Genomic DNA, 60,948 nt, shown 5'->3' with positions numbered 1-60,948 from the left:
AACTCTCACAAGTAGCGCCTGAGGAGACGCTGGTGATCGGAGGTGACTGGAACTGTACAATGGATTTTACAAAAGACAGAAATGGGGAAGAGCCTCATTCAGTGTCAGTGGGAGTGTTAAGGGATATCTTTAATCAGTTTGACCTAGTGGATGTTTGGAGAACTAAACATCCAAACACAAGACAGTATACGTGGGTGAAGGTTTTTGGGGCTAGGGTGAGTGCAGCTCGACTTGATCGTTTTTACATGTCCAGGAATCAGAGCAATAGGCTACTGGGTGCTACCATTCTCCCAGTGGGGTTTTCGGATCACCACATAACCATGGCTCGGCTGTCTAATTCACCAGGGCCCCAGCAGGCATCTTATTGGAAGTTCAATGTAAAGCTCTTACAAGATGCCACTTTTTGCTCAGGTTTCCAGACTTTTTGGGAAAGATGGGGGCAGCGAAGAGAGGAGTATGAGTCTCTGAGTCAATGGTGGGATGTGGGGAAAGTGCAAATTCGGCTTTTCTGTCAACAGTACACAGCTCTCTCATCCTCAGAGGCTAGGAGAGTATTGGGGGAACTAGAGCGGTGTATTAGTGAGATGGAGGTAGAGATGGTGGGGCAAGGCAATGTAGGCCTCCAGGCTAACTTAGCCGAATTACGTAGGGACCTGGGCAGTTTTTTCCAGGTTAAAGCAAAGGGAGCACTTGTAAGAGCTAGGTTCTCCATGCTCAAGGAGATGGATGCTCCCAGCTCCTTCTTCTTTGGTTTGGAAAGACAGAGCAGTGAAGCCAAGGGTATGCATTGTCTACGGCTGTCTGATGGGCGGGTGACCTCTGTGGTGGGGGAGATGCGGGAGCGGACTGTGGAGTTTTATACTGAATTGTATAGGGCAGAAATGTGTGATCCTATGTGTGCTCAGGTCTTGTTCGCAGGACTCCCTAAGCTCTCTCGGGCACAGAGGGATGAAATGGAAATTCCTCTGTTGTCACATGAACTGGCAGAGGCAGTAACCCAGATGTCCCCCGGTCGTGCACCCGGGGTCGATGGACTTCCAGTGTAATTTTACAAAAAATTCTGGGGAACAATTGGACAGGATTTCTTTTGCGTGTTGCGTGATTGCGTCGGGGTAGGAGAGTTGCCGATGAGCTGCCGTCGGGCGGCTCTGACTCTCCTGCCCAAAAAAGGGGACTTGTGTGAACTTAAGAACTGGAGGCCTGTGGCATTACTCTGTGCGGACTACAAGATTTTTGCCAAGGTCCTCTCTAACAGACTGAAGTCCCATCTGGACTCTATAATACACAAGGACCAGACATATTGTGTACCGGGACGCTCAATCACGGACAACTTGTTCTTGATTAGGGACATGTTGGACTTGTCGAGAGGTTCTAATGTGAACTTTGGACTGGTCTCTTTAGATCAAGAGAAGGCTTTTGATAGAGTGGATCATGAGTATCTGTTTAATGTGATGTCTGTGTTTGGGTTTGGGAAGAGTTTTGTGACCTGTGTGAAGCTGTTGTATGCTGGGGCGTCATGTATGGTTAAGGTGGGAGGGGGGCTCAGTAGGCCAGTCTGGGTGAGACGGGGCATTAGACAAGGATGCCCTCTATCTGGGCAGCTGTACACACTAGCCATTGAGCCTTTTTTAGGACTGCTACGCAGGAGACTACGGGGAGTGTGCTGGACAGGCATGGATGTGGTGACAGGAATAGCAGTCTCAGCATATGCAGATGATGTTTCTGTGATGGTCAGGGATGGGCAAGATATGCAGGAACTAGAGACCAGTCTGAAGGTGTACGAGGGAGCTTCATCAGCTAAGGTAAACTGGGGAAAGAGCAAAGCTCTGTTATGTGGGGCATGGGGGGATAGGGCTCCTCCTCTGCTTCCAGGGGATTTGCAGTGGGGTTGTGAAGGGCTTAAAGTGTTGGGGGTGTACCTGTACAACCTCTGCGTTAAGGTTAGGAGCATTAGAAGCCTAACAGGAGTGAAGGCACATCAGTGGCAGGGGGTATGTGGGGCGGAGAGTATGGTGGGTTTTAGATGGAGGGCGCTCTACAAACCCCCAGTACCAAAGAGGTCAGGGGACCTCCAGTGGAGGGTTCTTCATGGAGCCCTGGCCACTAACAGCTGGTTGGCACGGGTTGATCCGGGAATTGGGCAGGGGTGTCCTTTCTGTCAAATGAAAGAAACTGTAATTCATGTGTTTTCTGTGTGCACCAGGTTAATGCCATTAATGTCTCTGTTGGAATGTCTGTGTGACAGGTTGGGGGTGGTTTTTGCTGTTGGGATGTTTATAATGGGATACAGGTATTCGAGTAAGGAGAAAGAAAAATGTGTTTTGTTGAATTTTCTGTTTGCTCAGGCAAAGTTAGCTATTTGGCTAACAAGGAGGAACAGGGTCAAAGGTGGGGGGATAACAGACCCTTTACTACTGTTTAATGGGATGGTCTCTGCGTGCCTTAGGGTTGAGTTTGAGTTCTATAAAATGATCAAATGTGTGGAGATGTTTGAGGAGATATGGTGTGTTGGGGGGGTTGTCTGTATTGCTGGGGAAGATGTTTTGGATATACGGTTGTAGGAGGTTCTCTCTCTCTCTCTCTCTCTCTCTCTCTCTCTCTCTCTCTCTCTCTCATAATCTAATACCCCTTTGGATTTAAGTATAACTTTTGTATGACTGACACCTTTAGTGAGAGGTCTAATGCTTTAATATTTAATAATTTCTGCCCTCCAATTTCATATTTATTAAATAAATATGCCCATTTGCAGATGAAACGCAACATGTCGACTAAAGCGATATATATCTTAAATATATGGTTTGGTGAAAGATTGGACTAATATTCAACACAACTAATTATGATAATATAAGTTAGGCTAAATGCTCAACTATACCGAACAAAAACCTAAACACAACATGCAGCAATTTCAACGATTTTACTGAGTAAATCAGTCAATTGAAATACATGAATTATTTCCTAATCTATTGATTTCACATGACTGGGCAGGGGCGTGGCCATGAGTGGGTATTGGAAGGCATAGGTCCACCCACTGGGGAGCCAGGCCCAGCCAATCAAAATGAGTTTTTCCCCACAAAACTGTTTTATTACAGACTGAAATACTCACTACCACTAAAACAACGTTGGAAGTGGCTTACGGTTGAGAAATGAACATTCAATTCTCTGGCAACAGCTCTGGTGGACATTCCTGCAGTAAGCATGGCAATTGCTTGCTCCCTCAAAATTGAGACATCTGTGGCATTGTGTTGTGTGACAAAACTGCAAATTTAAGAGTGGCCTTTTATTGTCCCCAGCACAAGGTGCACCTCTGTAATGAGCATGCTGTTTAATTAGCTTTTTGATATGCCACACCTGTCACGTGGATGCTTTATCTTGGCAAAGGAGAAATTCTCACTAACAGGGATGTAAACAAATGTGTGCCCAACATTTGAGGGAAATAAGCTTTTTTGTGCATATGGAACATTTCTGGGATTGTTTATTTCTGCTCATAAAACTTGGGACCAACACTTTACATGTTGCATCTATTTTTTTGTTTAGTATATATCCACGTCTGTTTCCATGGCATAGATAGGCCTACAGCCTTTTATGTATTCTGCCTGTTGCTCTTTCAACTGTAATACGCAGTTCAGTCACTTGATGGCGGCAAAGACATGTCTTTGAATTGCACAGGCTCGAGGCTCTGGCTCTTTGTTTCCGACAGAAAGGGTGGCTCGCAGTGATTAATGATGCATAAATTACCACCTTGAGAAATACCAGGACAGAAGGCCTTACAATGTCACACCAAATGACCACATCTCATCCATCATTCCCTGCAATCTAACTCATCTGCTGTATATGATATGTTTTCTTTGGGTATTATGAAGTTTGGTTGGAAGATAGATTAGAATATGAGATGGATGAGAGGGATAGAGTTCAGAAAGCGAGTGGTGAAGCAGGGGATCTATCCAGGCGGGGGCACTACCACTATTACTAGATCAGCCCCAGAATTATTAGCATTGGAAATACGCATGGGATGGTTTTCCATGTAGCCTAGCTCACAGTGCTCTAGGCCTATTTGGAAATACTTGGATCAACAGTGAATCGGAATAATAACTTTATGAATAACTGTCTTTATTTGGTGTTGTATGCCTACTTGAAGGCCAATTACCTACCACCACATCACCTTTAATCCAAAGATGTTATGTCAACGCCCAGAGCAACCTGGTGGATGGGGTGTCATGCCACCCTGTTGGACACTTGATCGAGGTGACATGTCGCATGGACGAGATGAAGCACATGTTTTCACAAATAGTCCTCTTTAAAATAACCAATCTCAGTCCTCTTTAAAGTGAACTCTGGGGTAAAAAAAAGGCAGTGCTCTTTGTTTTCACACTGCCTTTGCCTTTGAATGAATCCTCTTTGCATTCACATTATTACGTTTAGAAAGGAATCACAATCTTTTTCCAACATTCACTCAATGCACTCTGGGCTTTGATGGACATCAGAATGTGTTAATGGACAGCTAGATATACCGTACCTACTTACATTTTGGAAGCTAAGATTGCATTTAGTTAAAAGATGAGACATAATAATTGTGATCAGAAGATACTATTAACATGTAAATATTATTGGTAACAGAATAAATAACAGAAGAATAACTGCAGATTAAATAATGCTGTAGTCAAAAATTGTACACCCAATGTAGGCTATTGCCCCTTTAAGAGCTAGAATAGATTTTGTACCCTATGCAGTGATTCTCACCACATGTTACATTTACATTACATTTAAGTCATTTAGCAGACGCTCTTATCCAGAGCGACTTACAAATTGGTGCGTTCATCTTAAGACATCCAGTGGAACAGCCACTTTACAATAGTGCATCTAAATATTTTAAGGGGGGGGGGGGGGGTGAGAAGGATTACTTCATCCTATCCTAGGTATTCCTGAAAGAGGTGGGGTTTCAGGTGTCTCCGGAAGGTGGTGATTGACTCCGCTGTCCTGGCGTCGTGAGGGAGTTTGTTCCACCATTGGGGGGCCAGAGCAGCGAACAGTTTTGACTGGGCTGCGCGGGAACTGTACTTCCTCAGTGGTAGGGAGGCGAGCAGGCCAGAGGTGGATGAACGCAGTGCCCTTGTTTGGGTGTAGGGCCTGATCAGAGCCTGGAGGTACTGAGGTGCCGTTCCCCTCACAGCTCCGTAGGCAAGCACCATGGTCTTGTAGCGGATGCGAGCTTCAACTGGAAGCCAGTGGAGAGAGCGGAGGAGCGGGGTGACGTGAGAGAACTTGGGAAGGTTGAACACCAGACGGGCTGCGGCGTTCTGGATGAGTTGTAGGGGTTTAATGGCACAGGCAGGGAGCCCAGCCAACAGCGAGTTGCAGTAATCCAGACGGGAGATGACAAGTGCCTGGATTAGGACCTGCGCTGCTTCCTGTGTGAGGCAGGGTCGTACTCTGCGGATGTTGTAGAGCATGAACCTACAAGAACGGGCCACCGCCTTGATGTTAGTTGAGAACGACAGGGTGTTGTCCAGGATCACGCCAAGGTTCTTAGCGCTCTGGGAGGAGGATACAATGGAGTTGTCAACCGTGATGGCGAGATCATGGAACGGGCAGTCCTTCCCCGGGAGGAAGAGCAGCTCCGTCTTGCCGAGGTTCAGCTTGAGGTGGTGATCCGTCATCCATCCATGTTGGTGTCTTATCACACTATTCAAATCCTACAATCAAATAAACAGCTATCTTAGCCTATAGATCACATATTGAAAAACAAATAAACTGAACTAAAAACACACATTTTGGAATTTCTGTGCGTCCATGACAATCAATAGGCCTAACCAAAAACAACACGTTTTTTTCTGTGAACCTGCACATTATGATTGTATCTCTATTGTGAAACCAATGTGAGAGGGTTTATTGCAGTAGTCTAGTGCAGTGGTTCCCAAACTGTGGGGAGCGAGTGGTCTGCAGCCAGGAGCGCGAGGGCCCTATTTGGTCAAATACTAAGTCCATATTATGGCAAGAACACCTCAAATAAGCAAAGTGAAACGACAGTCCATCATTATTTTAAGACACGAAGGTCGGTCAATCCAGAAAATTTCAACAACTTTCTTCAAGTGCAGTCGCAAAAACCATCAAGCGCCACAAGAAGGGAAGACGCACAGTTACCTCTGGTTCAGAGGATACGTTCATTAGTTACCAGCCTCAGAAATTGCAGGCCAAACAAATGCTTCAGAGTTCAAGTAACAGACACATCTCAACATCAACTGTTCAGAGGAGACTGCATGAATCAGGCCTTCATGGTCGAATTGCTACAAAGAAACCACTACTAAAAGACACCAATGGAGCAGGTTGAGACCTTCAAGTTCCTTGGTGTCCACATCACCAACAAACTAACATGGTCCAAGCACACCAAGACAGTCGTGTAGAGGGCACGACAAAACCTATTCCCCCTCAGGAGACTGAAAAGATTTGGCATGGGTCCTCAAATGGATCCTCAAATGGATCTACAGCTGCACCATCGAGAGCATCACTGCTTTGTACGGCAACTGCTCAGCCTCCGACCTCAAGGTACTACAGAGGGTAGTGCGAACGGCCCAGTACATCACTGGGGCCAAGCTTCCTGCCATCTAGGACCTCTATACCAGGCGATGTCAGAGGAAGGCCCTGAAAATGGTCAAAGTCTCCAGCCACTCTAGTCCTAGACTGTTCTCTCTGTTACCTCATGGCAATTCTAAACAGCTTCTACCCCCAAGCCATAAGACTCCTGAACATCTAATCAAATGGCTACCCACACTAATTGCGTTGCACCCCCCCCCCCTTTTACACCGCTGCTATTCTCTGTTGTTATCATCTTTGCATAGTCACTTTAATAACTCTTCCTACATGTACATATAAACCCAACTAACCATTTCCCCCACACATTGACTCTGTACCGGTACTCCCCTGTATATAGTCTCACTATTGTTATTTTACTGCTACTTTTTAATTACTTGTTACTTTTATTTCTTATTCTTATCTGTATTTTTTTGAAACGACATTGTTGGTTAGGGGCTCGTAAGTAAGCATTTCACTGTAAGGTCTACACCTGTTGTATGTGACTAATACAATTTCATTTTATTTGATTCATTAAGAAGAAGAGACTTGCTTGGGCCAAGAAACGCGAGCAATGGAAGGTGAACCTTCGCCCCAGTTTTTCATCGAGGATCTCTCTGTACTTTACTCCGTTCATCTTTCCCTCAATCCTGGCTAGTCTGCTGAAAAACATGCTGCCACCACTTTGCTTCACCGTAGGGATGGTGCCAGGTTTCCTTCAGACGAGACGCTTGGCATTCAGACCAAACAGTTCTATCTTGGTTTCATCAGACAAGAGAATCTTGTTTCTCATGGTCGTAGAGTCCTTTAGGTGCCTTTTGGCAAACTCCAAGCGGGCTGTCATGTGCCTTTTACTGAGGAGTAGCTTCCGTCTGGCCAAAGGCCTGACTGGTGGTGTGCTGCAGAGATGGTTGTCTTTCTGGAAGGTTCTCCTATCTCCACAGAGGAACTCTGGAGCTCTGTCAGAGTGCCAATCGGGTTCTTGGTCACCTCCCTGGCCAAGGTCCTTCTATCCTGATTGCTCAATGTGACCGGACGGCCAGCTCTAGGAAGATTCTTGGTGGTTACAAGCTTCTTCCATTTAAGAATGATGCAGACATTTTGTGGTACCCTTTCCCAGATCTGTGTCTCGGATCTCTACGGACAATTCGATATCATGGTTTGGTTTTTGCTCTGACATGCACTCAGTCCAGCTTTAAACGTGCTCTTGAAAGTTGAAATAGTAGAATGCACAAGCTGCAATTTCGAAATTGGGTAGTGCGTCATCAGTTCCTTTTGTCATGTTAGTCATCGCATTCCTTGGAGAGCTATTTATAACATTTTCTTTGCCCATAGATATTGTTGAAAGTTTTCAGTCACTGAAATATCACATGAATCATCACATGAATCTACATTAGACATAGCAAAATGAAATAGAAAGAATTGAAAGAAAATAAGCTTCAGTTCAGTTCGCTTCTGGGGCTCTTTTGAGGGGTATGAGTTGCTTTGGAGTGTTCACACTGCACAAAACAATGAAGCTAAACAAACTGAGTTAAATTGTGAAAACACCCTTACTTTGGCATGGCCGGCCAGCAGGCTATGCACTTCAACAGGTAACAACACCCATAGCCCCATTGTCTTCCCACAGGTGGCATCCCTTCTTTGCCGCGCTCATCCCTCAACCGTGTGGGTGTTGGCAGCTGGAAACAAATCTCATTTTAGATCTCTCTCTGTCTCTCTCTCTCTTAGATACTAAAATGGCGTCGACAAAGATGGCTGCCACGCTTCGTATTCTTAGGAAACTATGCAGTATTCTTTTTTAAATGTATTATTTCTTACATTGTTACCCCAGGAAATCTTAAGTATTATTACATGCAGCTGGGAAGAGCTATTGGATATAAGAGCAACGTCAACTTACCAACCTTATGACCATGAATACGACTTTCCTGAAGCAGATCCTGTCTTCGGACCACCAACCAGGACAATGGATCTAATCCCAGCAGTTGAGCGAAAACAACGGCGACGCAGAAGGGGCAGAAGGAGTGGTCTTTTGGTCAGGCTTCGTAAACGGGCACATCGCTCACCGCTGCCGAGTATACTACTCACCAATGTCCAGTCTCTTGACAAGGTAGACGAAATTCGAGCAAGGGTTTCCTTCCAGAGAGACATCAGAGATTGTAACATTCTCTATTTCACAGAAACATGGCGGGAAATGTTGTTGGAATCGGTCCAGCCACCAGGCTTCTCCATGCATCGCGCCGCCTCTGGGAAGAGGAAGGGTGGGGGTGTGATTAACAACTCATGGTGTGATCATACCAACACACAGGAACTCAAGTCCTTTTGCCCACCCGATCTAGAATTCCTTGCAATCAAATGCCGACCATTCTACCTACCAAGAGAATTCTCGTCAGTTATGGTCCCAGCTGTGTACACCCCCCAAGATGGCCATCAAGGAACTTCACTGGACTTGGTGTAAACCAGTAACTATAAACCTGAGGCTGCATTTATTGTAACTGGGGATTTTAACAAAGCAAATTTGAGATCAACGTTACCTACGTTCTATCAGCATACTGATTGCAAGACATGTAGGACTAATACTCTCGACCACTGCTACTCTAACTTCTGCGATGCATACAAAGCCCTCCCCCGGCCTCCCTTCGGCAAATCCGAAAACGACGCCATCTTGCTGGTGTTGGCTTATAGGCAGAAACTCAAACAGAATGTACCAGGGACGAGAACCATTCAACGCTAGTCTGACCAATCGGAATCCTAGCTCCAAGATTGTTTTGATCACGCGGACTGCTATATGTTCCAGTCAGCCTCAGAGGACGACTTTGATCTATACACTGACTCGGTGAGTGAGTTTACAAATAAGTGCATTGGAGATGTCATACCCACTGTGACTATTAAAACCTACCCTAACCAGAAACCGTGGATGGATGGCGGCATTCGCGGAAAACTGAAATCGCAATGCACCACATTTAACCATGGAAAGAGGTCTGGTGATAATAACTACGCTGATAACTACGTAGTTATTCCCTCCGCAAGGCAATCAAACAAGCGAAATGCCGGTACAGAGACAAGCTGGAGTCGCAATTCAATGGCTCAGATACGAGACGTATGTGGCAGGGTCTACAGGAAATCATGGACTAGAAAAACAAAAACAACCACGTCACAGATACCGACGTCACGCTTCCAGACAAACTAAACACCTTCTTTGCCCGCTTTGAGGATAAACTATCAAAACTACGCCCACCCCCTCCTTCTCAGTGGCTGAGGTGAGTAAAACATTTAAACATGTTAACCCCTTCAGGGCTCCTGGCCCAGACGGCATCCCTAGCCACGTCCTCAGAGCATGCGCACACCAGCTGACTTAAAGACACATTTAAATGGCTCCCTATCCCAGTCTGTTGTCCCCATATGCTTCAAGATTGCTAACATTATTCCTGTACCCAAGAAGGCAAAGATAACTGAACTAAATGACTACCGCCCTGTAGCACTCACTTCTGTCATCAGGAAGTGATTTGAGAGACTAGTCAAGGATCATATCACCACCACCTTACCGGCCACCCTAGACCCCCAACAGGTCCACAGATGACGCAATCGCCATCGCACTGCATACTGCCCTATCCCGTCTGGACAAAAATAATACCTATGTAAGAAGACTATACGCTCAGCATTCAACACCATAGTACCATCAAAGCTGGGTCTCAACCCCTCCCTGTGCACTGGGTCCTGAACTTTCTGACGGGCCGCCCCCAGGTGGTGAAGGTAGGAAACAACATCTCCACTTCACTGACCCTCAAACTGGGGCCCCACAAGGGTGTGTGCTCAGCCCTCTCCTGTACTCCCTGTTCAACCACGACTGCGTGGCCATGCACCTGTACTGACCTCGCCTTCTGGATGGAAGCGGGGTGAACAGGTAGTGGCTCCGGTGGTTATTGTCCTTGATGATCTTTTTTGCCTTCCTGTGACATTGGGTATTGTAGATTGCCCCCAGTGATGCATTGAGCAGACCACACCACCCTCTGGAGAGCCATGCGGTTGTGGGAGGTGCAGTTGCCATACCAGGCGGTGACACAGCCCGACAGGATGCTCTCAATGGTGCAAAAGTAACCTAACCTGTAAAAGTTAGTGAGGGTTTTCAGTGACAAGACACATTTTTTCAGCCTCTTGAGGTTGAAGAGGCGCTGTTGCGCCTTCTTCACCACACTGTCTGTGTGCATGGACCAATTCAGTTTGTCAGTGATAAACTCAGGAAAAATAAATAAACGTCCTCTCATTGTGAACTGCATTTATTTTCAGCAAACTTAACATGTGTAAATATTTGTATGAACATAACAAAACTCAAAAACTGAGACATAAACTGAGCAAGTTCCACAGACAAGTGACTAACAGAAATTGAATAATGTGTCCCTGAACTATTTTTTTATTTTTTTATTTGACCTTTATTTAACTAGGCAAGTCAGTTAAAGAACAAATTCTTATTTTCAATGACGGCCTAGGAACGGTGGGTTAACTGCCTGTTCAGGGGCAGAACGACAGATTTGTACCTTGTCAGCTCGGAGGTTTGAACTTGCAACCTTCCGGTCACTAGTCCAACTCTCTAACCACTAGGCTACCCTGCCACCCCAACAAAGGGGGGGGGGGGGATCAAAATCAAAAGTAACAGTCAGTATCTGGTGTGGCCACCAGCTGCATTAAATACTGCAGTACATCTCCCCCCATGGACTGTACCAGATTTGCCAGTTCTTGCTGTGAGATGTTACCCCACTCTTCCACCAAGGCACCTGCAAGTTCCCTGAGATTTCTGGGGGGAATGGCCCTAGCCCTCACCCTCCGATCCAGCAGGTCCCAGACGTGCTCAATGGGATTGAGATCCGGGCTCTTCGCTGGTGTAACGCTCGTCGTTGTAATAATGGTCGGACCAAGAAGCAGCGTGGAAAGTGTTCATCATATTTATTAAAGTGAACCAGCAACAAAACAAAATAAAGAGTAACAAAAACGAAACCTCCAGCTTTGTAGGGCTCAAAAGCAACAATACAAAATCAAGATCCCACAAACAACAGGTGGGAAAAGGCTCTCACTGGAGGCTCCGGGCCATGGATCATCACTGGAGGCTTCGGGCCATGGATTATCACTTTATGCTTCGGGCCATGGATCATCACTGGAGGCTTCGTGCGTGGAACAGGCACAGAACGTTCCAGGCTGGAGACACGCACTAGGGGCCGGGTGCATGGAGCTGGCATAGGATATACTGGACCATGGAGGCGCACTGGAGGCCTGGAGCTGGCACAATGCGTCCTGGACAAAGAACCACCTTCGCACGGCAAGTGCGGGGAGCTGGCACAGGATGCACCGGGCTTTGGATGCGCACTGGAGACACATTGCATATCACTGCAAAACATGGTGCTTGACCGGTCACACACTCCCCACGGTGAGTACAGGGAGTTGGCTCTGGTTCAAACCCTGACTCCACCAACCACCCCGTTTTCCCCCCAAAAAATTTGGAGGGGCTGCCTCTCGGGCTTCCATCGTGGTCGAGAACCCTGGTGTCGTCGTTGCTCCGTCTGCTCCCATGGAAGGTGATCCTTTCCGGCCCGGATCTCCTCCCACGTCCAGGATCCCTTACCGTCCAAGATATCCTCCCATGTCCAGGATGTGTGCTCCTCCTGGCCGCGCTGCTTGGTCCGTTTGTGGTGGGATCTTCTGTAACGCTCGTCGTTGTAAGAATGGTCGGACCAAGATGGAGCATGGAAAGCGTTCAACATATTTATTAAAGTGAACCAGCAACAAAACAAAATAAAGAGTAACAAAATGAAACGTCCAGGTTTGTAGGGCTCAAAAGCAACAATACAAAATCAAGATCCCACAAACAACAGGTGGGAGAAGGCTGCCTAAATATGATTCCCAATCAGAGACAACGAAAGACAGCTGCCTCTGATTGGGAACCATACCAGGCCAACATAGAAATATACAAACTAGAGTACCCACCCTAGTCACACCCTGACCTAACCAAAATAGAGAATAAAAAGGCTCTCTAAGGTCAGGGCGTGACAGCTGGCCATGGCAGAACACTGACATTCCTGTCTTGCAGGGAATCACGCACAGAACGAGCAGTATGGCTGGTGGCATTGTCATGCTGGAGGGTCATGTCAGGATGAGCCTGCAGGAAGGGTACCTTATGAGGGAGGAGGATGTCTTCCCTGTAATGCACAGCGTTGAGATTGCCTGCAATGACAACAAGCTCAGTCCGATGATGCTGTTACACACCGCCCCAGACCATGTCGGACCCTCCACCCCTCCAAATCGACCACGCTCCAGAGTACAGGCCTCGGTGTAACGCTCACTCCTTCGACGATAAACGCGAATCCGATCATCACCCCGGTGAGACAAAACCTTGACTCGTCAGTGAAGGAGCACTTTTTGCCAGTCTTGTCTGTTCCAGCGACGGTGGGTTTTTGCCCATAGGCGACGTTGTTGCAAGTGATGTCTGGTGAGAACCTGCCTTACAACAGTCCTAGAAGCCCTCAGTCCAGCCTATTGTGAACAGTCTGAGCACTGATGGAGGGATTATGCGTTCCTGGTGTAACTCGGGCAGTTGTTGTTGCCATCCTGTATCTGTCCCGCAGGTGTGATGTTCGGATGTACCAATCCTGTGCAGGTGTTGTTACACGTGGTCTGCCACTGCGAGGATGATCAGCTGTCCGTCCTGTCACCCTGTAGCTCTGTCTTAGGTGTCTCACAGTACGGACAATGCAATTTATTGCCCTGGCCACATCTGCAGTCCTCATGTCTCCTTGCAGCACGCCTATGTCACGTTCACGCAGATGAGCAGGGACCCTAGGCATATTTATTTTGGTGTTTTTCAGAGTCAGTAGAAAGTCATCTTCAGTGTCCTAAGTTTTCATAACTGTGACCTTAATTGCCTACTGTTTATGTACACCTAGGAACATAACACTTGACCACCTTCTCCACTGCTGTCCTGTCGATGTGGATAGAGGGGTGCTCCCTTTGCTGTTTCCTGAAGTCCACAATCATCTTTTTTGTTTTGCTTATATTAAGTGAGAGGTTATTTTCCTGACACCACACTCCGAGCCCTCACCTCCTTCCTGTAGGTTGTCTCGTCGTTGTTGGTAATCAAGCCTACCACTGTAGTGTCATCTGCAAACTTGATGATTGAGTTGGAGGCGTGCATGGCCACGCAGTCGTGGGTGAACAGGGAGAGGGCTGAGAACGCACCCTTGTGGGGCCCCAGTGTTGAGGATCAGCGGAGTGGAGAGGTTGTTTCCTACCTTCATCACCTGGAGGCGGCCCGTCATGACATCCAGGACCCAGTTGCACAGGGTGGGGTCAAGACCCAGGGTCTCAAGCTTAATGATGAGTTTGGAGGGTACTATGGTGTTGAATGCAGAGCTCTACTCAATGAATATCATTCTTATATAGGTATTCCTCTTGTCCAGATGGGATATGGCAGTGTGCAGTGTGATGGCTAATTATAATTCCCTTTTAAGTGAGTTGTTGTTTTGTTATCGTTTACAGAAGCTTGATTTGTTTGCCCTGTGCGGTGTCTCCTGAGTGAGTTTGAGTCTTAGTGTTTCATGTTTTCACAGTTTAATTATGTACCTTCTGTTGAACGTTTTCCAGTAAAGTATTCAAGTTTTTTCCTAAACCACTGGTTCTCTGTCTGGTTCTCTTCTCTGCTCCTGGATTCTACCTCACCATGTCACATAACACTTTTATTGATTTGATCCTGAGATGAATAGCTCCACCCACCACATCCTCATGTCATGAGTGGGACCCTCTTCAATCTCTGAGCAGTGACAGCCAGCCATGCTTACCCTTACTCTCTCATGTCTGCTACTAGCCTTCTCTCTCCCACTCATTTTTAATTACAATGCAAACAGGGTTTTGTGAGGGACTCGGCACCTCATAGATAGCTCATTTCGTTGGCCCTCGCTTGCCAAATCTATTAGAGGAACGAGAGATTAAAAGTGTTAAAGACCTTAAAAGAGATTTCTGTGAATAGGAGGGGAAAACTTTTGGGAGGTCACTGATAACTATTTGCAATGTGATAGCCAGACTGTCATCATCATCATCATTGAATTTCTTAATTTCCCACCTTCTTCACAAACTTTAAGAGAGATGGCAAGTAATTTGGCTGTGTGTCATAATGGTTCATTGGCAGTTTGGGCTATATGAAGTAATTTACTGACAGCAGGTTGAGTGGTTGTATTAAATGCAGTCATTCAATGTTCAGATTGGAAATAGAGTTGAGCAGTTAATTACAGGGCAGACGATAGTTGTATTTTGCAGTTTATTTGAAAATGCTGTACCAACTAAAAGGCAAATATTTTCTTTGATATTCAAATGTATCTCATAAAAACAAATAATATTAGAAAGTATTTTAAATAGTTCACAGAACATCAAATAATATTTGAAGGTATTTGAACATGAACATTTTCAGATTTTTTATATTTCATTAAATGGCTGCCAAATATTTCATGACGAAGAGTTGAATTAGTCTAAATATATCATCAAAAGCACATGGATCAAAAGCTCTTAGATATGAATCTTAATATAGCCTATAGTAATCTCTCATAATGAAATACATGAGAGACATGGAAACGCCTCTACATTAGAATAGACCAATTTGAGACTTAAGGTAGTACAGTAACACTTGACATCAAGTTTTTATACATGTGTAGTAACTGATTATTACAATAGCAACACTGTTGTTACATAGGACTTTGGAAATTGCTTTATGATAATGAAGTTATTACATGAAATAAGGAATAGTCATTATTCCTCTTGGGCACAGTAGTTAGAAAAACTCTTGGCTCATTGCTATGCAGTTCAAATGCAATTATTATGTAATAACATACTTATAAAATGTTATAAAAAGATCGAATCGTACTATAGCGGCTCTGACGCTCGTCGTATGTGGCAGGGCCAGTAAACCATTACAGACTACAAAGGTAAGCCCAGCCGAGAGCTGCCCAGTGACACGAGCCTACCAGTCGAGCTAAACTACTTCCATGCTCGCTTCGAGGCAAATAACACTGTAACATGCATGAGAGCACCAGCTGACCTGGAAAAATGTGTGATCACGCTCTCCGCAGCCGATGTGAATAAGACCTTTAAGCAGGTCAACATTCACAAGGCCACACGGCCAGACAGAATAGCAGGACGTGTACTGAGAGCATGCACTGACCAACGGGCAAGTCTCTTCACTGACATTTTCAACCTCTCCCTGTGTTTTAATCAGACCACCATAGTCCCTGTGCCCAAGAACACTAAGGTAACCTGCCTAAACGACTACTGACCCGTAGCACTCACATCTGTAGCCATGAAATGCTTTGAAAGGCTAGTCATGGCTCACATCAACACCATCATCCCAGAAACCCTAGACCCACTCCAATTTGCATACCGCCCCAACAGATCCACAGATGATGCAATCTCCTTTGCACTCCCCACTACCCTTTCCCAGCTGGACAAAAATAACACCTATGTGAGAAAGCCATTCATTGACTACATCTCAGCGTTTAACACCATAGTGCTCTCAAAGCTCATCCCTGGGACTAAACACCTCCCTCTGCAACTGGATCCTGGACTTCCTGACAGACCGCCCCCAGGTGGTAAGGGTAGGTAACAACACATCCGCAATGCTGATCCTCAACACAGGGGCCCCTCAGGGTTGCGTGCTCAGTCCTCTCTTGTACTCCCTGTTCACTCATGACTGCACGGCCAGGCACAACTCCAACACCATCATTACATGTGCTGACGACACAACAGTGGTAGGCCTGATCACAGACAACGACGAGACAGTCTATAGGGAGGTCAGAGACCTGGTCGTGTGCTGCTAGGCCAGCAACCCTTCCCTCAACGTGATCAAGACAAAGGAGATGATTGTGGACTACAGGAAAAAGAGGCCAGAGCACGCCCCCATTCTCATCGTCTGGGCTGCAGTGGAGCAGGTTGAGAGCTTCAAGTTCCTGGGTGTCCACATCACCAACAAACTAACATGGTCCAAGCACACCAAGACAATCGTGAAAAGGGCACGACAAAATCTATAACCCCTCAGGAGACTGAAAAGATTTGGCATGGGTCCTCAGATCCTCAAAAATTTCTACAGCTGCACCATCGAGAGCATACTGGCTGGTTGTATCACTGCCTGGTATGGAAACTGCTCGGTCTCCAACCGCAAGGCACTATAGAGGGTAGTGCGAATGGCCCAGTACATCACCGGGGCCAAGCTTCCTGCCATTCAGGACCTCTATACCAGGTGGTGTCAGAGGAACGCCCTAAAAATGGTCAAAGTCTCCAGCCACCCTAGTCATAGACTGTTCTCTCTGCTACCGCATGGCAAGCGGTACCGGAGCACCAAGTCTAGGTCCAAGAGGCTTCTAAACAGCTTCTAACACCAAGCCATAAGACTCCTGTACATCTAGTCAAATGCTACCCAGACTATTTGCAGTGCCCCCCCTCTCCTTTCACCCCCTCTTTACTCCACTGCTACCATCTGTTGTCATCTATGCATAGTCACTTTAATAACTCTACCTACATGTACATACTACCTCAAATAATCGGTGCCCCCAAACATTGACTCTGTATCGGTACCCCCCTGTATATAACCTTGCTAATGTTATTTCACTGCTGCTCTTTAATTACTTGTTACTTTTATCTGTTATTCTTCTGTATTTTTTTTGGAACTGCATTGTTGGTTAGGGGCTCGTAAGTAAGAATTTCACTGCGTTGTATTCGCACGTGACTGATAAAATTTGATTTATTTAGACGTTTTTGCCGAGGATGTTTTAGCTGCGCAATTTCATATTTAAGGTGCTAGCTGCAGTATTTCTCAAGTAAAAAAATGTGAGACACATTGTCTTATGGTAACAAAGTTGGCTCTGATGGGCAGGTCTGTCTCACTGTCTATGCTACTGGATAGAGAGCAATCACCGCAGGTGTTCACCCCATGTTCGTGGGCTAATGGACATCGTCAAATCAAAACCCAACCGTCATGTACCCGTTGTGACGCAGGGATGTTCGGAAATGATCCTTTACACTGTAGTAAATTGTCACTAGAATAACTGTTTCTATCTCATATCGATGCCATATAGGCCGTTTTCAAAGGGATTCATTGATTTTTAAAGGCAGTCGCTCTTTAAAAAGTAGTCCTTTTTTGGAATCTGTATTAAAATAAGTAACTATTTGATGCCTACATTTAAAAAAAAACTTTTCACAAACACACAGACATGCACGCACACACACTTGCCATCTTTGCCCAGTGCACACACCTTGTGAGGTGAGCTGCTGGACACAGACAAAATTAGCCTGGTCCACCTGAAGCTTTGGATATACTGTACACCTTAAAATGAAACAGAGGGTGGCCAGGTCCAACCTGGTTTTAATTTGTGGCCCAAGACCTTAAAAGCCTTTGTCAAGGACCTCTGTACTGCAGGAGGCACATGAACTTGTATACCTCTCCTTTAATAATAGCTTTTTAAATGAGACTTCCAGGCTGGTATCAGTATAGCCACCGGTATCAAACACAGCCCGTTCTCTAATACATTTATCATTGTTTATCTGAAAGGGAGGTTAATGCACTTTGCAGGAACATTGTTCGTTACGCGTCGATCAGAGGTGACTCCCAAGGACTTCTCTACCATTGTCTTGCTAATGCAATTCAAACCTGTTTGTATGGCTGGGTGATTTCGATAGTTTAGAGATGTTTGTTTCTGCTGTAAGCTCCTCTTTACTTCCATGCCAGTGCTTTGACTGGTTGGCCATGTTTACCCAGTGGAGAAGGTTAAGTTCACACCAGCCCACACCTTCATCAGTGCCAAAAGGGCCGGTTAAGTACACCAGACAGGGAGGAGAACACGAAAAACGACACTGTAAAAACTTATTTGTTGTTTCAACTTTTTTTTTCAACCTTTTTCAAGCTCAGAGTACTTCACATTTCACGTTATCCTAGCTTTTATTACATTCATTTTGACAAACAGACGATTAATTTGATGTTTGTTAATTTAATATTTTTGAATCAACTTAAAACCTTTTATGTGGAGTTCTAACTAAAGCTACATTATTGTTGACAAATAAAAGACAGTTAAGTCCACTGCTTCATTTTTCAGTCTAACTTACTATTCTCATTTGAATCAACTTAAACATTATATCAACAATAAATCTTGAGTTATCATAACTAAAGCAACATTTCCGTTGACAAATAAAAACATTTCATCATGTCAGTATAACCAACCATTTTTAGTTGAATCTTTTTCCAATTTTGTTATGTCAATTTTTAATAAAGTTATCATAAATAATAAAACACTTATAACTACATTTAAAGTTTAAATAACAAAATTGTCTAAGCTAGGATAACGTGACATGTTAAGTGCTCTGAACTTTAAAAAGACCACGCGACTAAACTCAGCAAGAAAGAAACGTCCTCTCACTGTCAACTGCATTTATTTTCAGCAAACTTAACATGTGTAAATATTTGTATGAACATAACAAGATGCAACAACTGAGACATACGACATAAACTGAACAAGTTCCACAGACATGTGACTAACAGAAATTGAATAATGTGTCCCTGAACAAAGGAAGGGGGGGGGGTCAAAATCAAAAGTAAAAGTCAATACCAGGTGCATTATCTGGTGCATCAAATACTGCATCTCCTCCTCATGGACTGCACCAGATTTGCCAGTTCTTGCTGTGAGGGGTTACCCCACTCTTCCACCAAGGCACCTGCAAGTTCCCTGAAATTTCTGGGGGGAATGGCCCTTGCCCTCACCCTCCGATCCAATGGGTCCCAGACGTGCTCAATGGGATTGAGATCTGGGCTCTTCGCTGGCCATGGCAGAACACTGATATTCCTGTCTTGTAGGATATCACGCACAGAATGAGCAGTATCGCTGGTGGCATTTTCATGCTGGAGGGTCATGTCAGGATAAGCCTGCAGGAAGGGTACCACATGAGGGAGGAGGATGTATACCTTGTAATGCACAACGTTGAGATTGTCTGCAATGACCTCCAAATCGATCCTGCTCCAGAGTACAGGCCTCGGTGTAACGCTTATTCCATCGACGATAAACGCAAATCCAACCATCACCCCTGGTGTGACAAAACCACAACTAGTCAGTGAAGAGCACTTTTTGCCAGTCCTGTCTGGTCCAGCTACGGTTTGTGCCCATAGGCGACGTTGTTGCGTGAGGACCTGCCTTACAACAGGCCTACAAGCCCTCAGTCCAGCCTCTTTCAGCCTATTGCAGACAGTCACGACTTCCGCCGAAGTTGGTCCCTCTCCTTGTTCGGCGGTCCTTTGGTTTTGTCTTGTCTTGTATCACACCTGGTTCCAATCCCATTTATTACATGTTGTGTATTTAACCCTCTGTTCCCCCTCATTGTCCTTGTCGGGGATTGTTTGTTTGTAAGCATTGTGCAAGATATGTTCTGGTGTGCGATGGGTTTTGTACCCACTTTATATATTTTGTTTTTTGGAGTTTTTGAGCACTTATTAAACTGCTCCGTTTATACCAAGTTCGATCTCCTGCGCCTGTTTTCCCTGCCACCAGCACGCACCATTACATACACGTAGCAGAATTGCACAAGTAATCCAATTTAAACTGATATAGTAAAATACTATTTATCAAACGTAGCCAAATCAGTTTTTCTTTCTGCTAACCAGCTAGCTAGCATGTAACATAGTGTCCAATGTCCTTGCTATTCTTGTGCTGAAAAGTTTTCATTCTTTTTTACAAAGGCCACTTGTTAACTTACCCAATAAATATTTATATCGTGTAGGTTACCAAGTTGGTAAATAACATGCTAGCGGTTGTATTGTTTTAAAGGAGATACTCACCTATTGCCAAGCTACTCACTCCAGTTTAGAAACCTGTTGAATGCAGTAGAAGAGTTGGCAAAGCACGGTCTTGATCAAGCCACTTCCTGAAATGACGCCGCCGCCTATAAATTAACAATGAGTTCTAAAATAAATTGTGCTAGTACGACAAGGCTTAAGTAAATATATAAAAAAAAAAAATCTAAACATGGTACACTTGTTTAAGAATTGATTACTATAATTAAAAGGACCAAGTGCTAAACCAAATTAAGTTTGATCTATATTCCCTATCAATACGCAAACAAGGAGCAAACTCAGAAACAGCAAAACAGAAACACTAATATCACACAATTGGACAGCTGATCTGATGCATTCTGTGTTTTTTGTAGTTAATCTATTTTATAACCAATTGGAACATTACACATATTACTTTCACAACATTGGCCTCACCAAACACCAACTGTTTGATGGCTAGCCATGAAAGCTTAGACCCAATAAAAGGATCTCTAATACATGTACATGCATGGAGAAATAGTATATGTCAATCATTCTCCTACAGTTTAGTCAGTTAGCAGACGCGCTTATCTAGAGCGACTTACAGTTAGTCTTACTGGAATAAGCTATAGGCCTTAGTTACACATGTGTAGATCTTCATGCAGTAAAAACCTGTAACCCTCAGCTAACACAATATGAACCCATAGCCCACACAATTGACACAGTGTCAGAGTCGTGTGTATACGTGGCAGGGAAGTCAGGCGCAGGAGAATCAAACTGAATGAAATGGAGTTGTTTAATAACAATAAATGAAACATAACTCCAACACTAAATAACAATAAAACAAAGTGGGTACGAGGACCCGTCACGCACCAATACAAACAACACTGAACAAACAAACAATCTCTGACAAAGACATGAGGGGAAACAGAGGGTTAAATACACAACAGGTAATGAATGGGATTGAAACCAGGTGTGTTGGAAGACAAGACAAAACCAATGGAAAATGAAAAATGGATCAATGATGGCTAGAAGACAGGTGACGTCGACAGCCGAGCACCACCCGAACAAGGAGAGGCTTCGACTTCGGTAGAAGTGCTATGTGGCTCGATATTCTTTAACATTTGGTGCATTGGTGTCAGAAATGAGAAAATTAGAAATTGCATGTGACCTTTGCCCTCACAGACAAAACATGAATTTATTGGCTGCAAGGAATATGGGGGAAGTCACTCCAGAAAAATTGTACCAATCAAATTCCATTTAAAACAAACAGATCAACAAAATGCCAATTGTGACAATTGTTGGCACCCCAATAGGGATTCTTACTTATGAGCAGCTGTATTGTGGCCTTCCATGGCTCCCTTTATTAAGTAGGGTATAAAAATAGTTAACACGCATGGAAGATGTATTTTTCCTCAATCACAATGTGGAAAGGCAAAAACTCTCACAAATTCAAAAATAAAAAAAATGTTTCTGCTATTAAACAATAGGTACACTATTAGGGCAATAATTAAAACCCACAAACCAATACATGTGCAGTTGCACAGACCACTGATTTGAAATCTTGGTTCTGACTTAAAAGTTTAAATGAACACATAGGTCTTAGCCGATTTAACTTAATTTTGTAAGTTAGTTAAGTTAATGTACAGATTTGTTGTTATCCTGACTTGACATTTAAAGTCAAACAACTATTGTCTTTATTTAGTTCATTTGACTTATTGGATCTAATTTGAAAGTTGAGGGAATGTAAGACAATGTAATGATTTATAGTTATTATAACTTGCCATGTTACGACAACACAACTAGGATCTTGTTTTAGTTTATTTCACTTATTAGTTCTGATTGGAAAGTTGACTGAGCAAATTGTTCTTTGCTAACTGAACTTGGTTTTTTATGTTTATGTTAACATTATTTGTCAAATCAACACATTTTGCACATTTAGTTGACTTGAATAGATGAAATAAGTTATTTTGACTTAATCTCCAAAACTTTTTTTTACAATGTAGATGCTCCTAAATACAAAAAAATTACAAAATAATTACAAAATAATGAGGCTATTCAACTGTATCTTTGTGTTGAAAGAATATGCCCATTTCTATGACAGTTGTGAATAACAAAATATCACTGGATTTTAGAAGAAATTAAGAGTTTCTGGGTGTAGAAAGGAGTCTTTCTCCAGCTGTATATTTAAAGTGGAGGCAAATGTTCCTGAATAATCTCCATTGAACTCTTATGCAAATCAGGAGCGTCTTTGAGTTTCACTGCCCTAGTTTCCCATAAATACCCAGAAGTCTGTGGCACCAGCTGCTGGCCCAACCAGAGAGGGGTCCTTGTGGTGTCACTCAAGGGCATCATTCGGTGACGCTGTCGCTTCTTTTACGGGTAACTTCCTCCCACTGACTGTTGAGTTTACTCAAGCTAAATGGAGTCTGGTCTCAGAGTGACAGGGCAGAAAATGAATGGAGGAGGTCAGGGAACATCACTGCCAGAGAAAATTACAGGAGGAGAGAGAGTGAGAGAGCGAGAGAGGAGGGAGAGATGAGATCGACTGATGGCTTTTCTGAGAAGTGGGGATTTTTTTGAATCGGTCTCTTTCGTGTGGAGAGAAATTAGATGAGTGAAAACAGCTTTAGATCAATTGCCTTTGGTCTGTCTGGGAGACAGTTTCTAAAAATACCACAGCTCTCCCCAGGAATCAGACTAGCAGACTAGTGCGTTTAGCTCTTTCACCCTCTAGGTTTCCCTCCATATTTTCCACCTTTACTGGGTGTGTCTGGGCATCAACCCCAGTCCCTCAACCCCTGTGCCCCTTCACTGCTACCAGGGTCCTTTACTGGGTCTGTCTGGGCATCAACCCCAGTCCCTCAACCCCCGTGCCCCTTCACTGCTACCAGGGTCCTTTACTGGGTCTGTCTGGGCATCAACCCCAGTCCCTCAACCCCTGTGCCCCTTCACTGCTACCAGGGTCCTTTACTGGGTGTCTGGGCATCAATCCCACTCCCTCACCGCCTGTACCCACTCTGCTCTGTTCCCATAGTCCTGGGTGTTTCTGGGTAGCTGCCCTCGCCAGCTGGATCAAGTGACCCTCAAGCTGAAGGAGGAGCTGGGCGTGACTATGTTGGTGAACTTCCAGAAGGAGGGGGACGTGGTCAACATCTTTTCCGGCTACTACCGCGACCCCGGGCAGGATATGACCCCAGAGACCATGATACACCTGTACAGGGACTGTCGCCTGGGATTGTGGCCTTGCCTATCATGTGGATCTCCTTGCTGGATGGGGGGCTCTGGGGTATGTTCAGGACTGCAGATGTGTCTCTCAAGGACCAGGAGAGAAGTAGACTGTAGATCAGTCATGAAGCCCTCCTCTTTTGCATCCTTGTGTGGATCTGGGTAAAGACTAATCAGAAAGGACGAGGATGCTACCCCAGAATGTTTTCCTGCTGAAAGGTCTCCTGGAGAACGGTCACACGTTCTACGTTCACTGTAAGGCCTTATGTTTGTCCTGGGATGGAGCAAGAGGAAGGAGCATTATTTTGTCACTCCCTGGAGGGCGGCGGTCTAAATCAACAAGGAGACACTGGTAATCGCCATGGGGGACTTCATGCGCACCTCTGTTTGCTACCTGGAGACATGAGGGAGGAGCCCCGTATGATGTGGAGTGTTGCTGCCAAGTTGTGGGTGAGTGTCTGCCGTAGAGACAGTGGGAAAAAATATGCACACCGGGCATGATTTGTGCAGAAGATGCCAGAAGGTGAAATAACTTAAGTGAAAATAAACCTCTGCACTCATTTGATCTAATGCAAATGACCAGTTTAGATAACTTGTTGTCATAAACTGGACGATGCAGAGATACCCATAGGGAATTCTACTCGCTGCCGTTATACACTATATATACAAAAGTATGTGGACACCCCTTTCAAATTAGTGGATTTGGCTATTTCAGCCACACCTGTTCCCAGGTGTATAAAATCGAGCACACAGCCATGCAATCTCCATAGCCTAGCCTAAGCAGTATAATGAATGCATTACTGAAGAGCTCATTAACGTTCAATATGGCAATATGGCAAGTCAGTTTGTCAAACTTCTGGAAATGTCTAGGAGCAACAACGGCTCAGACGCGAAGTGGTAGGCCACACAAACTCACACAACGGGACAGCTGAGTGCTTAAGCGTGCAGAGCGTAAACATCACTACCAAGGTCCAAACGGCCTCTGGAAGCAACATCAGCACAATAACTATTGGTCAGTATTTTCATGAAATGGGTATCCATGGCCGAGCAGCCGCACAAGCCTAAGATTACCATGCGCAATGCCAAGCGTTGGCTGGAGTGGTGTAAAACTCGCCGCAATTGGACTCTGGAGCAGGAATAATGGTCTGGGACTGTTTTTCATGGTTCGGGCCCCTTAGGTCCAGTGAAGAGAAATCTTAATGCTGCAACATACAATGACATTCTAGACGATTCTGTGTTTCCATCTTTGTGACAACAGTTTGGGGAAGGCCCTTTCCTGTTTCAGCATGACAATGCTCCCGTGCACAAAGTGAGGTCCATACAGAAATGTTTTGTCGAGATCGGTATGGGAAAAGCTTTCTGAACCCACACTACATGACCAAAAGTATGTGAACACATGCTTGTCGAACATTTCATTACAAAATCATGGGCATTAATATGGAGTTGGTCCCTCCTTTGCTGCTATGACAGCCTCCACTCTTCTGGGAAGGCTTTCCACTAGACGTTAGCACATTGCTGCGGAGACTGATGTTGGGCGAATAGGCCTGGCAATATGGCAGACCAATCCGAACTCCTCTCTCGGCATGTCCAGCCCACTCACTATCTCAGCCAACCATGGCTCGTGGGAAGGTTGCTAACTTTATTCTTTGGCTTAAGCAACAAGGCTCGTAATTTAACAATTTTATTCGGATTTACAGATGGCATACACACTTGTTATTAAGGCACATGAAAGTTCACATGTTCCAGAAGGCATTTCTGCGCAAAAAACAGCTCTCCTGTGAAGTCGTGACTTGCGAAATACACCTAGTTTCCTGAATCGGGATGTTAATTCCTTAATAAATAAGTCCAGGAACAATATTTGTACTCAAGTATGTAAATTGTTTTGCCTCAACTCTAGAAACAATGAATATATTATGGTATGTCATACAGCAGTGGTAGCCCACTGTGAGGTGCTGCCATTCAATGAAACTTGAATGTTACCTTCTCATTTGAACCTCAGTCTGACTAGTGGGAGTAAGGTGTATTTTGTTGATATGTTTTGCCTGGGGAAATATTTTTGGTCTGAGCTCGAGCTTGTCACAAATGTTTAAATGTTCATCCACTTGGCTCTTTTAGCTCGGACCTGTCTGCGTTGGGATGGTCATTCCATCATCACGAGACATAGAGCTTATAATTCAGAGTTTACAGTTTTTCTCAGTCGCTTTGGTGAATTTCTTAGATCAAAAGTGCAATTCTTGATACTACTTGTACAAATTCCAAATCATCTTGTCACTTGTGCACATCATTAAAGCAATTTCTTATTCCTTTGAACAAATTGCAATTGATAATGTACAAGTGTCAGCTTTTTTCCACATTATCAATTGCTCATGTCATGTTGATCAAAATATAGTAGATGGTTCTCTGTTGAATAGTCTTACCCCTCAAAACATCTAGGCATTAGTTCCTTGAATAAGCCATTACATGCAAAATTGTTGAGCTATTTGTCATAAACTGTCAAGCATAGTTTTACACATTTCTATTATACCTTTTGTACAAAAACGTGAATTGATGAATCGTGCAGGTGAAATTGACCCTCACTCATGAAGGAATGTAAAAGTGTTAGTTCAACCAACAATCAACCAGTTGTCTAAATTGCTCAAAGTTGCATCTCATGAAGAATCAATTGCCAAGCATATATAGACAGACCACAACACAGAGTTGCAATTTTCCAATAATGGATGGACCAGGAAACGAACACGGTCAACAGCCAAGAGGAGGAAGAAGAGGAGCAAGGATGCGTGGTGGAAGGCAAAACAGAGGAAGAGGCAGAAGAGGACATAGGCGCATATCTGATGACATAAGGGACACTATTTTAGACCATGTTGTCAATCATGGCCTTACAATGGCTGAGACGGGTCGAAGGGTGCAGCCGAATATTGTGAGATCAACCGTGTCCTCAATAGTTCAAACGTTTCGAAGAGAGAACAGGTATGTCCACCGATGTACAGTGCACTGTTACTGTATATAAGCAATATACTGTATACTTCCTACAATGCTTCATATTACAGTAGTCCACTTGTATTTCACAGCATACAGAAATATACTCTATACAGATACATTCTGCACCTTACATGCACCCAACTGTATGTTTTACAGTAAAATGTGTGTTTGCATAGTTTTTGTCTATGTGAAAGTGTGCGATGCATCACTGCATTTCCCCACATAGGACTGCAAGATTACCTCAAACCGGTGGCAGAGGACGCCTTTTCACACCTCAACAGGAGGAGGCTATTTGCACCATGGTTCGAGTAAACAATGCCATGAGACTCAGGGAAATACAAAGGACCATTATAGAAGACAACGATGTCTTTGAAAACATCCATACGATTAGCATCTCAACCATCGACAGGGTGCTGCATAGAAACCAGATGAGTATGAAACAGCTGTACTGTGTACCATTCCAAAGGAATGAGGACAGAGTTAAGGAGCTACGGTACCAGTATGTACAGGTAAAACATATATCTATGGAACTACTTTACAGCAACATTTTATAGTGATACATAGTACAGTAAGCATAAACTGCACACATTTCCATTGCTGTGGAAGGAACATGCAATAATATGTACATTTTATGTCACTCTTCCTTACCAAAACAAATTCAACTGTGTGTTCTGGGATATAGCGTATAATGGAGTGGGAATCTGAATCTGAACCCTCTCACAACTTTGTATACGTGGATGAGGCTGGCTTCAACCTGACCAAATGCAGAAGGTGGGGTCGGAATATCATCGGTCACAGAGCTACTGTGGATTTGCCAGGCCAACGGGGAGGAAATATCACCATGTGTGCTGCTATTTCGGAGCATGGTGTCCTAACCCATATCCCCCTTATAGGGCCATACAACACCCAGCATCTACTCAACTTTTTAGAGACTCTCTACAGGGCTCTCATCCCTGATGATGAGAGGGGTCTGCTTAGAGAGGATTTGCCAAAGTATGTGGTCATTTGTGATAATGTGAGTTTCCATCGATCAAACATCATAAGGCAATGGTTTGTGAGCCACCCGAGGATGCTCATATAATTCCTCCCACCTTATTCACCATTCCTTAACCCAATTGAGGAGTTATTTTCAGCATGGAGGTGGAAGGTGTACGATCGTCAGCCACACACACAGATGACCCTGCTGGCTGCAATGGATGCAGCATGTGAGGACATCACAGTAGACGCCTGCAGAGGATGGATAAGGCATTCCAAAATATTCTTTCCACGTTGCATTGGGAGGGAAAATATCCGGTGTGATGTGGATGAGAATATGTGGGCCGACAGACAGGAACTTCTGGATGTGTAGAGACAGCACAACAGTGCTGCAGGCAAAGTTGTGCCTTAGGGGTGGTTTCCTGTGTTTCTTTCTAATTTAGTTTTTTTCCTTTGTGCCCCTTGGGTAGTCCAGTCTCTTTCAATCAATAACCCACATACAGTAATATGTAAATAGTACTGTTGAAATTGATATAAGCCATAGAAGTGCAGCCTTGTCCATTTTCAATACAGTAACTGTCATCCAAACTGTAGCCTAAGTTTACATCAGGCAACACTGTCAAAGTACACAGTTACATTGACAACATGCCTAAACATTTTGACGACCTTGTTCGTGAACAATGACTCAATTACGTATCATTCTGATGACACTGACATGATCATTGGCATGAATATTTACTTTTGAGAGATGTACTAAGGATTTTTAGTGACTGACTAGCTTTAGAAACATATCTATTGTATATTGCAGTTTGTACAAATTGTTCTGAGAAATGCACTTATTATTTTGCAGATGTTAGGGATGATGTGAAAAATGCACCAAAGCGACTGAGAAAAACTGTAATAGTCACATGTACCAGGTATAACGGCGTTCTTCGTTTGTTGAAAGAGAGGACCGAAATGCAGCGTGGTGGTTACTCATGTTCTTTAATGAATGAATGACGATACATGAAATAACTATTAAATACGAAAACAACAAACGGAACGTGAAACCTAATACAGCCTATCTGGTGAACACTACACAAAGACAGGAACAATCACCCACAAGATACAAAGTGAAACTCAGGCTACCTAAATACGGTTCCCAATCCGAGACAACAAGAATCACCTGACTCTGATTGAGAACCGCCTCAGGCATCCAAGCCTAACTAGACACACCCCTAAATCATACACAATCCCAATGCTATAAAACCCCAATACGAACACAACACATAACCCATGTCACACCCTGGCCTGACCAAAATATATAACGAAAACACAAAACATTATGACCAAGGCGTGACAGAACCCCCCCCCCTAAGGTGCGGACTCCCGGACGCACCTCAAAACCATAGGGAGGGTCCGGGTGGGCGTCTGTCCATGGTGGCGGCTCCGGCTCGGGACGTGGACCCCACTCCATTAATGTAATAGTTCCTCCCCTTCGCGTCCTGGGATAATCCACCCTCGCCGCCGACCATGGCCTAATAGTCTTCACCCAGATCCCCACTGGACTGAGGGGCAGCTCGTGACTGAGGGGCTGCTCGAGACAGAGGGGCAGCTCGGGACAGAGGGGCAGCTCGGGACAGAGGGGCAGCTCGGGACAGAGGGGCATCTCGGGACAGAAGCAGCCCGGGACTGAGGGGCAGCCCGGAACTGAGGGGAAGCCCAGTACTGAGAGGAAGCCCAGTACTGAGAGGAAGCCCAGTACTGAGAGGAAGCTCAGGCAGGTAGTAGGCTCCGGTAGATCCTGGCTGACTGGCAGATCTGGAAGAGACTGGTTGACTAGCAGGTCTGGAAGATTCTGGTTGACTGGCAGATCTGGAAGAGACTGGTTGACTGGCAGATCTGGAAGAGACTGGTTGACTGGCAGATCTGGAAGATTCTGGTTGACTGGCAGATCTGGAAGAGACTGGTTGACTGGCAGATCTGGAAGAGACTGGTTGACTGGCAGATCTGGAAGATTCTTGTTGACTGGCAGATCTAGAAGATCATGGCTGACTGTCTGATCTGGAAGAATCTGGTTGACTGGCGGATCTAGCTGCTCTATGCAGACTGACAGCTCTGACTGCTCCATGCAGGCTGACAGCTCCTTGCAGACTGGCAGCTCCTTGCAGACTGGCAGCTCTTTGCAGACTGACAGCTCTCTGCAGACTGGCAGCTCTTTGCAGACTGACAGCTCTGGCTGCTTCATGCAGACTGACAGCTCTGACTGTTCCATGCAGGCTGACAGCACCCTGTCAGCTCCTTGCAGACTGACAGCTCCTTGCAGACTGACAGCTCCCTGCAGACTGGCAGCTCTTTGCCGACTGACAGCTCTGGCTGCGTCATGCAGACTGACAGCTCTGACTGCTCCATGCAGGCTGACAGCACCCTGCAGACTGGCAGCTCTTTGCAGACTGACAGCTCTGGCTGCTTCATGCAGACTGACAGCACCTCTGGCGGATCCTGGCTGACTGGCACTTCTGGCGGATCCTGGCTGACTGGCACTTCTGGCGGATCCTGGCAGACTGGCACTTCTGGCGGATCCTGGCAGACTGGCGACGCTGGGCAGACTGGCGGCGCTGGGCAGACTGGCGACGCTAGGCAGACTGGCGGCGCTGGGCAGACTGGCGGCGCTGGGCAGACTGGCGGCGCTGGGCAGACTGGCGGCGCTGGGCAGACTGGCGACGCTGGGCAGACTGGCGACGCTGGGCAGACTGGCGGCGCTGGGCAGACTGGCGGTGCTGGGCAGACTGGCGGTGCTGGGCAGACTGGGAGCAGTGGCGGCGCTGGGCAGACTGGAGACTCCGGCAGCGCAGGAGAGGAGACAGGCTCTGGCTGCGCTGAACAGGCGAGGCACACTGGAGGCCTGATGCGTGGTGCTGGCACTGGTGATACTGGATCGAGGACACGCACAGGAAGCCTGGTGCGGGGAGCTGCCACCGGAGGACTGGAGTGTGGAGGTGGCACAGGATGGGCTAGACCGTGAAGGCGTACTGGAGATCTTGAGAGCAGTGTTAGCACAGGACGTGCAAGGCTAGGGATGTGCACAGGAGGCCTGGTGCGTGAGGCTGGCACCAACACCAGCCGACTAACACGCACCTCAGGTTGAGTATAGAGCGCTAACTCAGGTGCTATCAAATCCCCGACACGATCCGTCGGACGAATATCGTATCTATAGCACCAAGCTAGCAACTCCCTCATTACTCTCCACTCCACTTTCCCCATTAACTCCTTCACAGTCTCTGCTTCGCTCACCTCTAACACCGGCTCTGGTTCTGGTCTCCTCCTTGGCTCCTCACAATAAACAAGGAGAGTTGGCTCAGGTCTATCTCCTGACTCAGCCACTCCCCCTCTGAGCCCCCCCCAATACATTTTTTGGAGTGACTTTCGGGTTTCGCTCTGCGCCGCCGTGTCTGTTTCTCCAACTCCATTCGCCTATAGCCCTCTTCGCACTACTCTAGCGAATCCCAGGCGGGCTCCGGCACTCTCTCTGGGTCGACCGCCCACCTGTCTATTTCATCCCACGTCGTATACTCCATGCTTCTGCTGTCCATAACGTCCTCATAACAGCGTCTCTCAGCTCTCGTAAGTGCCTCCTTTCGCTCCTGCTGTCGCTGCCTGTAACCACGCCACTCGGTCCGTGTGTGGTGGGTGATTCTATAACGACGTTCTTCGTTTGTTGAAAGAGAGGACCGAAATGCAGCGTGGTGGTTACTCATGTTCTTTAATGAATGAATGACGATACATGAAATAACTATTAAATACGAAAACAACAAACGGAACGTGAAACCTAATACAGCCTATCTGGTGAACACTACACAAAGACAGGAACAATCACCCACAAGATACAAAGTGAAACTCAGGCTACCTAAATACGGTTCCCAATCCGAGACAACAAGAATCACCTGACTCTGATTGAGAACCGCCTCAGGCAGCCAAGCCTAACTAGACACACCCCTAAATCATACACAATCCCAATGCTATAAAACCCCAATACGAACACAACACATAACCCATGTCACACCCTGGCCTGACCAAAATATATAACGAAAACACAAAACATTATGACCAAGGCGTGACACCAGGTTGCAGGTGTGATTGCAAGGTAGAGTGAAGATCCAACATGCAGAACAAAGTTAAATAAAATAATTCAAATTGTAATAAAAACAATAGAAATAGCACTATATACATCATAACAACTGTAGCAGTGATGAATAAATACATTTCCACTGGGGTGGAGGCAGAGTAAAGACTGTTAGGGGGGTGTGGGGGAATGACCATAGGGGGAGCAGCAGATTGAGGGGGCTGAATGCACATATAGTGCATTAAAACTTGTTAGGGCCGTGGTCCCGTGGTGGGAACATCAATCAGCGGAAATGTTCAAGAGCGCCACCTATAGAGGTTGATAAACCTCAAACTTTCATTAAAATGGACATACAATATACTGAATTAAAGCTACACTCGTGAATCTATCCACCAAGTCAGATTTGTAAAATGCTTTTCGGCGAAAGCATGAGAAGCTATTATCTGATAGCATGCACCCTCAAAATACTGCAACGTCACCTAACACGACAGATTTTGCGTTAGCCGGTGCAAACCAAAACGCTGAAATAAAATATAAAACATTCATTACCTTTGAAGAGCTTCTTTCTTGGCACTCCTAGATGTCCCATAAACATCATTTAGGGTCTTTTTTCGATTAAATCGGTCCATATATAGCCTAGATATCGATCTAAGAATACTGTGTGAACAACGGAAAAAAATTGCTTTTTCTAACGTAACGTCATTTTTTAAAATTAAAAAAGTCGACGATAAACTTTCACAAAACACTTCGAAATACTTTTGTAATGCAACTTTAGGTATTAGTACACGTTAATAAGCGATAAAAATCATCAGGAGGCGATGTAAATTCTATAGATGTCTGTCTCGAAAAAATGTATTGGAGAGAGCTCGACCAAAACATCCGGTCGGAGGCCGGAGGGAATCGGTTCCCTTGTGTCGGTTTGACCAAGAATCAAAGCCGAATCAAATGACAAGACTCTAGACATCGTGTGGAAGCTGTAGGCACTTCAACCTCGGCCTCATTTAATTCGGTTCACTTTGAACAATTCCTTGAAGTCGCGCAAGGATATTTATTTCCATTTTCAGTGATCAGGTTTTCCTGCGCTTTTCGATGAAACACACGTTCTGTTATAGTCACAGCCGTGATTTAACCAGTTTTAGAAACGTCTGAGTGTTTTCTATCCACACATACTAATCATATGCATATACTATATTCCTGGCATGAATAGCAGGGTGCTGAAATGTTGCGCGATTTTTAACACAAAGCTGCGAAAAGCTGCTTGAATTCTCAACTTCCCTAAGAGGTTATGAAATTATTCAGACCCTTTCAATTTTTCCACATTTTGTTACGTTACAGCCTAATTCTAAAATGGATTAATACAAATATTTCCTCATCAATCAAATTGAGCTAAGGTGCATCCTGTTTCCATCGATCATCCTTGAGCTGTTTCCACAACTTTATTGGAGTCTACCTGTGGTAAATTCAATTGATTGGACATGATTTGGAAAAGCACACACCTGTCTATATAAGACAGTGTATGTCAGAGCAATAACCAAGCCATGAGGTCGAAGGAATTGTCTGTAGAGCTCCGAGACAGGATTGTGTCGAGGCACAGATCTGGGGAAGGGTGCTAAAAAATGTCTGCGGCATTGAAGGTCCCCAAGAACACAGTGGCCTTTATCATTCTTAAATGGAAGAAGATTGGAACCACCAAGACTCTTCCTAGAGCTGGCCACCCAGCCAAACTGAGCAATTGGGGGAGAAGGGCCTTGGCCAGAGAGTTGACCAAGAACCCGATGGTCACTTTGACATAGCTCCGGATCCTTGATATAAACCTTTTCCAGAGCGCTCAGGATCTTAGACTGGGGCGAACGTTTACCCTAAGCACACAGCCAAGACAACATAGGAGTAAATTCGGTACACGTCATTGAGTGGCCCACCCAGAGCCCGGACATGTACCCAATCAAACATCTCTGGAGAGACCTGAAAATAGCTATGCAGTGACGCTCCCCATCCAACCTGACAGAGCTTGAGAGGATCTACAGAGAAGAATGCGAGAAACTCCCCAAATACGGGTGTGCCAAGCTCGTAGTGTGATACGGTCTTTGACTAGCCTCCCGAAGCATTTCATGATGATGGAGGTGAGTGCTACTGGTTGGTTGTCATTCAGTTCAGTTTCTTTCCCTTTCTTGTTCACAGATATGACCTAGGGAGAGATTGACCTAGGGACCTAAAAAATGTTAGATAACACAAAAGCCAGCTGGTCTGCACATGCTCTGAGGGCACGGCTAGGGATGCCATCTGGGCCGGAAGCCTTGCGATGGTTAACATGTCAATATGACTAACATACGTCCTCAGTGGAGACTGCTTTCCTCGGCAGCTCAGGGTCATTGTGCTCGAACTTTGAGATAAAGGTGTTTAGCTCCTCCGGTAGGGTGATGTTGTTGACCGCGATGTAGCTAACTTTCTTTTTGTAATTCGTGATTGTTAGGAGCCCCTGCCACATACGCCTTGTGTCCGACAGGCTGAATTGCTCCTCTGCTTTGTCCCTATACTTGTGTTTTCGCCATCTTGACCAATCTGCATAGGTCGTATTTGTACAGTTTAAACCGAGCTATACACAGTGTACAAAACTTTAGGTTATCTTTCCATGGACCAGGTGAATCAAGATGAAAGCTATGATCCCTTATTGATGTCACCTGTTGAATCCACTTCAATCAGTGTAGATGAAGAGGAAGAGACAGGTTAGAACGATTTTTAAGCCTTGAGACAATTGAGACATGGATTGTGTATGTGTGTCATTCAAAAGGTGAATGGGCAAGACAACATTTTTAAGTGCCTTTGAACAGGGTATGGTAGTAGGTGCCAAGCCCATCGGTTTGTGTCTGTCAAGAATCGCAATGCTGCTGGGTTTTTCACGCTCAATAGTTTCCTGTGTGTATGAAGGATGGTCCACCATCCAAAAGACATTGTGCCAACTTGACACAACTGTGGGAAGCATTGGAGTCAACATGGGCCAGCATCCCTGTGGAAAGCTTTCAACACCTTGTGGAGTCCATTCCCCGACGAATTGAGGCTGTTCTGAAGGAAAAAGGGGGCGCAACTCAATTTTGGGAAGGTGTTCCTAATGTTTTGTGCATTCATCACTTTACCCCAGGACTCCCGAGTCAATTAAAGTGGCCTTATTGCATCAGTGAGCCCAAATGCATGTCCTATGACTCGCATTTACATTTGGTGAGTGCAGCGATGGCCCGCCTGTCCTGCTTTGCTCACGGATCCTCAAACAGTAGCTGCAGTGGGTGTCACCGGGTAGGCCCACAGCTGTTTTTGATTGGATGGGTCTGGATAAAGTGCAGTTACTCTGGGGCACCTGAGTGACATGCAAGTACATATGATGGAGCGTTGTTCTCTTTATCTGATGAGGCTCAGATGTGATATCCGCACTAGCCGAGAGCGCGCATTGAAATGAAAAATATGAGGGGTCAGGAGGCTGGAAGAAATGGCATAGACGTCCCGAGCGGCAGAGGGAGGGGGTGAATGACTGCTGTGAATTATTAATAAATCTTTCGTCAGATAACAGTGACATTGCTTCTGTGAAGAAAACACACACATCCATGTTTATTTCTAGTCGATTTAATAGGCTGGTGCGTCTGCGATGACGTAGCCTTGTACTGTATTATGTCTCCAGAAAGTATTCCCACCACTTGGCTTGTTCCACATTTTGTTGCATTACAGCCTGAATTTAAAATGGATTACATTTGTTTTTGTCGCTGATCTACATACAATACCCCATAATGTCAAAGTGGAATTATGCTTTTTGAAATGTTTACAAACTAATTCAAAATGAAAAGCTGAAATGTATTCACTCAATAAGTAGTCAAACCCTTTGTTATGGGAAGCATACATAACATCAGGAGTAAAAATGTGCTTAACAAGTCAGATAATAAGTTGCATGGACTAGCTCTGTGTACAATGATGATGTTTAACATGGTTTCTGAATGACTGCCCCATATCTGTACCCCATATACAATTATCTATAAGGTCCTTCGGTCGAGCAGTGAATTTTATGCGCTGATACAAAGACCAAGGAGGTTTTCCAATGACTCGCAAAAAAGGGCACCTATTGGTTGATGGGTCAAACATTTATTTTTCTTATTATATATATATATATATATATTTTTAATGACCCCTTTTTCATGATTTCCAAATTGGTAGTTCCAGTCTTGTCCCATCACTACAACTGTCCAACAGACTCAGGAGAGGCAAAGGTCGAGAGCCATGCGTCCCCCGAAACACGACACTGCCAAACCGCACTGCTTCTTGACACAGTGCTCCCTTAACCAGGAAGCCAGCAGCAACAATGTGTCGGAGGAAACACCATCCAGCCGAAGACCGAAGTCAGCCCGACCCGCCACAAAGAGTTTCTAGAGCTGGATGGGACAAGGAATTCCCGGCCGGCCAAATCCTGCCCTAACCCAGACAACGCTGGGCCAATTGTGTGCCGCCTCATTGGTCTCCCGGTCACGGCCGGCTGCGCCAAACACAGTGAAATGCTTACTTACAAGCCCTTAACCAACAATGTAGTTTTAAGAAAATACCTAATAAAAAGTAAGAAATAAAAGTAACTAATTATTTTAGAACAGCAGTAAGATAACAATAGCGAGGCTATATACAGTGGGTACAGGTACAGAGTCAATATGCGGGAGTACCGGTTAGTCGAGGTAATTGAGGTAATGCGTACATATAGGTAGAGTCATTAAAGAAGAGGGGGGAAATGCAAAAAGTCTGGGTAGCCATTTGATTAGATGTTCAGGAGTCTTATGGCTTGGGGTTAGAAGCTGTTTAGAAGCCTCTTGGACCTAGACTTGGCGCTCCGGCATCGCTTGCCATGCGGTAGCGAAGAGAACAGTCTATGATTAGGGTGGCTGGAGTCTTAGACAATTTTTAGGACCTTCCTCTGACACCACCTGGTATAGAGGTCCTGAATGGGAGGAAGCTTGGCCCCAGTGATATAATGGCCGTACGCACCACCCTCTGTAGTTCCTTGAGGTCAGAGACTGAGCAATTGCCATACAATCTCATGCTAATCACATTAGCCTACGTTAGCTCAACCGTCCTGCGGGGGACCCACCGATCTTGCAGAGGTTAAAATTCAAACTTGAAATGTGGGGCTGACATTGTTTAACTTGTTATGGCTGGGGGCAGTATTGAGTAGCTTGGATGAATAAGGTTCCCAGAAAAAACTGCCTGCTACTCAGGCCCAGTTGTTAATATATGCATATTATTATTGTTATTATTATTATATTATTATTATTATTATTATTATTACTGCCTCATTGCCTGCATCTGTAATGGGTCAGCGGTCAAACGACAACCACTCATCACTGTCAAACCCTCCCTGAAACACTTCAGCGAGCAGGCCTTTCTAATCCACCTGGCCTGGGTATCCTGGAAGGATATTGATCTCATCCCGTCAGTAGAGGATGCCTGGTTATTTAAAAAAAAGCCTTCCTCACCATCTTAAATAAGCATGCCCCATTCAAGAAATGTAGAACCAGGAACAGATACAGCCCTTTGTTCTCTCCATACCTGACTCCCCTTAAGAGACCAGATTGTTACTAGCCACCCATTTTTAAACTGACTGCAACTCTTTGTTTAGGGTTGCAGTGTTTTCACTAGCTGTGGTAGCTGACGCATATAGGGTTTAATCATTATCATACAGTACATGGACACAGGCTTTGTTTAATGCCAGTGGAAGATCATTGGTAAAAAAAATAATAATAAAGGGCCAAGAGAACTTCACCACACTTTCCATGTTTAACAATAGAGAAGCTTCCATTAAAGAAAAGCCCACTGTGTTTTATTAGATACAGTGCCATCAGTATTCAACCCCCCACTTGACTTTTTCCACATTTTGTGATTTTGTGTCACTAGCTTACACACAATACCCCATAATGTCAAAGTGAAATTACACATTTTATTATAAACTAATTAAAGATTAAAAACTGAAATATCTTGAGTCAATAAGTATTCAACACCTTTGGCAAGCCTAAATATGTTCAGGAGTAAAAATGTGCTTAACATAACATAACAAGTTGCATGGACTTTGTGTTCAATAATAGTGTTTAACATGAATACCTCATCGAGCAGTGAATTTCAAACACAGATTCAACCAATACATCGCTAAGACGGGCATCTATTGGTAGATGGGTAAAAATAAAAAAGCAGACATTGAATATCCCTTTGAGAAGAGTGAAGTTATTTATTACACTCTGGATGGTGTATCAAGACACCCAGTCACTACTAATATACAGGCATCCTTCCTAACTCAGTTGCCGGAGAGGAAGGAAACCGGAAGGAAACCGAATTTCATCATGAGCTCAATGGTGACTTTAATGCAGTTACAGTTTAATGGCTTTGATAGGAGAAAACTGAGGATGGATCAACAACATTGTAATTACTCCACAATACTAAACTAAATTACAGAGTGAAAAGAAGGAAGCTTGTACAGAATAAATATTTTCGAAAACATGCATCCTGTTTGCAATAAGGCACAAATGTAAAACTGCAAAAAATGTGGCAAAGAAATTAACTTTATGTCCTGAATACAGTGTTATGTTTGGAGCAAATTCAACACAACACATCGCTGAGTACCACTCTTCATATTTTCAAGCATGCTGGTGGCTGCATCGTGTTATGGGTATGCTTGTCATTGGCAAGGATTAGGATGATTTTTAGGATACAAATAAATGGAAAATATCTAAGCACAGACATAATCCTAGAGGAAAACCTGGTTTAGTCTGCTTTCCAACAGACACTGGGAGACAAATTCCCCTTTCAGCAGGACAGTAACCTAAAACACAAGGCCAAATATACACTGCAGTTGCTTACCAAGATGACATTGGATGTTCCTGAGTGGCCTAGTTAAAGTTTTGACTGAAATTAGCTTGAAAATGTATGGCAATACATGAAAATGGCAGTCTAGCATTGATCAACAACCAACTTGACAGAGCTTGAATACTTTTTTAAAGATGAATGTATACATATTGTTCAGTCCAGGTGTGCAAAGCTCTTAGAGACTTACCCAGAAAGATACAAAGCTGTAATCGCTGCCAATGTTGATTCTAACATGTATTGACTCAGGGGTTTGAAAACTTAGGCAAATTAGATATTTCTGTATTTCTGTGTTTTATAATGCATTCATTTTCAACAACAGATTATAGTCAATAATACCAAAAGGCTGCACTAAAATCTAACAGTACAGCTCCCACAATCGTATTAATATCAATTTCTTTCAACCAATCATAGTTTAATGCTAGTCTATTCATAATTTCTTTAAAGCTGGCAGCAAGCTAGTCAGTTTTTAGAAACATTAAAGGCCACTTTACCATTCTTGTGTTGCGGAATGACTTTGGCTTCCCTCCAGGTCTGAGGACAAATACTTTCCTCTAGGCTCAAATTAAAGATATGACACATACAGTTGAAGTCAGAAGTTTACATACACCTTAGCGAAATGCATTTAAACTCAGTTTTTCACAATTCCTGACATTTAATCCAAGTAAAAATGCCCTGTCTTAAGTCAGTTAGGATCACCACTTTATTTTAAGAATGTGAAATGTCAGAATAATATTAGAGAGAATGATTTATTTCAGCTTTTATTTTTTTCATCACATTCCCAGTGAGTCAGAAGTTTACATACACTACAATTAGTATTTGGTAGCATTGCCTTTAAATTATTTAACTTGGGTCAAACATTTTGGGTAGCCTTCCACAAGCTTCCCACAGTAAGTTTGGTGAATTCTGTCCCATTCCTCCTGACAGAGCAGGTGATTGTGATGGCCACTCCAATACCTTGACTTTGTTGTCCTTAAAACATCTTTGGGATAAGGGGCAGTATTTCGACGCCCGGATGAAAAGCGTGCCTAAAGTAAACTGTCTGTTACTCAGGCCCAGAAGATAGGATAATATTGTAATTGTTTTCTATTCAAATCTACCAATCTAAAGTGTCTAAAACTGTTAGAATAATGTTTGTGAGTATAACAGAACTGATATGGCAGGCGAAACCCAGAGGACAACACCCCCCCCAAAAAAAAAAAAGTTCCCAGGGCTTCCACTAGATGTCAACCGTCTTTAGAAAGAGTTTCAGGCTGGCTTTTGTAGGTGGCTCCCATTTTGGCTGTAGTATTTCCATGCGCATGGACGAGAGAGCATTCTTTGGTATTTTTCTCCGGTAAAGACAATAACGATTCTCCGTCTTAAAATGTAATGTTTATTTACTTCTTAGGGTACCTAAGGTTTGATTAGAAACGTTGTTTGACTTGTTTGGGATTCATTTTGTGTGCATTTTGATGGAGGGAAACTGGGTGGATTATTAACTGAAGCACGCCAGCTAAACTGTGTTTTTATGGATATAAAGAAGGACATTATCGAACCATTTGTGATATAGCTGGGACCTTTTGGAGTGCCAACAGAAGAAGATCATCAAAGGTAAGCATTTATTATATCGCTATTTCTGACTTTCGTGGCGCACCTGCCTGGTTGAAATTTTTCATGCTTTTGTATGCGGGGCGCTGTCCTCAGATAAATCGCATGGAGTACTTTTGCCATAAAGCCTTTTTGAAATCTGACACAACGGCTGGATTAACTTCTCTAGGGTAGGGGGCAGCATTTGGAATTTTGGATGAAAAGCATGCCCAAATTAAACTGCCTTCTACTCAGGCCCAGAAGATAGGATATGCGTATAAGTAGTATATTTGGATAGAAAACACTCTAAAGTTTCCAGAACTGTTAAAACCATGTCTGTGAGTATAACAGAACTGATTTGGCAGGCAAAAACCTGAGAAAAATCCATTCAGGAAGTAGGATTTTTTTTTATGTTGTAGTTTTCTATTCAATGCCATTACAGTATCCATTGACTTAGGACTCAAATTGCAGTTCCTATGCCGTCCACTACATGTCAACAGTCTTTAGAAATTGTTTCTGGCTTATATTCTGAAAAATGAGGGAGTAAGAGGAGTCTGAATGAGTGGACCCTGCCGTGTCACAGAACGAGTGCCTTTCTTGTTTACCTTTTATATTGACAACGATATTGTCCGATTAAAATATGATCGATTATTTAGGCTAAAAACAACCTGAGGATTGAATATAAACATCGTTTGATATGTTTCTTTCAAGCAAAAAGTAGATATCCTAACCAACTTGCCAAAACTGTAGTTTGTTAACTTCTGCCATCCCGTTAATGGGATAATTGTCATCAACAACCGCTGAATTGCTTAGCCCAACATTCAAACAATATTACAAAAAATATTTCTATTCATTAAATCACAAGTGCAATATAGGAAAACACAGTTTAGCCTTTTGTTAATCCACCTGTCGTGTCAGATTTTGAAAATATGCTTTACAGCGAAAGCAATCCAAGCGTTTGTGTAAGTTTATCGATCGCTCGACAAAACACCTAGCATGTACACCTAGCATCAAGTAGCTTGGTCATGAAAATCAGCAATCAAATTAATTGTTTAAATTTGATGATCTTCGGATGTGTTCACTCACGAGACTCCCAGTTTGTTCCATGAAGAGTATTTTAATATTTATTTTATATTAAGATTATTTTTATATCCAAAATACCTATATTTGTTTGGCGCGTTATGTTCAGAAATCCACAGGGAAAAGCGGTCACGACAACGCAGACAAATTTCAAATAGTTTCCTTAATGTCCACAGAAACATGTCAAACGTTTTTTTATAATCAATCCTCAGGTTGTTTAAAAAAAATATAATCGATAATATATGAACCGTAACTGTCTTTATCAGTAGGAGAGGGAAAGGCAATGGCTGCCCAAACTCTGTTACGCATACAAAACGCTGCTGGCACCTGACCATACAATGACGCAATGTTATCCTTCTCGCTCATTTTTCAAAATAAAAGCCTGAAACTATGTCTAAAGACTGTTGACACCTTGAGGAAGTGATAGGAAAAGGAATCTGGTTGATATCCCTTTAAAACCTGTTGTGACTCGGGGGCAGTATTTTCATTTTTGGAAAAAAAACATTCCCGTAGTAAACGGGATATTTTGTCAGGACAAGATGCTATAATATGCATATAATTGACAGCTTAGGATAGAGAACGCTCTAAAGTAAAAATATTGTCTGTGAGTATAACAGAACTGATATTGCAGGCGAAATATATATTTTTTTACAATCATTTTCCTTCATTTCTATTATTTTTATTCATGAATATGACTCAACAACTTTTCATTGTTGGCATTTCCTTCCTAAGTTTGCCGACTTTGCCAATGAAGTAATCATTAAAATAATTGGCAACATCAAATGTTTTTGTGATGAATAAAGCCAGTTGAATTTGTCTTTCTGCCAACAATTTGATTTAAAGTACTCCAAAGCATTTTTTTTTCAACATTCTTTATATAATTTATCTTGGCTTCATAATACAGTTTCTCCTTTTTGTTGAGTTTAGTCACACAATTTCTCAATTTGCAGTAAATCAGCCAGTCAGATGTGCAGCTACTAAAGGTATTAGCCACTGATATTGCCCGATATCTTTCAGCCATACAGTTTTTAAAATCCTCATCAATCCATGGAGCCTTATCAGTTATAACAGTCAGTTTCTTAATAGGTGCATGTTTATCAATAATGGTAAGAACCAATTTTATAAATTCATTAAGTGGAGCGTCTGGATGCTCATTATAAATCACATCAGACCAACAAATAGTTTTAACATCATCCACATAAGAGTCACAGCGAAAGATTTTGTATGATCTAGAAATCAATATACCCAGGCAGTTAGACAAGCCAAGGCTAGCTTTTCAGGCAGAAATTTGCTTCCTGCAACACAAAAAAAAAAGTTCTGGGACACTGTAAAGATCATGAAGAATAAGAACACCTCCCAGCTGCCCACTGCTCTGAGGATAGGAAACACTGTCACCACAGATAAATCCACTATAATTGAGAATTTCAATAAGCATTTTTCTACGGCTGGCCATGCTTTTGTCACGTTCTGACCTTAGTTCTTTTGTTATGTCTTTGTTTTAGTATGGTCAGGGTGTGAGTTGGTTGGGGTGTCTATGTTCCCTTTTCTATGATTTGGGATTTCTGTGTTTGGCCTGGTATGGTTCTCAATCAGAGGCAGCTGTCATTCGTTGTCCCTGATTGAGAACCATACTTAGGTAGCCTGGTTTCACTTTGAGTTGTGGGTGATTGTTTCCTGTGTCTGTGTTTGTACCATACGGGACTGTTTCGATTTTCGTTTGTTCATTCACGGTGTTATTTTGTATTTTTGTAGTGTTCAGTTTTATATATTAAAATGGCCACTTACCACACTGCACATTGGTCCGACATCTCTTACTCCTCGTCAGAAGAAGAGAAGAGTCGTTGCAGCTTTTCACCTAGCTACCCCTACCCCGGTCAACAGCAACCCACCAATGCCCCCACCATTTCTCCTTCTCCCAAATTCAGCCATCTGATGTTCTGAAAGAGCTGCAAAATCTGGACTCCTACAAATCAGCCGGGCTAGACAATCTGGACCCTTTCTTTCTATAATTAACTGCCGAAATTGTTAAAACCTCAATTACTAGCCTGTTCAACCTTTCGTTTGTGTCGTCTGAGATTCCCAAAGATTGGAAAGCAGCAGCGGTCATCCCCCTCTTCACTCTTGACCCAAACTGCTACAGCCCTATATCTATCCTACCCTGCCTTTCTAAGGTCTTCGAAAGCCAAGTCAACAAACAGATTACAGACCATTTCGAATCCCACCATACCTTCTCCGCTATGCAATCTGGTTTCAGAGCTGGTCATGGGTGCACCTCAGCCACGCTCAAGGTCCTAAACGATATCTTAACCGCCATCGATAAGAAACAATACTGTGTAGCCGTATTCATTGACCTGGCCAAGGCCTTCGACTCTTGTCAATCACCACATCCTCATCGGCAGACTCGATAGCCTTGGTTTCTCAAATGATTGCCTGACCTGGTTCACCAATTACTTCTCTGATAGAGTTCAGTGTGTCAAATTGGAGGGCCTGTTGTCCGGGCCTCTGGCAGTCTCTATGGGGGTGCCACAGGGTTCAATTCTTGGACCAACTCTCTTCTCTGTATACATCAATGATGTCGCTCTTGCTGCTGGTGAATCTCTGATCCACCTCTACACAGACAACACCATTCTGTATACTTCTGGCCCTTCTTTGGACACTGTGTTAACAACCCTCCAGACAAGCTTCAATGCCATACAACTCTCATTCCGTGGCCTCCAATTGCTGTTAACTACAAGTAAAACGAAATGCATGCTCTTCAACCGATCGCCTCCTGCACCCGCCCGCCCGCCCAACATCACTACTCTGGACGGTTCTGACTTATATATGTAGACAACTACAAATACCTAGGTGTCTGGTTAGACTGTAAACCATCCTTCCAGACTCACTTCAAACATCTCCAATCCAAAGTTAAATCTAGAATCAGCTTCCTATTTTGCAACAAAGCCTCATGCTGCCAAACATACCCTTGTAAAACTTACCATCCTGCCGATCCTCGAAGATGTAATTTACAAAATAGCCTCAAATACCCTACTCAATAAATTGAATGCAGCCTATCACAGTGCCATCCGTTTTGTCACCAAAGCCCCATATACTACCCACCACTGCGACCTGTATACTATCGTTGGCTGGCTCTTGCTTCATACTCGAGGCCAAACCCACTGGCTGCTGGTCATCTACAAGACCCTGCTAGGTAAAGCCCCCCCTTATCTCAGCTCACTGGTCACCATAGCAGCACCCACCTGTAGCACGCGCTCCAGCAGGTATATCTCTCTGGTCACCCCCAAGACCAGTTCTTCCTTTGGCCACCTCTCCTTCCAGTTCTCTGCTGCCAATGACTGGAACGAACTACACAAATCTCTGAAACCGGAAACACTTATCTCCCTCACTTGCTTTAAGCACCAGCTGTCAGAGCAGCTCACAGATTACTGCACCTGTACATAGCCCATCTGTAATTTAGCCCAAACAACTACCTCTCCCCCTACTGTATTTATTTATTTATTTTGCTCCTTTGCACCCCATTATTTCTATCTCTACTTTGCACATTCTTCCACTGCAAATCTACCATTCCAGTGTTTTACTTGCTATATTGTATTTACTTCGCCACCATGTCCTTTTTTGCCTTTACCTCCCTTATCTCACCTCATTTGTTCACATTGTATATAGACATATTTTTCTACTGTATTATTGACTGTTTTTTTTACTCCATGTGTAACACTGTGTTGTTGTAGGTGTCGAACTGCTTTGCTTTATCTTGGCCAGGTCGCAATTGTATATGAGAACTTGTTTCCATCCCCTACTACAACGTGTCCGTCACGATAGAACTGCCAAAGCGGGAGGAGTTGCAATCTACTGCAGAGACAGCCTGCAGAGTTCTGTCATACTTTCCAGGTCTATGCCCAAACAGTTCAAGCTTCTAATTTTAATCTCTCCAGAAATAAGTCTCTCACTGTTGCCGCCTGTTATCCTCTTGCCTCTAGTTGGGACGCTTGCGTCCCAACTAGAGCTCTGGAAATGCAAATGTGCTACGCTAAATGCTAATAGTATTAGTTAAAACTCAAAAGTTCATTAAAATACACATGCAGGGTATCAAATTAAAGCTACACTCGTTGTGAATCCAGGCAACAAGTCAGATTTTTAAAATGCTTTTCGGCGACAGCATGAGAAGCTATTATCTGATAGCATGCACCAATACACTACAACAGAAAAGCACAGCAGGGGACGTAAACAAAATAATTAGCATTTCGGCGTTACACAAACCGCACAATAAAATAGAAAACAGTCATTACCTTTCACCATCTTCTTTGTTGGCACTCCTAGATGTCCCATAAACACTATTGGGTCTTTATTTCGATTAAATCGGGCCATATAAAGCCAAGATATCGTTATATGTAGACTGTGTGATAAAAAAAAACAGCGATTTCACAACGTAACGTCATTTTTTAAAATTCAAAAAGTAGACGATAAACTTTCACAAAACACTTCGAAATACGTTTGTAATGCTACTTTAGGTATTAGTAAACGTTAATAAGCGATAAAAATCATCCGTAGGCGATGTAAATATCATTAGCTGTCGTCTTGGAAAAAATTTCAGGAGAGAGCTCTTCCGGAATGATCTGGGCGGAGACCGGAGGTAAGCGGTGCCCCTCTTTCGGTTCAACCAAGAATCAAAGATGATTAAATTCACAAGATACTCGACAACATGGGGATGCTGTGGGAGTTGAATGCTCGGTCTTATCTAATTCGGCTCACTGTTAACAATTGCTTGAAGTGGCGCAAGGATATTTATTTCCATTTTCTGTGATCAGGTTTTCCTGCGCTTTCCGATGTAACGCACGTTATGTAATAGCCACAGTCGTGATTTAACCAGTTTTAAAAACGTCCGAGAGTTTCCTATCCACACATTCTAACCATATGAACGTACTATATTCCTGGCATGAGTAGCAGGGCGCTGAAATGTTGCGCGATTTTTAACAAAATGTTCAAAAAAGTAGAGGGTAGGAGCAACAGGTTATAGATCCCCACCAGCTCCCAGCTGTGCCCTGAACACCATATGTGAATTGATTTCTCCCATCTATCTTCAGAGTTCGTTCTGTTAGGTGACCTAAACTGGGTGACCTAAGCTAGATGCCCTCAATCTCACACAAATTATCAAGAAACCCACCAGGTACAACCCTAAATCTGTAAACATGGGCACCCTCATAGATATTAGCCTCAACAACTTGCCGTCCAAATATACCTCTGCTGTTTTCAACAGGATCTCAGCGATCACTGCCTCATTGCCTGCATCCTTTATGGGTCCGCGGTCAAACGACCACCCCCCATCACTGTCAAACGCTTCCTAAAACACTTCAGCGAGCAAGCCTTTCTAATCGACCTGGCCCGGGTATCCTGGAAGGTTATTGACCTCATCCCGTCAGTGGAGGATTGCTGGTTGTTCTTTAAAAGTAATTTCCTCATGCCCCTTTCAAAAAATGTAGAACTAAGAACAGATATAGCCCTTGGTTCACTCCAGACCTGACTGCCCTCGACCAGCACAAAATCGTCCTGTGACGTACTGCACTAGCATCGCATAGTCCTAGCGATATGCAACTTTTCAGGGAAGTCAGGAACCAAAACACACACAGTTAGGAAAGCAAAGGCTAGCTTTTTCAAACTGAAATTTGCATCCTGTTGCTCTAACTCCAAAAAGTTAAATCCACGATAATCGAGAATTTCAATAAGCATTTCTCTACGGCTGGCCATGCTTTACTCCTGGCTACCCCAACCCCGGCCAAAAACTCTGCACCCCTTGCAGCGACTTGCCCAAGCCTCCCCAGTTTCTCCTTCACACAAATCCAGATAGCAGATATTCTGAGAGAGATGCAAAACCTGGATCCGTACAAATCAGCTGGGCTATACAATCTGGACCCTCTCTTTCTAAAATTATCTGCCTCTCTTTCGTATCATCCGAGATTCCTAAAGATTGGAAAGCTGCCACGGTCATCCCCTTCTTCAAAGGGGGTGACACTTTAGACCCAAACTGTTACAGACCTATATCCACCTTGCCCTGCCTTTCTAAAGACAAGTTAACAAACAGATCACAACCATTTCGAATTCCACCGTACCTGTGCAAGGTATCCCACTGGTCATCCCCAAAGCCAACACCTCTTTTGGCTGCCTTTCTTTCCAGTTCTCTGCTGCCAATGAATGGAACAAATTGCAACAAAAAAGTTTAAGCATCAGGTATCTGAGCAGCTTACCAATCACTGCAGCTGTATACAGCCCATCTGTAAATAACCCATCCAACTACCTACCTCATCCCCATATTGTTTTTGCTTTACTTTTTTTGCTCTTTTGCACACCAGTATTTTTACTTGCGCATTATCATCTGCTCATTTATCACTCCAGTGTTAATTTGCTAAATTGTAATTACTTTGCTAATATTGGCTTGTTTATTGCCTTACCTCCTTACTCCATTTGTACACACTGTATGTAGATTTTTCTATTGTGTTATTGACTGTACTTTTGTTTATCCAATGTGTAACTCTGTGTTGTTTTTTGTCGCACTGCTTTGCTTTCTCTTGTTCAGGTTGCAGTTGTAAATTAGAACTTGTTCTCAACTGGCCTACCTGGTTAAATAAAGGCTACATGTATCTGTAATCTATTGATGTGACTACATTTATCTGCTGTTTGCGATTTGAATTGAAGACCACCTGATCTAGATCCGCTGGGCTCCTCCCACCCTCCTGTGGTCCAGTTGTGTTTACACCTATGAACAATATGAACAATTAAAATAACATGATGCAGAATGACACAATATAGGACAGGTATAAGCATCCACCTAATTATTATTATTAATAATAATGGAAAATATGCTTAACAACACAGCAACCACATTGTTTGGCTTTTAATCTGTTTTACAATAGTACTTTACCTGCAAAGGAAAGGCCAAATTCTATGACAACTCCAGTTCGCACGACAAACTGTTGCGCTCCTGTCACGTTCTGACCTTTATTTCCTTTGTTTTGTCATTATTTAGTATGGTCAGGGCGTGAGTTGGGTGGGCAGTCTATGTTTGTTTTTCTATGTTTTGGGGTATTTCTATGTTTCGGCCTAGTATGGTTCTCAATCAGAGGCAGGTGTCGTTAGTTGTCTCTGATTGAGAATCATACTTAGGTAGCCTGGCTTTCACTGTGTGTTTGTGGGTGATTGTTCCTGTCTCTGTCTTTGCACCAGATAGGACTGTTTAGGTTTTCCATGTTTATTGTTTTGTAGTGTTCATGTGTACATTTACGTATTAAAAGAACCATGGACACTTACCACGCCGCATATTGGTCCTCCGATCCTTCTCGCCTCTCCTCTTCGGAAGAAGAGGAGGAAATCCCTGACAGCTCCACTATTGGCCAGGTGCTGCACCTCCTTTTGTTCTTAAATTTTTCTTCAAGATGATGACAACAGCTTCCACCCCAATAACATATTAATACGAATAACATTTATTAAACTACATAAGGAGGAACCAAACATTACATTTATTTTATAAGAACTAGTTAATTGTACACTTTTTATACTGAAAACAAATGACTAATTACATTTCCTGTAACACATAATCATTCTGTCTAAGTAATCTCTGAACCTATAACCTCTTCTATTCTTTCATACTTTTTTTTTATCTTACCCTATGTGAGGTTCTAAAACAGCCCACACTTATCAGGGACAAATTAGCAGCTTTTAAGTAAGAGCCAATAGCTGCAAGGTCACTGGTTCAAACAACTGGAGGGTTACTGAAATCAAATTGAAGTAAAAGCTAATACGGTTCCAGTAAACTACCTATGAAACACTTAAACTACAAATGAGTGGCTAAAAATTGTGGGCTCAAATATAGTGTTAGTGTAAGGGTTTTTGTCCTCTTCTGAGGAGGAGTAAGAGATGTCAGGCCAATGTGCAGCGTGGTAAGTGTCCATTTTAATAATAATACTGAACACTACAAAAATACAAAACAACAACGTGAAATTAACAAACTAAAATTGAAACAGTCCCGTGTGGTACAAACACAGACACAGGAAACAAACACCCACGCAACACAGGTGGAAAAAGGCTACCTAAGTATGATTCTCAATCAGAGACAACTAACGACACCTGAAAAACGAACATAGACAACCCACCCAACTCACGCCCTGATCATACTAAAACAGAACGTGACAGTACCCCCCCCCCAGAGGTGCGGACTCCGGCCACAACACCTAAACCTATAGGGGAGGGTCTGGGTGGGTGTCTGTCCGCGGTGACCCCACTCCACCATAGTCCTTCTCCGACCTCTTTACCCGCCTCCGTGGCCTCTTGAACGCGGCGACCCTCGCTGCCGACTTCGGACTGGGGACCCAAGCCACGGGTCCCGAATGGACAGGAGATTCCGGCAGCAACGGACGGACGGGAGATTCCGGCAGCACCGGACAGACGGGAGATTCCGGCAGCACCGGACAGACGGGAGACTCCGGCAGCTCCGGAGTGAAGGGCGATTCCGGGCAGCTCCTGGCTGACGGACGGCTCCGGCAGCTCCTGGCTGACTGACGGCTCCGGCAGCTCCTGGCTGACTGACGGCTCCGGCAGCTCCTGGCTGACTGGCAAGTCTGGTAGCTCAGGACAGACGGGCGACTCTGGCAGCTCAGGACAGACGGGCGACTCTGGCAGCTCAGGACAGACGGGCGACTCTGGCAGCTCAAGACAGACGGGCGACTCTGGCAGCTCAGGACAGACGGGCGACTCTGGCAGCTCAGGACAGAAGGGCGACTCTGGCAGCTCAGGACAGACGGGCGACTCTGGCAGCTCAGGACAGACGGGAGACTCTGGCAGCTCAGGACAGACGGGAGACTCTGGCAGCTCAGGACAGACGGGAGACTCTGGCAGCGCTGGGCAGGAGGAAGACTGACAGCGCTGAGCAGGCGGGAGCACCTGTAGGAAGGAGACGGAGAGACAGCCAGCAGGGGTCTGCCACCGGAGGGATGGTGTGTGGAGGTGGCACCGGATAGACCGGACCGTGAAGGCGCACTGGATGTCTCGAGCACCGAGCCTGTCCAACCTTACCTGGTTGAATGCTCCCCGTAGCCAGGCCAGTGCGGCGAGGTGGAATAGCCCGCACTGAGCTGTGCTGGCGAACTGGGGACACCATTTTCTTAACTATTTCTTGAACTGCATTTTTTGGTTAAGAGCTTGTAAGTAAGCATTTCACGGTTAGATCTAAACCTGTTGTATTCGGCGCATGTGACAAATAAAGTTTGATTTGATCATTCCTTGCACCAGGCTACGCTCCAATAGGATACAGTACGTTGCTTTTAGCAGTACAGCCCCCCAAAATAGCACACAAAATGTATAAAAACTGGCACCAATCTCCGGTTTATTGTACAGATGCAGTGGTACAAGACCATTGGTGCTCTTGCTCCAGCGTCACAGGATACAGTTCTACCTTGACAGAGCTAGGGCGAGCACACCATGTTGTTTCACTATTTAACCATATATTCAACTGACTAACAGGCCAGATACAGTAGGTTATAAACACGTGACCCATGACTGTATCAATTTTATAAAGATATAGGCCACATAATATTATACGCCATTAAGCAGACACGTAAGCGACTTAGTCATGCAACTTAGTCATGCATAGCTTAACCTCTTTCTAAATATGTTGGAAAACAAATTGCTTTATGCAATGAAGTTTTATGCATGTCTAATAAAACAATTCCCTTTTAAAATTGTTCTCTCATTAAACATTACAGAATACACAAGTCGACTGTTTTATTGGTGCGACATGCGTCACCTCACTGTGATTGCGCCCAGGTGCATCACGTTATTGGTGGTTGGGGTTTTCCCTATACATTTCCAGTGTTTCCCAGTGGCCAGAAGATTCCATTATTTGTGAAGGTTGGAGTGCCTTGAGAGGACAAGAGAAGTGAAGGTGACTTTCCAGTACTGGCAGCCTGGTAGTTGAATCGTAAGTATGGCAAAATGATGACCTCCTGCCAGGATCCGCCTCCTTAAAACTATGCACTTTGTATGTACTGCTGTTTCTAATTCAAAGTAAAAGATATATATATATATATATATATACATATTTATTTTCTGAAGCACAAATATCTTTCAGCACCAATATTAGAGTCACATCTCTATAATCACCATTGGAGAGCCACTCAGTAATATCACACAATCTTCAGTGCTAACGCTCATACTGTGATCCTATCACATATATATATATATATATATATATATATATATATATATATATATATATATATATATACATAGCACTGAAGATTGTGTGATATTACTGAGGGGCTCTCCAATGGTGATTATAGAGACAATCTTCAGTGCTAACGCTCATACTGTGATCCTATCACACACACATATACACATATATATATATATATATATATATGTGATAGGATCACAGTATGATTGTGTGATATTACTGAGGGGCTCTCCAATGGTGATTATAGAGATGTGACTCTAATATTGGTGCTGAAAGATATTTGTGCTTCAGAAAATAAATATGTTGTCTATTTGAAATATATCCCAGGCACATCAGATACAACTAATTGCGTTATGCTGTAACAAGTGCTTGTGATTCGTTGGCCAGTCAATTCAGGTGTGATAGTGCCCGGGCTGGATAAAAATGCTTGGACACGAATTTGGATAAAAATACTCGGACACGAATTTGGAAACAAAGCATCACTTTGTACTTACAGCTATGCAATTACAGTCTAGCGGTTGTTAGAGAACAGCACATTTCCAACCAACATGTTTCAGAACAATGTTGAAACTGCATTTATTACTGTGTACTAGTTATGTAGGTTTGAGGGCAGCTTGATGTAATGTGATTAGATACAATGTCATTACTACTTACTGTAGGCATCCATCTCACAACTGCTGAATGATTATGGATTGATAAGTGATTATTAGTGAACCGCAGTTTTAAGTAATAGATTTCTGAATACATTTCACGTATGATTCAAACCATGGACTTCATTCCTGTAAATCAATCATTCATATGCAAAAACCTTCCTTAACCATGAATACTCATTGTCAGTAGAATCCATATTCCTCCTACCCCTGGGCGAGATCAGGCAACATCATAAAGTTCACTTCCACTGCTATGCTGATGACACCCAGCTCTACCTCTCCACCAAACCCACCACTTCCCTCCCTCATCAGCTGCCTTCACGGCATCCAGAGCTGGATGAGCATAAACCTCCTCAAACTCCACAAGACAGCGGTCATGCTCATCAGCTCCAAATCCACTCTCTCCAAGCATCACCACAGATGGTTTCCCGTTCCTTTTGTAAACACAAGTCAAAAGCCTCGGCGTCTCCCTGGATAGTTCCCTCTTTCAAACCCCACATAAAAACCAGCACCCGGACAGCATTCTTCCACTCCTGCACCGAAACCCTCACCCATGCCTTCATGACTAACCGACTAGACTTCTGTAACACATCCCCACCAAACTCATCAAGAGACTCCAGCTCGTTCTGAACTGCTGCCAGAATCCACACCAGCACCAGATCAACTGAACACATCCAACCAATCCTGGCTCCATGTGCAATCCTGTGTTAACTTTAAAATACCCTTCCTCACCTACAAAGCCCTCCACAACCTGGCACCCACCTACCTCACTGATCTTCTACCAGTCTATGCCCCCTCCCACCCCTCCTCTGCTGGTCTCCTTGTATCCCCCCCATTCCACCATGGGTGCCCGGGACCTTTAGCTCCTATTCCCAACCCTACCACCTTAAACCAAACCCTTACCCTAAACCGGGTAAGCCAAACCCTTACTCTAAACAGAGTTTGTATACTCTTCCCAACCCCTCCCTCTTTTTATCTGTCCTATTTTGTCCTATTTTGTCTGTACCTTTGTTTCAATTTTATATTGCACTGTTGATTGATGCACATGATTTTATGACATTGTTTGCTAGGGCTAGGGCTACTTTTAATGTAAGATGTCCTGAGTGTCCTATATTATTATTATTAGTGATGATGTCGTTGTCCAGTTAATATAATTTTTTTGGTAATACTCTTACTTTAAAAATGCCCGTTAAGAATAATCCAGCAGGAAACAGTCTTATTTTAAATATATCATATATTTCGGACTAAAAAAGGATTACTGTGGAAAGCATTATGGAATGCAAAGGTGAAAGTGATAGAGTAATTCTCAACATTTCACATCAAAATGGAGGGCTACATTTTTTATGTTGGAATAAACATTAATCTGAGAATACATACCTTCCCCTTCAGTACCACTGAGCAAAACAAGTTATAAATCAAATTGTATTTGTCACATGCGCCGAATATAACAGGTGTTGACCTTACAGTGAAATGCTTACTTACAAGTCCTTAACCAACAATGCAAATAATTTAAAAAATAAGATAAGAACAAATAATTAAAGAGCAGCAGTAAATAACAATAACAGGGCTATATACAGGGGGTACCGGTACAGAGCCAATGTCAGGGGGCACCAATGTCGAGGTAATTGTAGGTGGAGTCATTAAAGTGACTATGCATAGATAATAACAGAGAGTAGCTGCAGCGTAGAAGGGGGGGGCATTACAAGTAGTCTGGGTAGCCATTTGATTAGCTGTTAGCTGAGGGGGGAATAGGTTTTATCATGCCCTCTTCACGACTGTCCTGGTGTGCTTGGACCATGTTAGTTTGTTGCTGATGTGGACGCAAGGAACTTGAAGCTCTCAACCTGCTCCACTAGAGCCCAGTCGATGAGAATGGGGGCATGTTCAGTCATCCTTTTCCTGTCATCCAAAATCATCTCCTTTGTCTTGATCACGTTAAGGTTGTTGTCCTGGCACCACACGGTCAGATCTCTGACCTCCTCCCTATAGGCTGTCTCCTCGTTGTTGGTGATTAGGCCTACCACTGTTGTGTCGTACCTGGCCGTGCAGTCATGAGTGAACAAGGAGTACAAGAGGAGACTGAGCATGCACCCCTGAGGGGCCCACGTGTCGAGGATCAGGTTGCCAGATGTGTTGTTACCTACCCTTACCACCAATGGGCAGCCCGTCAGGAAGTTCAAGATCCAGTTACAGAGGGACTGTAACGGCTGTCGTTGGTTGAAGAAGAGGAGGACCAATGCGCAGCATGGTAAGTGTCCATTATTTGAATAAAACAACTGAAAACTGAACAAAACGACAAACGAACAGTCCTGTAAAGTGACGAAAATCACTAAACAGAAAATAATCACCCACAACTAAAATGGGGAAAACAGGCTACCTAAGTCTGATTCTCAATCAGAGACAACGATCGACAGCTGCCTCTGATTGAGAACCATACCAGGCCAAACACAGAAATACAACATAGACTACCCACCCCAACTCACGCCCTGACCAAACTAACACAAAGACAAAATAAAGGAACTAAGGTCAGAACGCGACAGGGAAGTGTTTAATCCCAGGATCCTTAGCTTAGTGATGAGCTTCGTGGGCACTATGGTGTTGAATGCTGAGCTGAAGTCAATTAACAGCATTCACACATAGGTGTTCCTTTTGTCCAGGTGGGAAAGGGCAGTGTGGAATGCGATCGAGATTGCGTCCTCTGTGGATCTGTTGGGGCAAATTGGAGTGGGGCAAATTGGAGTGGGTCTAGGGTATCTGGGAGGATGCTGTTGATGTGAACCATGACCAGCCTTTCAAAGCACTTCATGGCTACCGAAGTGAGTGTTATGGGGCGGGAATCTTTTTAGCCACGTTACCTTTGCTTCCTTGGGCAAAAGGACTATGGTGGTCTGCTTGAAACATGTAGATATTACAGACTCGAGTCAAAGAGAAGTTGAAAATGTCAGTGAATACACTTGCCAGTTGGTCTGCGCATGCTTTGAGTACAGGTCCTGGTAATCCGTCTGGCCCTGTGGCTGTGAATGTTGACCTGTTTAAAGGTCTTGCTCACATTGGCTACCGAGAGCATTTTCACACTGTCGTCCAGAACAGCTGGTGGTCTCGTGCATGCTTCAGTGTTGCTTGCCTCGACGCGAGTATAAAAGGCATTTAGCTCGTCTGGTATGCTCGAGTCAGTTTTCAAGCTTTGCCACATCCGACAAGCATCAGAGCCGATCTTAATCCTCTATTGACGCTTTGCTTGTTTGATGGTTCGTCTGAGGGCATAGCGGGATTTCTTATAAGCGTCTGGATTAGTGTCTCGCTTCTTGAAAACAGCAGCTCTAGCCTTTAACTCAATGCGGATGTTGCCTGCAATCCATGGCTTCTGGTTGGGATATATACATGCGGTCACTCTGGGGATGTCGGCGATGCACTTATTGATGAAGCCAATGATTGAGGTGGTATACTCCTCATTGCCATTGAATTAATCCTGGAACATATAGAGTTAGTTGAGTGCGGTCTCAGTGCAAGCGTCGGTTTGTGGTGGAAAATAGAAAATATTATTCCAGGTCGAGGTGAGTAATCGCTGTTCTGATGTTCAGAAGTTATTTTCAGGCATAAGAGACGGTAGCAGCAACATTATGTACAAAAGAAGTTAAATGTTTTTGTTAGAAACAACTATCAAAATAGCAGTTGGTTAGGAGCATGTAAAATGTCAGCCATCCTCTCTGGCACACGCAAACAATAGCCTAATGTGTCTTGGGGGTGGTACAGAGTGCAAGTCATGATGAGAAGGGCCCCACTCTGTGGAACTGGCCCTAGGCACTTCTCTTCAGCAGAATAAATTGCAGAACCTGTTTTCTAGAGGGCCCTTTATGAGAAAAATACAACATAGGCCCGACACAAATGATGCATTGTTGAAAAATGCCTCTTCTGGAAGGTATTCAGAACGTTGACGCTGCCAAAATCACCACCTCCTGTTCATTTCAACGCTCTAATGCTCAACTCATTTGAAGTACATTACCGTTCATCAAAGGGAAAGGGAAAAGTGTGGTAGGAGGGAAGAAATGGATGGAGAGAGTCATTTTCTTTGACAAGCCTCCACCTCAATCAGTGGCTGGCCACTGGAGTCCCAGGTAGGCTCTTGTGTAGAATCCGTCTTGGCTGTCAATAACTGTGTGTCCACTCCGTCTTACAGACTGCCAGCACTCATTGATGGGTCTGCAGAACATGTCCTAATATGGATGTGAGAGGGGACCGCCTGACCCCTGCAGAAGGCAGTGACTAGTGTGTTTGTATGGGTGTGGGTTTCTACGTTCGGGCAGGTGTGTGCGCACGTGTCTGTAAGGGAGAGATTCCTTATGTGTTGGCATAAATGTGTATTTTTTTGTGTGTGATGTGTATGTGAATTCACTAACAAACAAGTTGCTAGATGAACTCACCCACCACCTTCATGTATATGTGTATATATAGTGTGTGTGAAATTAAATCATGCTATGTTTAACCACATGTTCATTCACTCTGTCAGACATGTTATTTGTCCTCACCAAGCCAGACATGACAGCACACTAACTTTGCAGGTTGTGCTGAAATTCATTGACCCCCCAGCTAGCATATGACGTTCTGAGAACCATGTGTTCCTTAGAGCTTGGTGATAGCGTGGTTGTCCCTGTGATTATTTTGCACACAACCTTCCCGCAACGTTCTGGGACTGGTGGAGGATAGTTGCTTGGCTTTGAAACATTCTCAGCAAATTGATTTCATTACTTTAACATAATGTTTCCTAAAAGTTCAAACATATTTTTTTAACTCGATTTTTGATAATGTTCGAGGAACTTTCTCCAAATGGTTAGACATTGGGAATGTTCTCAAATAGTTCAGAGAACATTAATAACGTTCTCCCGTGAATTTCAATACTTCAGCATAATGTTAACTCATGATTCTTTTTATAATCAAGTTCTAAGAAAGTTAAGAAACAACGCTCTTCTGTGGGAATTTCAATACATTAGCTTATGGTTCTACTTAAAGTTATGTTTTCAGAACAGTAAGAATACCTTCCAGTCAAAAACACAAGAAAACATGTAACGTTCAAAGAATGTTCTAAGAAAGTTATTGAAAAACATACAGTATACATTCCATTCTCAGCGTCATCAAAACTCTGTCCTCTATCTTGTTAAGTGTGTGCTGGTTTGTTGGCCGTGCCCACTAATTGGCCACACCTGATCATAATGAGAGCTTGTTTCCTTTGAAATGGGGTCTGTTTGAATAAACTAAAATTAACAGCTTTTTATCAGTAAAAAAAACATGGCACACTAATAGGGCTGACCCCAGTTAGTCAACTGTTTGATCGTTAGGCTGGTGGTCGACAGAGATTGTTTTAGTCGACCAGTAACAAATATTTATAGTACCAGTCAAAAGTGTGGACACACTTACTCATTCAAGGGTTTTTCTTAAATGTTTCTATTTTCTACATTGTAGAATAATAGTGAAGACATCAAAACTATGAAATAACACACATGGAATCATGTAGTAACCAAAACAAGTGTTCAACAAATCAAAATATACTTTATATTTGAGATTCTTCAAAGTAGCCCCCCTTTGCCTCTGACAGATTTGCACACGCTTGGCATTCTCTCAACCAGCTTCATGAGGTAGTCACCTGGAATGCATTTCAATTAACAGGTGTGCCTTTTTAAAAGTACATTTCTGGAATTTATATCCTTCTTAATGCATTTTATCCAATCAATTTTGTTGTGACAAGGTATGGGTGGTATACAGGAGATAGCCCTATTTGGTAAAATACCAAGTCCATATTATGGCAAGAACAGCTCAAATAAGCAAAGAGAAACGACAGTCCATCAATACTTTAAAACATGAAGGTCAGTCAATCTGGAACGTTCTAAGAACTTTGAAAGTTTCTTCAAGTGCAGTCGCAAAAACCATCAAGCACTAAGATGAAACTGGCTCTCATGAGGATAAGTTCATTAGAGTTACCAACCTCAGAAATTGCTGACCAAATAAATGCTACAGTTCTCAAGTAACAGACACATCTCAACAACTGTTCAGAGGAGACTGCGTGTATCAGGCTTTCATGGTCGAATTACTGCAAAGAAACCATTACTAAAGGACACCAAGAAGATGAAGAGACTTGCTTGCGCCAAGAAACATAAGCAATGGACATTAGCCCGGTGGAAATATGTCCTTTGGTCTGATTTTTGGTTCCAACTGCCGTGTCTTTGTGAGACGCAGAGTAGGTGAACGGATGCTATCTGCATGTGTGGTTCCCACCGTGAAGCATGGAGGAGGTGGTGTGATGGTGCTTTGCTTCTGACACTGTCAGTGATTTTATTTAGAATTTAAGGCACACTTAACCAGCATGGCTACCACAGCATTCTGCGGCAATGCACCAACCCATCTGGTTTGCGCTTACGACTATCATTTGTTTTTAAACAGGACAATGATCAAACACACCGCCAGCCTGTATAAGGGCTATTTGTCGAAGGAGAGTGATGAAGTGCTGCATCAGTTGGCCTTGCCTCCACAATCACCTGACCTCAACCCAATTCAGATGAGTTGGACCACAGAGTTAAGGAAAAGCAGCCAACAAGTGCTCAGCATATGTAGGAACTGTGTTGGAAAAGCATTCCAGGTGAGTGGTTTAGAGAATGCCAAGAGTGTGCAAAGCTGTCATCAAGGCGAAGGGTGTTGTACTGAATCAAGAGTAGGGCTGGGGCTTTTGCAGATCCAAGAAGGTTACAACTATTCAGAACGATATGATGTAATGATTAATAAGATGACTGTATTCTATGTAATAGAATTTCTGTTAACGCATTCAAAATTGTTATTCCAGTCTTCCCATTATCATTGTTGGAGTAGACACATTGTTTGCAGAGTGCACAACCTTGTGAGAAACAAGTTTTGGTTTATTTCATTCCATATCCAAGTTTTGTCAATTTAATTATTTTATTTGGAGCGCTCCTGTCATTGTTGAGTAAGGATGCACACACATAAAAGTAGGCCTATAGGCTACCTGGATTACGCGCAAATGTAGACATTTATACAACTGGTGGGTTTAATCCTGAATGCTGATTGGTTAAAACCGCATTCCAGCAGGTGTCTATTCCACAAGTTACCACTGGCTAAATCTAAGTTAAAATGCCCATTTACTCTGTTCCATCTGACTGTGTAATCCACTGTCTCATCAGCCCAGCCAAGAAATATATAAACTTGATCTCTACTATAAAAAGCATCAAGACATTATCGCAGTTCTTTTAGACTAATATTTCGTTTTTAACAGTGGATATTTGTATAAACATTGCTGTCTCTCCAGCATTTGTAACATTGTTTCAGTTCACCAGCTGTCCCATTGTAATGAACGTGTCTGGAGTTGGGGTGAGACTTCTTAGCCAGACGAAATCATGAATCAGCTGGCTGTCACGTTCTGACCATAGTTCTTTTGTGTTTTCCTTTTTTTAGTGTTGGTCAGGACGTGAGCTGGGTGGGCATTCTATGTTGTCCGTTTCTATGTATGGCCTGATATGGTTCTCAATCAGAGGCAGGTGTTAGTTATTGTCTCTGATTGGGAACCATATTTAGGTAGCTTGTTTTGTGTTGGGGTTTGTGGGTGGTTGTCTTCTGTCTTTGTGTCATTGCACCAGATAGGACTGTTTCGGGTTTTGCCACGTTTGTTATTTGTGTAGTGTTCACGTTATCGTCTTTTATTAAACATGTTGAACACGAACTACGCTACATTTTGGTCCTCCTCTCCTTCGATGGAAGAAATCCGTTACACTGGCATAATTTTTATGGATGTATCCAAATAACTGTCACTAGAAACCAGCTTAAAACCTCACTAGCGTCCCACCTGGCCAACATCCAGTGATATTGTAGAGCACCAAATTCAAAAACAGAAATACTCATTATCAAAATTCATAAAACATACAAGTGTTATACATAGGTTTAAAGATGAACTTCTTGTCAATCCAACCATGGTGTCATATTTCAAAAAGGCTTTACGGCGAAAGCATACCATGCTATTATCTGAGAACTGCGCCCAGCAGACAAATCATTACAAACAGTAACCAACCAAGTAGAAGAGTTACACAAGTCAGAAATAGAGATGAAAATGAATCACTTACCTTAATGATGTTCATATGGTTGCACTTAGAAGACATTCATTTACTCAATAAATGTTTGTTTTGTCTGATAGTCTCTCTATATTCAAATACCTCCGTTTTGTTCACGCATTTTCTTCAGTAATCCACAGGCTCAAACGTAGTCAAATAACGTTAATAATTAATCATAAGGTTGTTTTTAGCCTAAATAATCGATAATATTTTTACTGGACAATAACGTCATCAATATAAAAGGTAAACAAGAAAGGAGCGCTCTCGGTTGTGCGCATGAAAAAGCTCTGTGACACAGTTGGGTCCAGTCATTGAGTGCTCTTACGCCCTCATTTTTCAGAATACAAGCCTGAAACAATTTCTAGACTGTTGACATCTAGTGGAAGACATAGGAAGTGCAAGTTGAGTCAATGGCTACTGTAAAGGCATTCAATAAAATACTACAATCCTGAATGGATATTTCTCAGGTTTTTGCCTGCGAAATCAGTTCTGTTAAACTCAACACACATTATTTTAACAGTTTTGGAAACGTTAGTGTTTTCTATCAAAATCTACCAGTTATATGCATATCCTAGCTTCTGGGCCTGAGTAGCAGGCAGTTTACTTTGGGCACATTTTTCATCCAAAATTCAGAATTCTGCCCCCTACCCTAACAATTGCGGCTACTTATGCTGTTAGTCTGGCTGCACTGTCTGACGTGACTGTAAGTTAACTGTAGTTGGCTAGCTAGTAAGCAAGGGATAAGAACATTGCCAGCCAGTATGGCAATAGCACAATTAGAATGAATG

General features: G+C 43.6%; 1 pseudogene; it reads left to right on the top strand.

The window, feature by feature from the left end:
• The first annotated feature begins 320 nt into the window (after positions 1-320).
• On the top strand, positions 321-24,014 carry LOC135564239 (laforin-like; annotated as a pseudogene).
• The last annotated feature ends 36,934 nt before the right edge of the window (positions 24,015-60,948 follow it).

Source organism: Oncorhynchus nerka, linkage group LG24 (genome assembly GCF_034236695.1).
Source record: "Oncorhynchus nerka isolate Pitt River linkage group LG24, Oner_Uvic_2.0, whole genome shotgun sequence".
Classification (NCBI taxonomy): domain Eukaryota; kingdom Metazoa; phylum Chordata; class Actinopteri; order Salmoniformes; family Salmonidae; genus Oncorhynchus; species Oncorhynchus nerka.
The sequence above is the reverse complement of the archived record's forward strand: the minus strand, read 5'-3'. Positions and strand labels throughout refer to the sequence as shown.